At 40.3% G+C, this 72089-nt stretch overlaps 1 protein-coding gene across 1 annotated transcript; it reads right to left on the reverse strand.

The window, feature by feature from the left end:
• Positions 1-10771: 10771 nt before the first annotated feature.
• Positions 10772-11240, reverse strand: LOC147420582 (uncharacterized). The gene is made up of 2 exons (XM_086503864.1): positions 11173-11240; positions 10772-11096 (listed from the first exon to the last, which is right to left on the reverse strand). The coding sequence occupies exons 1-2, from the start codon at positions 11238-11240 to the stop codon at positions 10964-10966; spliced, it is 201 nt and encodes a 66-aa protein (XP_086359990.1). The 3' UTR covers positions 10772-10963.
• Positions 11241-72089: the final 60849 nt, after the last annotated feature.

Raw genomic sequence — 72089 nt, forward strand, 5'->3', positions numbered from 1 at the left:
CATGCTGCATAAACATCTGGTTTCATCAAATATTAACATTCTTGCTATTATAAGGGGCAGACAAGGCCATATAATGCAAAAAAAAGGGTGGCCACAAGGGCGCGCAAGTGAGCCATCCAAATCTGTTGGATGGGCCATCTGCACGCCCTTGTGGCCACGCTTTTTTTTGCATAATTAGGCTATTTTTGCACTCCAGGACCTTGGAAAAGATGAGATGAATGTAAAATTTAACTTTTCAAGCACATTATGCCTTCCTTCAACTCAACTTACTAGTTCCCTGCACCAAAAGGCCAAATCACATTGGAAAATATAAAAATCTAGTCTCATGCTACATAAACATCTGGTTTCATCAGCTATTAACATTTTTGCTATCCTAAGGGGCAAACAAAGTTAGAAAATGCAAAAAACAGGGTGGCCACAAGGGCGCGCAGATGAGCCATCCAAAACTGCTGGATGGGCCATCTGCGCGCCCTTGTGGCCACTCTTTTTTTTGCATTTTCTATCTTTGTTTGCCCCTTAGGATGGCAAAAATGTTAATATTTGATTTAAATTTAACTCTTCATGGCCAGAACCACTTAACTTAAAACACATGGATAAACCGAAAAGCCAAATCACTATGGAGACAGTAGACACAACTCTTAATCATTTTGTCATTGCAAAGTCATCTGAAATGATGTGAGCCTCTACAACTTCTTGAATAGCCTCCAACGCTATTGCTTGCATTTTATACTGATTTCCATAGCTTTGAAGCACCTCCTTCACCGTGTGATCATATTTTTGATGCATGGCCATGATTCAAGTGTTAAGTTTTTTTTTTTTTTTTCTAAGTGTTGAACTTTTCGGTTGTTTTCAACAGCTTCTAGATTTCAATCGGCTCCAAATCTGTCTGGGCTTGTCTCACATGAATTTGTTCATCTCATCGCGTGCTTCGACCATCATGTGATGAGAAAAAATCATATCTTGCTCGCATTCTCCAAAAATCAACGTGCAAGTTGACAATTTATTTAAACATGATGTAAGACATACATTTTTTACTTTTTTCTTAATTTACGGACTCCAACGAGCATTAAAACCATGGAATTTGAAAATACTCAAAGAACCATTGTTTTTTATTGTGTTAAGGATTGTATTTTCTACATACAAAACTTTCCCAAAATCTCGCCCTAACACCTTCAAAAGTGGCTTCCAAGGAGTGTACTCGGTCAAAATTTGAAACTGAAGAAAAACAATCAGAATGAACTCCTAAGTTTAGAATAACCAAAATTTCCTTCAAAAAAAAGTTATGCTAAAAATTTGAAAATAGCCCCCCATTGGACTCCCCACAATGATAGAAGTCAAAGGGTTCAAGGAGAGGTATGGTGTCACAAGTGCATGGTGGGAATCTCATCGAGGTTTATTCCGTCAAGATCTCTTGTACTTTATCATGTCTTCTCATGTACAATCTTACCAAAAAAAAAAAGACACTTTAAATGACTACAAATCTTATTTAACTTATCAAACAATCTAAAATATGGTATATCAAGAGTGCTCTTACACATCAACAAACAAAAAAGTCCAAACTTCTTCTCATTAACTTTGATAAACATACATTCGTGAACAACTTCCAAGGGGTAGTGCAGTCATAGTTCTTACATCCATTCCATGACATGGTATGCTCATGGAGTGACCTATCATATAAAAATATCTCTGGTGGGGGTGCCCTCATGTTAGGAAAGGGTGTGTTGCTGATGAAAAGTTGTTGTATTGTCCTACTAGGGATCTCTCCATGTTAGCATAGTGATTTTTGGTGTAGTGGGAGCCACATTGCTTGAGGAGAGCTTTGTGCCACCGTAAAAGCTTCATGTTATGCCAATTCCTTGAGCGATGACCGATCATCTTGCCAAACACAATCTCCCGAGTGATGTCTGCCAGTGACGAAAGGCGAAAGTGGTAACATGCTGACACAGTGAAGCAATCATGAGAGTCCAAGGTTGGGCTTGCTGCGCAAGGGTAGGCAATAGCGTGGCCTTTCTCGCAATATGATGGCCGTGAAGGTCTAAAATATTTAATTCTCCATAACGCTTCGGCGTACAAAGCTTCTCCATTGAAAGTAAACGGAGCCATTTCTTGCGGGAATTAGTGCGCCACACAAGATAAACTATTAGACTTCAGCAATGAGAGGCGATGACAAGGCCAATGCAACAACGGCAAGTAAAACTGCCAACTTGTCACCAATGATTGAATGGTCACTGCTCTCGGCCTCATCTGTCGTGTCTCGATGCGTGTCCACATTGACATTCAAAAAGAGTATGAACCAAACACGGTATTCTGCAACTCGACACTTTCAATTATGTACTAGACATCTAATGTCATTCTTGCAAGACTACAATGGAAACTTGAGACTGCTCTCGGCCTCCTCTGTTGTGTCCTGGTGATTATCCAGATTAACATTCAAAAAAAGTATGAACCTAGCATAGTATTCTTCAACTTGACACTTTCGATTATGTATTGGACATCTAATGTCATTCCTGCAAGACTACAATGGCAACTTCAGGCTGATCTTGTAGAAAATATATTTCTTTAAACGATCAAAACTATATCCTTCAAATGAACATATCGACAACCCTCAAACCCAAATGTGCCGATGATCATTTGTTGCTTGTATGTCTGATGAAACTCTGCAAGAAAATGTGACGCAGAAGCCAAAAACTCTTGCAATGAGAAGGCATGGTTGAAAACAGGCTTGAATTTTTGCTCCCACTATTGAAGCCCAATCCTATAGAGAAAATGGTACAGCTTATCTTTGGGTGCCTCGTTAGAGCAAGACATTTCCTCCTCTATCTCGATCTAAAAGGGATCCATTTGTGGAGAGAGGTAAGAAAACTTGGGTTGTTGGTTAGGGTAAAGGTAGGAATGCATTTGCTAACACTAGGGAGTGCGAAGGGGGGACTAACAAGCCTTCTATATATAGACTCCCTAGGAACTCAAACAGGTCATTACAACCACCCTTATGATTGCATTAGTAATAGTGCAATGAATGTAGCACAAAGATCGATGCAAGCTCAACCATCCCTATGACACATGTCCTAGTTGGGTGTGTACCGTAGCTATATAAAGCACCTTGATAGCACACTCCAAAACTCGCTTACATCTACACAATGCAGGTAATGGAGGACAAAAAGAGAGGAAAGGAGAATCTTTCCCAAAAGATAATGGCAGAAATGAAGGAGGTCGTGAAAACGCTACTTGAGGCAAAAGCTCTTCAAAAGGAGCTGAAGAAGAAAAACAAAGAAAACCAAAAGGCAAAGGCTAGGGAAACCAGCATTGCAAAGACCGAGGACAAGAAACCACCAACGATAAAGGAGGAAGAAGAATAATTGGAATGGACAAACAAGTTAGTTCATCAATCACCTCTTAGTCTTGTGTAATGGAGTCCTTGAAGATAATGCAAATGTCATCATATCTTGTTCCTTTGTCTCTATCTCTTTGTTTCTTTTCTTTGGTTATTGATTATAAAGGAAGAGATTTATCAAAATGTGTCACATTACAATGTGAGTGGGAGGTTTATGTCACACTACCATTGATATGCTCGTGCTCCAATGATAGAAAAATGTCACACCACAACGTGATAGGCAGCTCTCTTCACAATATGGATGGTCCCTATCACGTTGTGACGTGATATCTAAATGTTGCATAACAATGCAATAGGGAGGTGCATCTACAATATGGGTGGTCCATATCGTGTTGTGATGATGTTGCGCCACAACGCGATAGGGAGGCGCATCCACAATATTATGGGTGGTCCCTATCATGTTGTGACGCGACATCCAAATGTCACGCCACAATGAGATAGGGAGGTGTGTCCACGATATGGGTGATCCCTATTGCATTATGGAGCGATATCCAAATATCGTGACACAACGCAATAGCGGGTATATTTACGAAATGGGTAGTCCTTATCACGTTGTTGCGTGACTCCAAATGTCACAACACAACGCGATATGAAGGCATCACCACAACATGGTTGGTCTCTATCGCATTGTGGCGCGACACTCTTTATCGCATTGTGGCGTTTGGCATCAATAGTGTCGTGCCATCAAGAGTGTCGTGCCACAATGCGATAAGGAGGTCTGACTGCGGTACACTCCCCCTTCTCATGTTGTGCGGTGATATTTTTCCTTGTCACGACACAACGCGAGGAGGGGGTTTGGTTGATCAAGGCCCATCCCATATCGCATTGTGTCATGGATGATAACCAAATAGTCGATATGCGATATGCCACGTGTTCTTCATGCGATGATGCATTCTTTCCAATGATTATGAGCAACTCAATTAATTATGGTTGCTGCCATATACATATTTCATGTTTTGTAATGATGATGATATCCTTGGCACTTATATAACGTTTCTATTTTCGTATACCCCACTATTATTTGACCTCTATCCTGACCTCTTAAGAGTCAGCTTTTGCGACCTAAACTTCTCATTGCTCAATCTTCTTCTTATTCTTCCCCACAATGATTTCCATGGAAAACACTTGTTTCCATGGCTCATAGGAAGCAAACTGCAAGGAAGGTTTACCTGCAAGACAACCAACCTTCATCCTTAAGAGTTGCAGGCAAAACCCTGCCTAATCTTTGAGCAACAATGTGTAGTCGGAGGTACGAGCAGAACCAAAGCGTTCTGCTTGAGCTACACAAACTCCAGAGGCATGTCTCTCTGGATATTCCTGAGTTACCCTTCCAAAGAGTAGTTCGCCAAATTTGTAAGAGCGCAAATTTGGATTTTTGGCGGGCCAAAAGTGCGACGGGTTTACCTCCATGAGGCAGCCAAGGACTTTCTAATCGAGGTGTTCATAGCTACTTCCTCATAGCTCATGCTATCACAAAGTGAAAGTGATGCCTTGGGATATCAATTCTCTTAGGCTATTACACTTCAGGTGCAACAAGACACTTGCACCAGTCCATCTATCTGATAAGAGAATGGACAACATTTTGACAATCCCTCTAGTCACCAAAGTGAAGGTGTACAATGTGAGCACCACACAACACACGTACGTCACACGTTTAAATGTGGAGTGGATCCAAGAGCTACTTGTGGAAGAGCCTTCAACGGAGTCAAATGAACGGGAGATGTTAGTAGCAATTGACCAAGCTAACACTGAGACCCTAGGTTTTCTCGGCCTAGCTTTCGACGTAGCACTTTTGGTTTGGGGCCAAAATTTGTATTTTTGTTTCGGTCCTCATGAAATAGCTGCTTTTCAAAATAGTGAGAGGGAGCTTACAGACCAAATTATAAATTTCGGTCTTTGGTATGTTATATAATTTTTGCAGAGGTATTTATTTAATTCTGGCTTATTAGAGATCCTCACCAATTAATTTTCTCAGTTTACAGCATGCTGGTTTCCAACCCTGCATGGAATCAACAATCTGAAGTAGCCGTTTTGGACTCACAACTATCAGTCGTGCTTACCTCGGAGTCCATTTCCCTAATAGAAGTCGTTGATTGGTTTGAACGAGTCAACATGGACACAGAGAAAGTTTTACTTTTAGCTTACAACGAAAAGTCAGTGTTTTTTTATCTCGCTATTCTTTTATGTTTTGTATACTATGAATAGCAAACTAATTCCTTGTTTTGTGAAATCAATTCACATTGGAGCCTTGTTGGAATAAACATTGAGCACAAGCTTTTGCTACCTTGCAAATTCTACGCATGGTTTTCATGGGAATGTTTGAAGGTACGTAGTTATTTGTTTCTTTATTCTACGATTTCTATGCAACGTGTGGTCACCATATGCTATGTACTGCAGGTCTATTCAGAAACTTGTTGCTGCATGGGAAGAATTGACCCAAGATAGTGTTTGGGAAGATATGTTGATTTTTAGTTTCAAGGTCCCAAAACAAGATGACGGGCATTCTTGTGGATGGAGAGTTCTTGCAAATGTGGATCTTCTTCTGGAACGCATTTAGGCTGAGGAGCGTAGAAGTGTAAGTGTGATGTTTTGCTTTTGTAATCCTTGCACACATGATTTATTTGAATTATTTGTAAAAGCTAGGAAATTCATTTGCAGGCAAGGAACCTGACAGATTATTTGAACGTCCATCTGGAGGCATTCAGGACGACAATGATCCAGAATATGATCAATATTGTGGAGACACGTCCTCTAGGAGCCACCGATGCTTTTTTTGTACCACCACCACGACCACAACCTTGGCCTCCACCTCGGAGGTACAAAGGAGCGTCTCAATTAATGATAGACTAAGGGCCTGGACCTACCTCCCCTTGTGTTTCTGCCCACTCAACTTCTAGTATTTTTGTGATACCCGATTTTACCGAGGAAGACGAGGCCACTGCACAATCTTTTTCTCAACCCCAAACCCCTCACCCAACCCCCAGACCGTCTCTTGAGCCTTTACATTCCAGTCATGATAATCAAGCCGGAGAGAGCTCCCCTCAATTGTAAATGAGAGCTACTAATCAATGGATTTAATTGGACATTACAGTGTACATTAGTAAACCCAATGTAAAGACAACTTAAGTCAATTTTGAAGAGATAATTGTTCTCAGACTTTGTTTGCAAGAGATTCCTTAACAATTCATTTTCGCATGAATATAGATTGCAAGCTTGCTGTCAATAGCTTTCTTTGATATTTGTAGTTCAGAGCAATGTGATATACTGTGTAAGCCGCCTTCTTCAATCAAGAATTGCATTGCACTAGAAACAGTCCGTCATCCTTTATCTTTGCGCACAATGTCTTTTTCTCCTTTCTCTAGGACACATGTACGAAAATTAATTGAACAGTTAGATTAGACCAATATTTTGTGATGATAATCAACAGGGAAATAACTAACGCAATATTAATATTCACATACAAAACATACTACCTTTCGCATGTTGCATTGGAAAAGAAATTTTGGAGGCAGGTTGAGATCAACCTCGTTCTCCAAATCCTCGTGCACTTGTCGTAGTGTCACATTGCCTCAAATGATAAGAACAGTTAGCAGGTCAGGTTCACACCATACCTAAAGCATTCTCAAAGGATTGTTTAGGTCATCAGTTAAATCTTGGTCCAAAGCTACCAGATGACCATTCACTTGATCCCACCTTATATAGTGCAAGGAAGCTATGAGATTTTGAGAAGCTATCATGCGCTTACACACAATAGAATTCTTATTCACCTTGCATAAGATGCCATCAGAATCATGGACATCCCAAGATTCATCTAGAAAATCGAGGCATTTCTCTGTCAAAAAGCAGAGTAGCATAGTTCCAGTCTTCCTAATCTCTTCATCATGGAAAAAGTTGATGAGCACATGCTGCATGGGCATGAAGATTGAATCACGTACCAGCCAAGTAGTAATATTTGGTCTTAAGCACTTTTGTATTTCCTAATGGAGCTTTAGTCTGAAACACTCAGAGGTTTCAACTCACACTCAATGCAGTTGTGCGCACTTTTTCGATAGGAGAGACTTCATATATTTGTCCTATATTCGGTCATGACAAGAAAGATTCGAGAAAATCACAACGTCTATTACTGTTAAGGTTTTTATGTAGATTTTTTTTTTATATAGAAAATGCTAAAATTTGATATAAAAACAAGAAAAATCCGAGCTACCGTTACGGTAGCCCTCCATCCATTGGTTGGATTGCATTCTCTCTCTAGCATTGAAGGGACCAAATTTGAGTCCAAAATTTCCCTAATCGGTGGCAAAAACAAAGTAGCGGAGGCCTTGGAATAGAGAAAGGTAACTAAATACTTTCACAACTCGATGTCTCACTAGTTTCCTTGGCTTTCTAAGGCAAGAAGCGTCCTGTTGAACCCTACTTGGAGGGAGGTAGCCAAAAAGATGAACAACAAAGGACTCCAAAAACTCGGCCAATTTTGGGACTACAATAGCAGTGAGTGGAAAGGATTGGACCAACTAGCCTCCCAGTTCAATCTCAATGGGACTGAAAGATTGCTGGTAAATAGGGTCTTAGAACCGCTTGACAATTGTTGCCTACCGACTTGCAAGTCTAGGTTTGATTGGAAAGCATGACCTAGCGGCCCTTAGATAGAAACTTTTGTAAATCACACACCAAGGAGGTGTACAACATCCTCATGATCTCCATGGATTGGCTCTCTCCCCTGAACAAGCAATGGGGCAAGCAATGGAGGCAATATGGGTGACAATTGTAAAGAACATCTGTGCCCATAGTGGCTACTTAGGATGAAGGTCTTTGTATGGAAGGTACTATAGGGGTCCTTTCCAATTGGGATGAAAGTCCTAGCTATAGGTATTGGTCCAGATAGATGCCTATAATGCAGATTAGCAAGTGAGAACCTCCGCCACCTTTTCAAGGATTCCCCGGGGATTTGTGACCTGGCACGAAAGACATGCAAGTGGGTTCAAAAGACATGGAAGGGTTCTACAAGAACGATCACTTCTTGGGTGGGAAAGTGATCCAAAACTAGCTGCTACTAATCAGTACACAAATTGTCAAGTTTTATTACATTAAACACATTTTGAAGGCCAAGAACTGTCAAATTTTTGAGAACTTCATTGAAACAGAAAGGTTCACGGAGATCACCAATAAAGCAAGGAAGTGATTGTTGCCATTGGGAAATGGATAAACTCTAAAGAGTGGAACAAGGTTGTGACTATAGCAATTTTGGAACTGCATGGATAAGAGTCTAATCCTAAACCAGTCAAGTGCTATACTTTTGCTGCAAGGTGGCCCCCTTTTAGCCAATGTATTGGTGTTTGATAGAAGAGTTCATGGCTCAACACAAGCATGACTAGTAATTGTAATTCTTTTGGGTTGCTAATATAATCCACTCATGATTGTGAGTTTTGCCATACATACATATATATATATATATATAAATATATATATACACATACACACACATATATATATAGACACACACACACACACACATATATGTGTGTGCATATATATATGTGCATACACACACACACACACACACATATATATATATATATATATATATTTACACACTTTCAGAAAACCCATGATCCTTTTGCACATTTTACATTTTATTCCCACTCACCATTATCCATACACATGTACTCCATCATTATTAGCATGAAAAAAATCTAGCATGAAGCAGATCATCAAAATTATTGTGGACCAAGGAGATAGTTTCAAAACGTAAGCTTTTTTCCACCTTGGTGCTCCACTGGGGGTTGATGTATCACACAAGAAAAGATTCCAATGGGTCTTGGACAAGATAAGGAGCAAGATGCAAAGATGGAAGTATGTTCTACTTCCCTTCCCAAGCAGGGAGAAAGTGATCAATTCGTTCATGCTCCCTTACATAGCCTTCACTAGTCTGCTTCTCAATTTTGCCAAGTGCAATTAGAAGGAATTATTAAAACGATCAAAAGATTCTTATGGAAAAATAACACAAAAGATGCGACATTGTGGCATTGGGCTCATTGGAAACCCGGGGGATTCACCATTAGTAATGGGGGGATGTCACCTATGAGCATCGATATTAGAGAAACACCCCTATATGTACGGTATCTTACATGCTAACCTAACCCCCCACATACGGACAAGATATGGGCGTTCTCGCAAAAATGAGCCATCCCCCCTCATATGGATTTTGTACAGAATGTAATGGCCCACTATTGTACGTATAATAGTAACATGACAATTTTAGAAGCACATGCTTTTGCAAAAATACATGTTGAACTAAAAATGAACAAAAGTGTAGATTGTAGTGTGATTTCGTTTGAGAGAACAAACCACCATGAAAAGCAACAAATAAAATGAATACTATATTAAAATAAACCAATCAATTCAATGTAATTGGTAAAAAAATGGACAACATTTCCCTTGTAAATTGATACAAATCTTAATCTAAAAACAAATGATACTAGCCACCTACTCGACATGCTTTCCATATGGGATTTAAGTCACACATATAAAATGGATTGTTCTTTTTTTTTTTTTAAATGGCATGCTCATAAACAACCATGAAAAACTTCACTTATCAAATCAAAACACATTACAAAACAATTTTTTTTCTCAGTACTCACAATTGTGAGTAGTATATTTATATATTGATATAGCAAAAAGAACTACAAGAGTAGCCATGCTCCAAATGAGCCATGGCATCACATCATCATAACAAGACTAAGACCTTCTGCTTTTTACAAGGAGGCATAACCATACACAAAACAACAGTGACAAGAGAAGGAAACTGCATTGTTGCTACAAAACATTTTTATAGAGAATGTTTTTTGAACATTTATCTTCAATACATAAACCTAGGTTTCTTTTACAATCTACTACTCACTTAAATCCATAACTAAAACAGAAAGCTCCAAGAGCCACACAAGAAAATACGCTTCTCATCAATCTTAATGGAAGCAACCACAATTTACAAGAAACAAATAAAGAGTGTCTTAGCCTAGTGCAATGATGAATTCTAAAGGACACAATTTTCTATTCTTCAAGGCCTTTAGTTAGTCTCTACCTAGAGTCAGTGTTATCCCACCCACAAATTTGCAGACCTACATCCAAAATTTAAATTAGAAGATGAGAAAACCTACAAGTTTAAGAGAAATTAAGAGCAAATTTGTGTAAAAACCCTTGAAGGCCAATAAATATTTATTGGCCATAGGAAACATAAATATAAAAAGCACGTTTCATTCTTTTCATTATGTGGGAAAGCCACATGAGCTGAAAACAGTGTTAGAAGAAAACTGGGGTCGACGAGTCTATTTTAACTGGCTGAAATTGTAAAATCCCGGTTACATTTTGAGCTTGCCTTAAAGAAAGCCAAGAAATTTACACAAGTTTTAGTGTAATTATTGGCAAAATCTTTAAATTTTGACTTCATAACTGAGAGGGTTTCAAGTTTGCCCTTATTTTCACCCAATAGGGAAAATGTATTTTTCTATTTTGACCTCAAAGTTGGGAGAGTTTTATTTTTCCCTTATTTTTAATGGTTAGGAAAAATGTATTTTTCTAGACATGAGCAGCTGCTGAATGAAATGACTTACTTGAATTAGCTTGGCGAAGGGTGCCAGGCGGCCAACGCAGCTCTATAGCAGGCCGATCGCGAGTAGAGCCTTCAACACCCTCACCAGCAGTCGAGCAACTTCAGCTCACCAGCAGCGGTGTCGAGGAGCAGCAGGTTCGTTAATTCATGAGCAATTTTGTCTGCGTTTGCAGACCACGCAAGAGGCGGGGGAGGCTGATAGTCAGCAAGCGCTAGTAGGCTAGAAGGTGAGGGTACTGCCATGGCTGTAGCAAGCAAGCAAGCAAGCAGGGGTTTCCTGCCTTGATTAGTGGCATCAGGTAGAGAGACATAAAATGAAATGAAATGTTATATTAAACGTCTTCAAAAGACTAAAAATGTGAAACTAAAATCATCATCATCTTCGATGCTCGAGGATGCTCGACATCAGAGGTTGTACGAGGAAGTATTGCATCGGTAGTCCACCTCTATAAATAGTCATACTAGGCATCTCCATATCGTGCTAGAATTGTCTTGTTCCTTTGCTTGAACTTTGAATTCCTTGCGGCAATTTGTGATGGTAGACGGAAGGAAAGAAATTTCTTCTACAGTGCATTCATGGTGGGTAACTCCATAAGATCTTGATCCTAGCTTTTGCCCACGCTTGATAGCTTCAAATGGAATACAATGAGTTCATCACATTTAGTTAAAGATGCGCATTGGGCACGTGAAATTTGCATTCCCTAAGAATTTCCCTCCATTGCTTCTTGTTGAAGAAGACCTGTGTGTCAATGTTCCATGCCTGATTGTATTTTACTTTCTCAACCTTCCAACAGTTACACCAATGCTATAATTTTCCCATGTCTATGCCCTCTGGTAAGTAACCTTGTAGGTCTGCATCACATTTTGGCATGTTCCCAACTATACTAAGCAGAAGGTGTCATACAGTGGTAATGTTTGCCTCCTCAAACCTGGAGATTGTTGAGTGAACGACTTCATTTAGCAATTCTTGCAAGCGTCGCTCATCTCGCAACGTTAAAGCAATATCATCCAACGTAAGGGTATTGACCATCCGCATCAATTGGGTGCACAAACGTTTTTACACTTCTAGTGGTTGTTTAGGATCCATCTACCTACAAGCAGTGAAATGAAATTTTGAAGTGATGATGAAAGCCTTTGTCACTCCAAAGGCCAAAAGCGAACTTAGAATTGGTTTAATGAGGGTCTGACCCTTACGGTTACTAAGAATGTAAACAAAAACAATGAAATAGTATCCCAAGAACATTATGCTAGTGATGTCAACAAATAGAATGTAAGTTAGTAGAACAATTATAGTGCAGAAAGAAACATGCACAGTAAGTGAGGGCGTGTGCAAGCAAAACGACGACCGATGTTGACTCTACGTAAAATGATACTTGGTGTAGGTGGTTTAAGATTTTAAAATGTAGATGGTACATTATTGAAAATGTGATTATAATTGTCCACAAGACTTGCATCCATATATACAATTGATCTGGAACATGTGTGTTTCCTCACGCTACTTGTTTGAAGTCACTGTATGGATCCGACGATGGCACTTGCAATCAAGAGGACAATTGATGCCAACGAGATGTAGAGGATATGAACGGGAAGCCATGGAATTTGTAATCAAAGAGACAATTGATGTCAAAGCAACGAGATTTTTATGCACTCAAGGAGGAGAATGCAACTAATGTGAAACAGAAATTGACTCAAATCCACACTTGAATAGCAACATGGACCACTGTTGATTGACAAGCGTTGAAGAGCGAGCTGCTTTGAAAAATAGATAGACAAATGACGGCCAATGTAAACCACCACAAAATGGTGGAGTTTGTGGGAAAAGTGCCTTGGTTCAAAATAAAATACATGTTAGGTGATCGTTTTGGAAAAAAGATAGTTATTGTTCATGTGTAGATTATGAGCCCACAAAGATCACATGCGCATAATGCATGTGTATTGTGGAGGCACCACGTGCACATAATGCTTGTGTACTGTGGAGAAAAAAATGAAAAACCATACATAAGTACGGTGTGGAGTTGGCACAATTCTCCACATTGTTTAAAATACCGTAGGGAATGTGCCCTTCCCACACCACTTTTATCCCCTTCAGTGTTGAAAGGGGGCCTTATGCTTTTCCTCTAGTGTTAGAGGGACAAAGTTTCTTTTTTGAAATGAAGAGAATGATACCTTTACTTTTTTCCATATGATCCAAGGGAGACGGGAAATCGCCAAGTCAATCGTTCAGTTCCATCACACACCGAACATGTATATGTGCGTTATTGTGAACATAGGAAGGGTTTCTATTAACAGGATAAGTATCTCTCTTTGCAGCATTCACAAAATTGATATTACACAATCAAGGTGAAAAATAGGTTAATAAAGGTAATCATATTCTCATTAGATGTATTGGTTTTTCCATAATAAGTTATTTACAACATAAAAAATTACTTTTTTCCATATGATCCAAGGGAGACGGAAAATCGCCAAGTCAATCGTTCAGTTCCATCACACACCGAACATGTATATGTGCGTTATTGTGAACATAGGAAGGGTTTCTATTAACATGATAAGTATCTCTCTTTTCAGCATTCACAAAATTGATATTACACAATCAAGGTGAAAAATAGGTTAATAAAGGTAATCATATTCTCATTAGATGTATAGGTTTTTCCATAATAAGTAACTTACAACACCATCACACACCGAACATGTATATGTGCGTTATTGTGAACATAGGAAGGGTTTCTATTAACATGATAAGTATCTCTCTTTTCAGCATTCACAAAATTGATATTACACAATCAAGGTGAAAAATAGGTTAATAAAGGTAATCATATTCTCATTAGATGTATAGGTTTTTCCATAATAAGTAACTTACAACATAAAAAATGGACTTCTTAGTAACTCTCTCTCTCTCTCTCTCTCTCTCTCTCTCTCTCTCTCTCTCTCTCTCTCTCTGTGTGTGTGTGTGTGTCTTTATCTCTCTCTCACGGGCTTAAAGACCTTTTATTCACAACATCAAAATTTGACTTGTTAATTGCTCGCTCTCTCTCTCTCTCTCTCTCTCTCTCTCTCTCTCTCTCTCTCTCTCTCTCTCTCTCTCTTGGTCTTCACAAAGGCAGTACTAAGCACGTCTCTTTTTAAGAGCCTATATTTCTCTCTTGCTTTCCCTGTAGTCTAAGAGAGGGAGAAATTTTACAGGGGGAGGGCCACACATGATGTCTCCTTTTCAAAACCTTCACCTAACAATAGCCTCGATAATTATGAGACCCATACCTACACGCTCCGTAGAATTGAAGGTCTTAAACATGCTTGTGAGGCTCATTGTGTGTGGAGAGAGGCCCTTGCATCGGCTCCTTCGCTAGGAAAAAATTGGGGTCGAGTTTATCTTTACTGGCTACCAAGAAGAATATTTCCCAAACGTGTTTTGGCTCTCACAATTTTTGTTGTTGACCACAATGAGAAGTTGTCCATTGGTTGAGCACCCATTAACACACCCATGGAAAGGGAGCCCTTCTCTCTAAGTGTGTTATGAAAAGGTGATGAATCGTTAGCCTTGGCTTTTTCATGGATATATATATATATATATATATATATATAATAAATATAGAAAGAGCACATCTCTCTCTCTCTCTCTCTCTCTCTCTCTCTCTCTCTCTCTCTCTCTCTCTCTCTAACTGGGTCAAGCCTTTGCATAAAGAAGGGGATGTAAAGAATGTAAACAACTACCGGACTATAATGATTGGGTCTCTTATGGAAAGTTTTTTAGGTGCATAATGGAGATGAAATTGAGTGATTGGGATGAAGAGAATGACAAGCAATCAAAAGGACAAGCGGGTTTTTGTCGATGTCATAGCACCATTGATCATTTTGTCACTCTTCGTGTTCTCGGAAAGCTGGTTGAAAGGCAAGCGATTGTATTTTTGTTTTGTGGACTTAAGAAAGCTTTTGCTATGATTCCACATAACAATTTGTGGAGAAGGATGGAAGAACTCCAAGTGCCAAGTGAGTTTATGCTTGCGGTTTCTTGAATCTGTGGGAAGGTGATGTGTCAATTGCACATGGAAAGGCGAATTTCAAAAATTTTTGTAAGCATTATTGGGGTTAAACAAGGATGTCCATTGTCACCAACTCTCTTTGGTCTATGCATCGATCAATTGAAACAAATGGTACTTGACTTTATGCGAGAAGAAGGCTTTGAAGAGGCCACTATTTGCAATGCGGTAATCATGATTTGTTGTATGCGGATGATGTAGTGCTTCTAGCACACACTTTAGAAGATGCACAAAAGCTTATAATTGTCCTTGAGAACTTTTGCTTGCATAGTGTACTGATTGTGAATGAATCCAAAAAAAAGCTTATACTTGTGAAAACCAACCATAAGGAGAAGCCATGCATTGTGTACAACAATGAGACACTTGAAGTTGTTGAGAGCTTGAAGTACCTTGGCCTTGAGGTTCCATCCAATCACAAGTGGCATGAATGTGCTATGTGTCATTTGGAAGTAGGAAAGAGAGCATATTATGCATTTGAGAACATGTGTATTACAGGAACATCAAGTGTTGGGTTCTCAAGAAGTACCTTTTTGATGTATTGGTGACACCAGTTCTCCTTTATGGAGTTGAAGTGTGGGGTGGGAGCATCTCAAAGTCTACTTGGAAAGAGTTTGAGAATTTTCAAATGCGTTCTCTTACAAACTTTCTCCAAGTTAAGACACAAACACCATATATGCTCCTACTTCTTGAGTCGGGATCTCTTCCAATTGAGGTTATGGGCATGGAAGGGTTGTGGAGTACATGATAAAGATGCATCAAAACCCCTCACGTCGACTTCCTACAATTGCATAGGAAGCAAGCAAATGCTTTGTGCAAGCATGAGAAATTGGGTTTCTCGCAACTACCAATGCACTCTGATTGTCAGTGTAGATAGTGTTGCTAGTGTCCTGTCCAACACCCAAATCAGTGTTGGCAAAGTCCTATCCAACACCTAAATCAGTCATAAGGCGTCTGAGCCATACACACTCAATCGTAGCTGTGTAGACTGCCATGTACTCATCCTCACAACTGGAAGTAGACCTAGTAGGTTGCTTCCTGCTCAACCATGATATGCATGAGCTACCAAGCATGAACAAAAAACAATTGTGGACACGCGTGTGTCGAAACAACTAGCCCAGTTTGAGTCCAAAAAAGCATGTAAATGTGGCGGCAATGATGTCCCCTTGGGATAAAACAAGACAAGATGTAAAGTATCACTCAAGTAGCAGAAATCCTCTTGACAGTATTCCAATAGACCCTAGGCTATGCATAAATCTGCTGATATGTGAGACTGCAAACTGTAGGGTTAAGGTGGATAGGTTAGTGTGCCATTCATGGCATAAGCATGCTTGGAGAGGTTAGTGTAGAGCTTGAGAGAGAAACTATTGGACAATACAATATAAACTATACTTGCAAATGATAAAGCTTAATATTATTCAACAGAACTTGCCTCTATATAGGCTTTACAAATAGGCAGCCTTTTGACACATGAGCACAAAAGGTGGCTGCCAATGCACAATACAAGTGTCTTTCTCTTTACAAAGACTGCAAGAGGCTTTTCACATGGCTTGACACATAAGGCTTTTCTAGGTGGAAGAGACTGTTCACATAAGAGATGCAACAAAACTCGCATCCCAACAATCCTCCCCTATGTAGGTTTTGGTTGCATATCACTCACAAAATCCTCCACTCAAAAGACACTAGGGTGAGGCACACAATTCACAAGCCTCCCCTTGAACACAAAGTTGCCTCCCCTAAACACAAAGGGTGTAGGCACACAAAACATCAAGGTGTAAGCACACAAAAGCCTCCCCTGGTACAAATAGAGGGTAAGGTACACAAGAGAGATAATGCTCACATCACATCATCATAAACCAAGCCAATAGCGTTGTTGTTATCTTCGTCAGAATCTTCAGTGGTGGCAAGGTTGATTTTTTCTTTTGGTTTATCCTTGAAATTCTCTTTGTAATTGGTAACCTGTGAAGATGGAACATTGGTTTTCCAGTTGTAGTCCACTCAAGGTGCATAGGTGGAAGCAAAAAAGAGTGTCCAGTGCATATGTCCAATGATGGGACATCCTATTTATGCATACACAGAAATGGATGGAAAAAAATATGTTCTCCAAGAAAGATTTTGAGGGGTTCTCAGAAAGATGGTGTAGCTATAAAAGCACATGACATGGCTTTGCAAGCTGGCACCCCTTTAAGAATGGTTTTCATTGATGAGGATATGTGCTCTCATCTTATTGTGCATTGTGCGTGAGTGTTGGACTCTATGACACTCCACCAATTGTAAGTCAACTCTCATACTCATCTCATCCAACATGAGTGACATGACCTAGATATGCTGAGCGTAAGCCTAATAACTACGATTCTTAGCACAGAGTTTAATATGACTTGAAGCTTTTACTACAACTTCCAGACTTCTCAAAGACATTCACTGTGCTCACTGATGCAAGTAGACAAGCAATTGGTGGCGTTCTGTCTCAAGAAGGAAAATCTGTAGCTTATGAATCCCGTAAGCTACGTATACATGAGTTAAATTATCCTACATATGACTTGGAATTATTGTTCGTTGTGCATGCTCTTAAAGTATGGTGACATTATCTTCTTGGAAGGAGATTTGAATTGCATACCGACCATAAAAGCGTGAAGTGAATCTACACTAAATCTGAACTATGCGGCAACGAACATGGATGGAGTTGTTATGCGAATATGATTTTGGAATTGATATAAACCTAGGAGGGAAAATATTGTGACCAATGCCTTAAGCAGGAATATTATATAAAAATCCAGTACTTGATGAACTTAGATAATCGCACAGAGAAGCAAGAGAGGCAAATCAAAGGCTTTCAGGTTGAAGGTGATGACCTTTACTTGGTAACCGTCTTTGTATTCCAAATCAAGGTGGAATCAAATGTCAAATATTACAGGAAGGACATGATATACCTCATCGAGGATACATTAAGACTTACTCTACTGTAAGAAAGAGTTTCTTTTGTCCAATACTAAAGCGTGATGTGTTGAACTATGTTACAAGATGCTTAACATGTCAACGTATTAAAGCTGAACGGATTCAATACCCAAGTAAGCTTCAACCTATTTATGCTCCACAAATGAAATGGGAATGCGTATCCATGGATTTTATTACAGGACTTCTTACATCTCTGGGATATGACTATTTTTGTGGTTGTTGATGTGCTTACAAAAATGACTCATTTATTTCCAGTCAAGACAACATTTACAGCTAAGGATATAACTCAAGTCTTCATGAAAGGTGTTTTCATGTATCATGGTTTACCTCGACGGATAATTTTTGATCGTGATGTGAAGTTCACCTCTAATTTTTGGAAAGCGTTATTCTCAGCTACAGGAACCCAGCAGGCCATTAGTATTGCTTATCATCCTCAGACTGATGGGCAGATAGAAAGGAAAAATCAAATCATTGAAGATATGTTAAGAGCTTATTGTATGCATGAGAAGAGTAAATTGACTAGATATTTGTATTTGGTTTAATTTGCATATAGTTCCTCATTCCAACACTCAATTGGAATGTCTCCTTTTCAAGCATTGTACGGACAAGAGTGTCTTAGTCCACTCAAATGGACAGATCCTCTCATACAAGTTCAAGCATCCAAAGAAATGTTGGATGAAATGCAACTACAAATTGATCTTATACATCAAGATATTAAGACTGCTCAAGATAGACCAAAGAGTAATGCTGATCCAAAACGATCTGTTCAATTTTTTGAAGAGGGCGATATGGTATTTTTGAGAGTAAAACCCAAGCGGAGTTCTTTATCAATGGGTAAGTGTAAGAAGCTAAGTGCCAGATATTGTGGACCTTTTGTAATCACAAAGCGAATTAATGGTGTCATAAAATCTAATATCTAACCAACCCAAATGATTTTCTCATATTAAACTGGTCACTTAATGTGGGATAATAAACGGGAACAAGGGTTAAGATATATACATGTGCTTATAGATCTATCTCAAGACGGGGCCAATGATAAAGGGGGCCAAATGAGAGATGGTCTATCAAAGAGAAAGGCTAACCAATGGAGCATAATACCTTAGGGTTAGCTTCATTGAAGACCTCCAATATTGTGTGTAAAAGTCCTTTGAGCTTAGGTAAGCTAGGGCTGAGCTTGAGGCGAGATCCTGACCCAGCTCGAGCTGCTTGTCCTCCTTGTCATGCCTGATGACTACGATGCTTGATGATTGAGGTGCTTGAGATGCTTGAGGTGCTTGATGATTGAGACTCTTGAGGTGCTTGACATGCTTGAGATGCTAGGGTTGCACTTGAAGTGAGAACCCAGCCCAAGATGAAAGTGCTTAAGGGCCAAGCTTGTGGTGGGAACTGGGCCTATACATGAGGAGATTGAGGTGTCAAAAGGTCCAGATTCAATCCCTACAAGGAAGGGGAAATTCGTAAAACACGGGGGATGAGAGAGAACACCCACACACTCACACAAGGCATGCATGGTACAAAGAAAGCAAAAGGGACACTTATCACGTTCCTCCTCATGTTTCCCTCATGGTGTACCTGAAGCCTATTGGTTGGCCACCCAAAGGGTCCAATGATAATTTAGGAGATTTAACTGATTGATTTTTCATTTATCAAGTCCTCTCTCTCAAAAGGAAAGGGGGGCACTTGTCCCAAGGCTACCCCTGCTGCTTGTAATGCCTCCTGCTTGTGATTGGCTAGGCCTGGAGGGGTCCAATGAGCTTCAAGCATGAGCTACAAGGGGGGGGTCGACCCAAGCAAGCTAGGGGGTATACTCACCCACACACACTCAGAAACACTCTCATTGTGTGCTATTCAAAGTGAAAGAGCTCTCTCTCCTTCTCCAAGCAAGTAGAGTTTGAGAGCCTATACCAATCTGTTGGCTGTGGAGTGCAAATCCAACCGAGAACCATGCTGCAATGCTTAAGCTTGCCATGTCCTTCTTCTTCATTACTATGCTATTATGTATGCTAACAAGAAGAGTTATGATAAGTGAGGAACTAATTCTTTCTCCTATGAAATGTTTCTTCTTCCTCTTCCTGCCCTCATTCCCTGCTAGCTCCCTCCACCTTTGAAGGTGTTTGAGGTCTTGGGATAGATGCTTGGGATAGTTAGATCTTTCTTCAAGTCTATGTTATGCTTGTGATGCATGAAGTTTTCCATCTTCATTGCATCACCTAGGTCACAAGGAACACAAAGATTGTATTGTAACAAGTCTCTCTTAATGGGAGAAATCATAATACAAATGCCTATTGGAGGGGGGACCGGCTCCACATAAATCCGGTCCTCAACTATTGTCATGTTCTCTAAATTCTCTCTCTTGCAAAAGTATTGTTCATGCCAAGTTAATCAATTGCTATGATTATGTTTCTATCTTTAAATGTTCACCCGCTATGCTCACAAAGTCATTTCTCAAAAGTACTCTCTTTAATTTTTTCTACTCTCAAGTTAAATAGGCCAATTCCATTACATTGGTATCAGAGCATCCGGTTTCTCTTTTCTTGCTTAAGAAGAGAGGTTCTTAAGTAGCTCATAAATGGTTGATAACGTTAATTATGCTAGGATAAGTGGAAATGGGATCTATTATCGGTTTTGTTGAGCCCACTATGTGGGATATGGTGCACACCTCGGGAGCTTTGGACTTAATAATGGAGTCTATTTAGACTTGCCTACGGCTTGACCATTATTGAGCCATAAGAAGTCCGAAAGGAGCTAGCCCTCGGCAACTCTTTTATGTTAGACATACTCCTCTACTCTCTATAATCAACCACTTCGAGTCGTGGGTGTAGATACTTAAGAGCCAATTTTCAAAGGCTAAGAAGAGTGGCAACTAAGGTTTTGAATTGCCAAAGCATACACTAAGTACATACATAAATTTTGTTAACATGGCTGACAATAATGAAGAGAGTATAATGAACATTGATAGCTTTGATTTTGCACATGAAGGTGCTAATGATGATGCTCCCATGTTTGTGAATTATCTCGTCACTAGGTTGCAGCAAGCTATGGGCAACCCTGCTTTGCAAGCCGAAGTTACTCAACAGCTTTGTGCTTATGGAATTTCCCTTCCTCTTCAAGAGGAGAGAGAGCTTAGGAGGCCTCTTGAAGAGACCTCCAAAAGAAGACTCTCTCCCATTCGAGAGGAGGAATCCAAAGAGCAAGAAAGCAATGAAAGTTTAAGTTCCTCTGAAGATGTGGCTCCACGAAGACGGCGGTCTAGACGATCACCCACTCCTCCCAAGAGGAAAAGATAAACACATAGTCCTTCTCCTCGTCACTCCAAAAGGGAAGTGAGGAAACAAAGTAAGAAAAGGGCTAGAAAGAGGTCACCCTCTTCTCCTTCTTCTTCACCTTCCTCCTCTTCCGACGAAAGCTATGGCAATTCTCCTATAGAATACAAGAGGGGAGGACATCACAAATCATTTCCTGCATGGCGAAGGTCACAAAAGCTAAAGAATTTCAAGGAGGGAGGAAAGAGTATCTCTTTTCTCACCTATGATGGCACCTTTGGTGCTACCAACAAAGTGTTGGCCTTCATCCAGCAATTTGATGCGGCCTTTGGAGACGAGGGCTTCACAGAGTCCTCCAAGCTACACCATGTAGCTATGCACTTCCAAATATCAGCTCGTCAATGGTGGGCTACCCTTCGTGGCAATGGTGAAGCCCCAGAGACATGGAAAACTCAACGAGTTTCCATCATGAAGCTATTCCTTGTAGGCAATGCAAAGGACAAAGTGCTTACCGAATGGCGCATCTTGAAGCTTATCTCCCATGAGTCTATCCACAAGTATGTCGACAAGTTTTGGGATTTACATCTCAAGGCTACTATCTTTCAAAAGATAGACCAGCAATTTTGTGCGGGGTTACCTGAAGAGATGGCCGAATACTTCAACTCTCAATGGCCTGGTACTATTAGCAAAGTAATCCATCACACCATGGTTGCTTCACGCATCAATTTCCATCCAGGGGCTAGACGTAATGTCAAGCCCATGGAAAACAAAGACAAAAATGATGCAAAGGGGAAAACCAATGTTCAAAAGTCTTTGCAAGGCACTTCCAACAACAACAACAACAATTGGTCCAAGGAGAAGGGAGTTTACAAAGGTAAAAACAAACTCTCTCCTGAAGAGCTTGAAGCTTTTCGCAAGGACCATAAGTGTTTCAAGTGTGGGGAGCAAGGACATGGCTATCCTTCTTGCCCCAAGAAGAATACTCGCAGTGAGACTCCTAGGTCTTCCACCATCGAAGCTCCAAAAGAGGATGCTCATCGAAAAGGATCATCTCTTTCCTATGCTTGGTGAAAGGTAAGAGAGCATGATGCCTTCATCTTATTTGACCCTGGCTCTACTCACAACTTCATATCAACGGAGTTGGCCATCAAGTTGGGCATTCAAGCTTTTGAGATGGGAGATATGGTAATGGCTGATGCAGCTTTCAAGGGACATCAAGCCACCTTATCGTAAATTTGGTGGAGTGTTCTTTGATGATATCATCATCTACTCCAAGTCTTTGGAGGAACATAAGCAACATCTCCAAGTGATTTTTCAAGCATTAAGGGAGAATAAGCTTTTTCTCAACCAAAAGAAAAGTGAATTTTTCCTTCAAGAGAGTCAATACTTAGGTCATATTATCTCTCAAGTTGGTATCCGTATGGATCCATCAAAATTAGAGGTAATAAAAGCATGGCCTAACCCAAGGAATCTACATGAGCTAAGAAGCTTTATTGGTATGTGTGCATACTATAGACACTTCATAGCAAAATTCTCTCTAGTAGTAGGACCACTACACGACTTAACTAAGAAGAACGTTAAGTATGTATGGACTGCTAAGGAGCAAAATGCTTTTGATAAGCTCAAAGATAATATTACTTACCAACAAGTCCTCATACTTCCGGATCTCTCAAAGTCATTTGAGGTCCAATGTGATGATTGTGGTGATTGCCTTGGAGCAGTTTTGCTTCAAGAAGGGCATGCCATAGCATATGAGAGCCGAAGGCTCAATACTGATGAACGAGTCTTGGTCATTTATGAGAAAGAGCTTTTAACTGTTCTACATGCCCTAGACACATGGAAGCAATACTTATTGGGGACTCCATTCATTCTACGAACCGATCACCAAAGTCTCAAGTATTTCATGACGCAAACCAATATTTCCGACAAACAAATGAGGTGGGAAAATTTTCTTTTGCAATTTAATTTTCATATTGCTCACATTGATAGTAAGCACAATCAAGTGGCCGATGCACTTTCACGATGACCAAAAGTTAATGTGGTGTTTATAGCTACTCACAATGATCTATCTTCTATGATAGATAGTATGCTACTGACCTTGACTTTAGAGACATAATGTCAGCCCTTGCTTTGGGGAATAAAGAGGAACCATTCACCTTGTAGGATGGTTATCTTCTCCACGGCAATAGGCTATGTGTTACACATTCCCTTTGTGAGAAATCTATGTATGAATCCCATGATCCTCCATATGCGGGCCATAGAGATATTCAACCTACTCTCCGAGGAGTAGAGACATACTTCTATTGGCCTACCATGAAAGTGGACATACAAGAGTATGTTTCAAAATGTGTAGTATGCCAAAAGACCAAGTATGATAGAGGGAAGCAAGCTAGATTACTCCAGCCATTGCCTATCCAAAATTCACCATGGGGGAGTATACCCATGGATTTCATCTTTGGAATTACCCAATTCTATCCATGGGAATACAGGAAGACGGACAATAGTCGACAAGTTTAGCAAGCAAGCACATTTTATTCCTGTCAAAAAGACTCTTAAGGCACATCAAATGGAAACTCTCTTCATATCTCAGATTTTCAAGCACAATGGATTACCCACATCCATCGTGTCAGATAGAGATCCTAGAATGACCAATAATTTTTGGAAAGGTCTCTTTGAAAATCTAGAAACAAGATTGAATTTCTCTTCGGGGGCCTATCACCCACAAATGAATGGCCAAAGTGAGATAGCCAATCTTACGATACTCAATCTACTCAAACTTATGTTACCGAAGTATATCAACGCTCACAATGGGAAAAGTACTTAGCTCTTGTAGAGTATGCCTACATGTACATACTTCTACAGGAAAAGCACCTTTTGAGATCATTGAGGGAAGACCTAAAAGTCCCTTGCTACTCAAAGTACATGGGAAGATCTTTGCCGCCAATGAGTATAGCCGTGACCAACAAGAATCTTTTCAAAAGATTAAGGAGGCTATATCCATCTCTCAACAAAGGCAAAAAGCTGTTGCTGATAAGCACAGAAGGGCCTTAATGTTCAAAGAAAATGATTGGGTTTTACTTAGGTTTCCTAGGCTCGATTAAGGCAAACGATGGGCAAAAATCCTATGGGCCATCAAAAGTATTATGCTAAACTAACAAAAAGATACTATGGTCCTTTCCAAATCTTGAAGCCCATCAATGAGATGGCTTATCAACTCAAGTTGCCCAACCATTGGCTCATACACAATGACTTTCATATAAGCCTACGTAAGCCCTACAAAGGAGAGCCACCAAGTGAACCAATTATTGAAGACCCTCCCGAAGTTGAAGACCAAGAAGAGGTGCTACAACCCGAAGCTATCCTTCAACATGAAGACAAAGTACTAAGATATGGTAAGATGATCTGGTGGTATCTTATTAAGTTCAAAAATATCCTTTTAAAGATGCTACATGGATGCAAGGAATATAGCTTAAGGATAGTATGAACCTTGACAATGCTTACAATGCTACGTTAGAGTAAGCAAATGTACAAATTTCTTTTAAATGAATCATGTTTTTGTCTTATAAGACTAGTCCTCTTTTTAATTGTGCACAAAGTTAACTAGTATGCATGCTTAGAATCATGTTTGTGATGATGACGTCTCTCAAACACCAAGTAAAATTTTCCACTCTACTTTGGGAGAATGAAATGGACTAAAGAACAGACATTCTTGTGGCAGCTATGTCTCCCAAGCACCAAATGGATTAGTCATCCATCTTGGAAAGATGTCGTAGGGTAAAAAGAGATCCTTAGTAAAATTGACTAATGACTAAGGCTTTATCTCTTCTATCTCATAGTCGAGGACGATTATGATTTCAAGAGAGAGGTAATGTCATAAAATCTAATATCTAATATCTAACCAACTCAAATGATTTTGTCATATTAAACTGATCACTTAATGTGGGAGAATAAACAGGAACAAGGGTTACGATATAGACATGTGCTTATAGATCTATCTCAACACGAGGCCAATGGTAAAGGGGCCCAAATGAGAGATGGTCTATCAAAGAGCAAGGCTAACCAATGGAGCATAAGACCTTAGGGTTAGCTTCATTGAAGACCTCCAATAATGTGTGTAAAAGTACTTTGACCTTAGGTAAGCTAGGGCTGAGCTTGAGGCAAGAACCCGACCTAGCTCGAGGTGCTTGTCCTACTTGTCATGCTTGATGACTAAGGTCCTTGAGGTGCTTGAGGTGCTTGAGATTCTTGAGGTGCTTGAGGTGTTTGAGGTCTTGGGACTGAGGCTTGGGATAGTTAAAGCTTTCTTCAAGTCTATGTTATGCTTGTGATGCATGAAGTTTTCCATATTCATTGCATCACCTAGGTCACAAGGAACACAAAGATTGTATTGTAACAAGTCTCTCTTAATGGGAGAAACCATAATACAATTGCCTATTGGAGGGGGGACCGGCTCCACATAAATCTAGTCCTCAACTGTTGTCATGTTCTCTAAATTCTCTCTCTTGCAAAAGTATTGTTCATGCCAAGTTAACTAATTGCTATGATTATGTTTCTATCTTCAATTATGTTCACGTGCTATGCTCACAAAGTACTCTCATTAATTTCCACTACTCTCAAGTTAAATAGGCCAATTCCATTACAAATGATCAAGCATACAGACTCTTGTTACCACCACACAAAAAGGTACATGATGTTTTTTCATCAGCTTACTCAAGAAGTTGTACCTGATTGGTAGCATATTGTTGATGATTCTCCATTATCTACCTCTATCGATGGAGCTTTTGAAGTATATCCCGAAGTGATACTTCAAAGCAGAACTAAGCCTCTACGTAATCGGATCATTATTGAACACCTTGTTAATTGGTCAACATATCCTCAGGAAGATGCCACTGGGGAACGTAATGATGTAATGAGACTAAATTATCCAGATTTCATGTCGAGGTGAGGACACCTCGAATTTCTCAAGTGTGGGAGGATGTAAGATCCCGAATTTCTTGGTCTCTTTTAAAAAATAAAAAAAATAGCTTTCAATATCTAATTTGTCAAATTTTGATTTAAGATGCTTGATTGACAGTATTGGAAGGTTCTAGATTAAAAAGCAAGGTCGTTTCCATGTTCCAATAGGTTAGACGTACGTTTGGTTCAGTTTTAGAAAAATCCGCTACTTTTAGCTTTTTCATGGTTTTTATGCTTTTAGGTGCTTTTTTGCAAAAACCAAGGTAGGATCCTTAATCTATGCATTCCAAGGAAGCTATGGTTCAATTTTGCAAAAATTTGCTTTTTGAGTGCTTTTCATGCTATTTTTAGCTTTTTAAGATTTTTAGTGCTTTTTATTGAAAAGCGGGTCCGCTTTCTTATTCCAGTGGACAAGAGAAAACCGTGGTTCACTTTTATAAAATTTTTCTTTTTACGCTATTTTTAGTTTTTCGTGCTTTTCGACGTTTTTGAAAAGCAATGTGCTTTTATGATGACCTAAACATAAAAATATTAATTTTAGTCTCCATCGAATTTAAAAATGATCACTCGGACCAGAAACTGGACCAAACGAGATTTTTTACGAAAATTATTTTTATAAAAAGCGATATTGTAAATATGCTAGGGCAGTACAAGAAATTCATAATGATGTCGGGACATCTCGGTGCGGCATAGTCTAGCTAAGGCTCCATTAGTTGGCCAGATACTGTTCAATTGATCGGTTTTATTGAAAAAATTGAATGGTAAGTGGGAGAGTTGACCACCAGAAGCTGTGCCATGTTTTTAAAAAAGATTGGAGTCTGCTCCCAAAATCATGAAGCTAATCTTGGCTGAGAGGTTGCACTACCTGTAGCTTGGGGCACACTCCAGGCAGCTGGAGAAGCTATAAATTGACATAGCCACCTCAGTTTTCAGGGCCGTCTCTTGCGTCTACTACCACAAAGGTATACGTATCTATTATACGGAGTGGTGCAAACTCTTCATCACCATCTCCATAAGCTCTTCTGTCTCGTATAAGGGAAGAAGAAGAAGAAGAAGACGAAGAAGAAGGATATTCTCTCTCTAATTGCTTACTATCTCCTCTCTCGTTTCACAGTGTACGTGCTCTTCGAAAGATCTCCTGGCGGATACCTCTATGTAGCTCTCATCACCTCTCTCTTGCGGCAAAGAAAGAAGCCTTTTGACAAACCCCAATCGATTCTAAATCACGGTGAGAAGCTCTAAACTCCATAGCCATCATCATCTCTCTCTCTATGTCATTTTTCTGAGTAGTCACCCTCTCGATGATTGTTTTTCCATATACGAGTGCATGTATGGATTACCCGAGTAGGTATGAAGTTGCCTCATGATTATTTCATCATGTTTAACACGCTGATTTATGCACATGATGTGTTTATGATCACGTGTGTGCATAAAAAAGAGCTTTTTGTTTCACGTATAAAAGCAGTAGGAACACTTTGGTCATAACTCACAAACCGTTATGAATCAGTCCAAACCATTTATACTAGAGATAAAACACATCATTTAGACCATTTTCTCTCTATGGTGTTATATGAAAATCACGCACGAGCTAAGAGATACGGTCAAAAAATAGCTTGCTGCCCACACCACAACCAATTTTTTTGACTCCGGGCTCTTTGGAGAACCACTATATAGATTCATCGGATGGGATAACCCACTTAACCAATTAAAAGCTTGATGATAAATGTATTTAGGTCTCCGTTATCACCTTGGGAATGCGAGTTGTTAATCATTCCATAACCGGTTTTACCTACGCGTGTAGGGGTGTTACCAAGGGGGAGTACCATATGACGTCGTGAGTTAATCGAGCTATTTATGTATGATTTATGGTTTTTTTTTTGTGCTTTGATTTCAATTATTAGATACCCATAAACTTATGTAAGGGTATATGGTTAGACAACGCGAAGTGCATAGGCAAATATGATTAAAGTGGATCTCTTTTTGGGTTACCGTTTGTTGTGTAAGCACCATATGGGTAAAGTGTCGTAATAGAGTGCTAGTCTATATTATGGAGCTGAACTTGATGCATTGGTTTGAGGTCAAATACTTTCATTTGCATGTTATGCATGCTCTCGAAAATGTTGAAAAGTTATTTTTTGCTATGTGTGAAGTTATAGTCTATGGTTGACCTAAAGGTCGGAGCTGTTTTTCATCATGTTTATGGTGATGGAATGATATCATATGATGTATGAAAACTTATGGATTGATATGGATGCCTCATATGCATGGTTATGATTGCTTTCCATCTTTCTAGGTCAAAACTAGCTCTATGTGCTAGGGAGGTGAAGTGCAGATGTGATGCATCAACTTTGCATGGTTGGATATTATCAAAACTGGATTTTTATATCATGATTAGTTGCAAGTTGGGGACTCTTTTTATGAATGGAAGGCTCATGTATTAAGAGTCATATGTGTATGGACTCTGATTGACAGGAAGGGATATGTCAAACTCCAAGTGTGGGAGTTGGTTCAGTGTAATTATGATTTGTGGTTAAGGGTTGAGATTCCCTCATGGACTAAAGTTGTGATTTTATGGTGGAATCCGGTGTGGCTTATGGGATTTTTTTTTGGATGTAGTTATGCTGCCAAAATTTTTGCAAGCATGTTATGTTCTAAAGTGGTTATGCAGGATTGGTCGTGCCTCACCCAAGTTGGGTGGAGTGCTCACCCGTGTGATATGATTGGATTATGATTTATGGTTTTTGGGATTGGATCACTAAGTGAACTAGATGGTTTATGGTGGACGTGTAAAGGTAGAGACCCTGTACGGTCTAAATGCTTGAAAAATATTGTTTGTGCATATGGAAAGTGATATTCTCATTGGACTCATGTGTTATGTTTCTCATGGTAGCATCGGTACAACACTAGGATCACCTACATCGCTTAGCCTTAGACTAAAGGGTCATTGACTTGGGCCTTTGCTGGATCAGGGGTGTTGTGTATGTCTTCTTCTTTTTTGTTAGGCTCATCTACACGGTTAGTGCGTTGGGGGTCGAATGACCTACACGGCTAACGTGTCAGGGATTATTCCTTGGCTTTGCCTAGACACCTGATGATGGGCATCAAAGAGGGGTGGCGTCTAAACTGGTATGGTTGGTGTTGATACCCTACCACCTACTATTACTTCGGATCCTTTCACAACTCGGCTGTATGGAGGGAGGCAAAGCGGCCTCAGCTTATGCCATAAAATCTAATATCTAACCAACCCAAATGATTTTCTCATATTAAAATGATCATTTAATGTGGGAGAATAAACGGGAACAAGGGTTAGGATCTATCTGAATACGGGGCCAATGGTAAAGAGGCCCAAATGAGAGATGGTCTGTCAAAGAGTAAGTCTAACCAATGGAGCATAAAGACCTTAGGGTTAGCTTCATTGAAGACCTCCAATAGTTAGTGTTAAAAGTCCTTTGACCTTAGGTAAGCTAGGGTTGTGCTTGAGGTGGGGACCCGACCCAAGCTTGAGGTGCTTGTCATGCCAGATGACTAAGATGCTTGAGATACTTGAAGTGCTTGAGGATTGAGATGCTTGAAGTTCTTGAGGATTGAGATGCTTGAGATGCTTGTCCTGCTTAAGATGCTAGGGTTATACTTGAGGTGAGAACCCAGACCAATCTTGAGGGGCTTAAGGGCCAAGCTTGTGGTGAGAACTAGGCCCAAGGTTGAGGGGCTTGAGGTGGCACAAAATTCAAAGAAAATCCCTACAAGGAGGGGGCAAGCCATGCAAGAAGGGGGGTGGTTTCTTGACCACTCTCTCTCCTAAAGGGCATCCCTTGCCGAAGAGGCAAGTACGACACATGTCAAGCCCGTAGCTAGGTTACCCTCATGGCGTGCCTAAAGCCTATTGGTTGGCCACCCAAGGGGTCCAATGAAAAATCAATTAATTTAGTTAATTGTTTTAACATTTATCACTCCCTCTCTCTCAAAGGGGAAAGTGGGACACTTGTCTTGAGGCTACCCTTGTTGTTTGGTATGACTCTTGCTTGTGATTGTCTAGGCCTAGAGGGGTCCAATGATCTTCAAGCGCATGAGCTACAAGGGAGGTCGACCAAAGAAATTAGGGGGCCTGCTTGTGGGGTATACTTTTCCACACACACTCTCATTGTGTGAAGACCTTAAACCTTCCGCCCCCTCTCCTTTTAAGGAAACCAACCCCCTTTGGAAACCACCTCTTTTAAATCTCAACCTTAACCAAATTTTGTCCTCTAGCCGGCATAACTTTAACCTCATTTTGAATGCTTGCAATTTCCCCTTTTCAAAGCGACCCGGTTTCGTCATTGAAGCTTTATCTAGCCTCTCCTTAGACCCTTCAATAAGCATAAAACCTTGGTGTTGTTATCCTACCATTAGTTTGGTATGAGAAAGATTCCCTCTCACATCTCAATAACCGCTCCACCTATGAGCCTTGCCCTAACATCCCTTTTCCCTTCTTAGCCTCCCTTCTTTCCTCTATCACAATCCACTACTCTGCCCTCCCCTCTATTGAATGAAACTTTATCCTCTCTCCCCTTTACAAACCCCCTAAACCTTGTCCTATCTATTTCATCCCTAAACTTCCTAAACCATCCATCATCTCTCGACCTATATGTCCCTATAAAGGTTACCTCTTTTAGAAAGCCTCTATTTCGCTCCATCTGGAGCTCTATCCAATCCTCCTTTGCCAAAAGCAACACCTACAAAGCTCCCTCACCCTTATCCAAGACTTGGACAAACTCCCCCTTCCACCTAACACCCTCCTCTTTACTTTTGACGTAGAAGCCCTATACCCTAGCATCATTCAAGGCCTCACTGCTCTCAAATCTACCATCTCTCCTTTTTTTGACCCTCACAAATCCAATTTTGTCCTCTCCCTTGCCTCCCTTATCTTATCTCATCATTACATCACCTTTAAAGGAAAAATTTGGAAGCAAACCAAAGGCACCTCCATGGGCTCAAACTTTGCCGTGGTATATGATTGTCTCTTCCTCTGTCACTTGGAAATCTCTTGCCCCCTCCTACCCAACGCTAACCTCCTCTATTTCAAGCGGTATGTTGATGATGCTTTTGGATTATGGAAGGGATCCTACAGTACCCTTACCCATCTCGTAAACTCTTATGGTGAACCTTTCCAAGAGCACATTAAAATTTCCACAACCATCTCGCATACCCATGCCATTATCCTTGACATCAAATTCGTCAAAGGTGACCACTTCACCTCATCTAGCCTCTTGGACTCCCACTGCTATCAAAAACCTTTGAATGCCTACAACTACATCCCTAAGTGGATCTCATGGCACTCGACCCATCAAAAGGTTGCTTTCATTATCTTAGAGCTCAAAAGGTATATTATTCGGGAATCAACCATGAAGGGATACCTCTACCTCTGCAACCTTTTCTACCTACACCTTCGGGCGAAGGGCTACCCAGCTTGTTTTCTTCTAAACGTTTTTTACAAAGTCTCTTACCTTAACCGCACCTCACTCCTCCTACCCTCACGCAAAATAACAAAAAATACACCCTCTGAGCTCAAAATACCCTTCACACCCACCACTAGAAAAATGCTACCCTCCCAATTTATTAGCAATCCCATTTATAAAGCTTGCCAAGTCGATGCCAATCTTTCCCACCTCCCTAGACCTACCATTTGTTGGACCTCCGGGCCCAACATTCACAGCCTTCTGGTACATAGCTTACACCCCCCTTGATACAAGCCTTCCACTCCACCCCAACCCCTCTGGCCTACTCATTTGGTTTACTTTCAGTTCTCAGTTTTCCTTCTATCCTTTTCTCTTAAACTTTACCCTTACAGCTCAAAAGTTTAGAGACTCTGAAACACCTTGCCTCCCTCTCTAATATTTCCTTTGGACTCTTTTTATGCTCCTCATAAAGTTTACCTTTAACCACTTTCATTTTTTTCTCTCACCTAAAGAAGCCCCTTATTCACATTTCTACCCCACCCTCTGTTTTCCATAAAACTCTCCTCTCAAAATTATACCCCAGTACTTTGTATTTTGACCTACACCTAAATCACCTTAACTCCTCTCCCTGTACCCCGGTACCTAGTCTTGAATTCCACTCCTATCCATGCACTTTGGTACTTAGCCTTAAATTCCACTCTTTTCAAAAATATTGTTAGCCCTCAAATCTTAACCAAGCACCCTTTATAATCCCTACCTCCTTCTCCTCCCTTACCCACACATTTTACCAATACCACCAGTGATGAGCTCTTAAGAGAAAAATGCGTTTGGTGGTACGCTCCCTATTGTAACACTTTTTTTTGAACTCACTAGCTATTTTTGGCAACCATTGTTCCAATATTAAGGAGTCGACTCGCACGCTTGAGTACTTATTTCTTTAAAAAAGATTGGAGTTTGAACATCATAAGCGTTGCACGACCCCATCACCCTCCCTTGCTTTTAGCTAACCACCCTCCTCAGTCACTTGTAGCTAACTACCCTTTCCTTTTTCCCACAAGGCTTATGCCTTCAAACTCTTTTCCCTCCCTTGGGTTTTTTACCCTCACCGCTTTTAACCGGACGCCTCTACACCCTTAAAAATCATGCTTACCTTTCTGGTGTTTTGAATTTCCTACTCTTTACTACTAGGTTAACGCATTAGGGGAATTTTGAGGTCACTTTTGTGCCCTGTAAGAATATGTAGAGAGAGAATATATACTTTATTTAAAAAATAGTGAAATGTTTGTAAAAAGGTGAGTTTGCGTCCTTTTTACCTCCGCCGAAACATGCCATTGTCAAATCTTTCTAGGATCTTTAGTATTCTAAAAAATACTCCCTCCAAACTAACGAAAACGTCAGTTCTGGCCCAAAATTCAAAATTTTCAAAAGCGGAAACAATCCTTTTCTGTGTCGTCTTCTTCCTCGTATCTATAGAGCTTTTGCCTATAGTACTATCTCTAACAAATACTGTTAACAGACTTCCATGGAGAAGAGAAGATTATACCATCTACACATTGAGCTAAATGAAGAATATTGTCCAGTGCACAAGAGAAACAAATGGGCAGAGGTGTCCTCGTCCATATTTGAAGCAATGTGGCAAGATTAACAAAAACACATTGATCTCTGGACTGATGGAAGATTGTATCCAATGGACCCAATGACAAAGAGCACTCCCCCATTCTCAAATTGTTAATCTTTGATAAAATTTGCTGGTGATGGTCAAAGAGGGTTGCTGGGTTATACACAGAGTCTTGCGGCAGAGAGAGATATTCTTAAGTTAGAAGATCATTTGGCCAAACAAATGATAAATACTCTTAAACAACAACTTGAGGAATGTAAAGAGAGCAATGAAAAGCTACAAACTCAGCTCAAACAAGCTAGAAGAAAGAATACAATGTTAGGAAACAGACAAAGAGAAAAGAAGTTAAAGAACATTGAAGCCTTGAGACGTGGTGGAGGAGGTTGCAGCAGGAGAATCAGAGCAGTAAGGTATATATGCTTATTTTATATTGTTAAGTTGCTACTATTCTTTGTTAGTATGCTTAGTTTACTTTTCTTTGTTAAGTTGTATTATGATTCTGCTCCACATTATTATGCTTATGTTAGGTTGTTAATCTTTTTGTTGGGTTGTTATTATGACCCTATTGCTATTGTTCTTTATTAAATGATTAATATTCAGTTAACTTTAATTTAGTTGATCACTATTTGTTTATTTTTTTGGTGTCATTTGGACAAGATCAATAATCAGCTAATTTTGTACCTTTTGATTTAGGACTTTTCTACAACCAAACTCTGCATCAAACATGGAAATGGCAGCTAAACATTATTGTGATGTTTTACCTCCCAAGGTTGCCAAAAAGATTTTCACAGAGAAGAAGTTTAAAAAGGCAAAGGAGCAATGCATTGAGGGATTTTTGCAGAGCTCTTGCTTGGACAAGGAGGATGTGCAATATACTATGGATAAGGTAGGCATTAGCAGAGATGGTTATAGCAAGCTGTTCAAAAATATGAAGTCAAGGTTAAAGCAATGTAAAGTCAGGTCCTCTTTGCTTCCAAAGACATCCATTGTGTAGCAGGCAAGGAAAAAGATCAATGAGAGGATAATGGAGATGTTGGGTGAGCCTCACCACATTCATGGTACCTATCATGGTAAAAAGAGGGATCTTCAATTTGCCGAGTTCAATAATATTTTCCTGACTTCAAGACACTTCAAAAGGAAATGATCAGATTCTATGAGCTGGAGCATACAGAAGCAAATGGTGTTGTCAGTTTTGTGATAAAGCTTGATGAATGCGAGATTGTTAAGAACATAAAAATTGAGAGGATTTCCATAACTTTAATGAACAGAGCATTGAAACTGAAGGATACCAATTACTTCAGCGTGCAATCGGAGAAGAATGTCTGGTGGCTAGGTGCTTTTGAAGTAGAGAGTGAAGACTTTGATGTTCTGGATTGGGTTTTCCATCAAACAACAATACCCGAAGTCATTAATGCACAAGAATTAGGGGAAGAGCTTGAAGTTGAAGGGTTTGGAAGTTACAGGGTGGAATGGCACATGGTAGGAGACCTTAAAACCCTTAAATGTATGTACAATGTCTCCAAAGGAGCTATGGCAAAGAGCCCTTGTTTGTATTGTATGGCATCAGCAAAAGAATGTAATCCTGCAAATTGGAACAAAGCATCCAATAGGCATACTCAAGATCCAAACTTCAAAGCAGTTTTAAATATTCCACTTGCTAATGTCCACATATGCACTCTGCATGCTCTTTGCAAAATTGTGGAGAAAATTTTACATCGGTATGTGGGGTTTGCCTGGAAGTTAGAGCCAAAAGCAGCTAGAGATGTTGCAATCAAATGTATTGAAAGGGTTTTATCAGAAATTGTCCTTCACAGTGGTAAGGTTAACACTAGGTTGGTAATGGGACACTTTTATGTCCTGTGAAGTGACCATTTTCCTTGAATTATGTCAAGAGTTTCAAAATGGATTTTGAGGTGCTATCTATCTAGAAAGTTGTCTCATGAGCTGAAAAAAACTTAACATTTTTTTTGGAATATCAATTCCATCTTTAACATTGTCCTTGCACAACATTTTACAACCTAAACTGTGTGAAAAAATGGGTCCTGTTTTTGCCTTTTTTCAACTTTTTGCAACTATACCACTCTAGAATTCATGTTTGTGAGGTCTATAATGCTAGAGAACTATCTTTAGTAGTCCTCAACATGTCCTGATGCTTCTAGGGAGAAATAAATATTAAAGTTGTAAGTTATGACCAAATTACAAAAATTGTCAAATCCTGTTTTTTAGCCAATTTTAGCTCTTCTCTGATTTTTTTGGTGGATTTCATGATACCCAAATTCATTTTTTATTTTCTATGTCGCATATTGTAACATAAAGGTAACATTCCTTGAGTTTTGGGTCACCTAATACCCTATTTTGCATAGTACACAACGATGGTTGATTTTTTCAATTATGGAAGAAAATGAAACATTCTAGTATATCAAGTATAGCTTTTTCAATATTGTTAGTTTCTTGTGACAACTACATGCATTTTGTAGGTAGTAACCATATCTAGTCATAAGGATCAAATTTGGCTAGATATTGAATAGTTTCTATGGGATTCTACAACTCATAATGTTCAACCCAGTTTTTTCATGTTTGCTGTATTTAACACTTCATCTTTGTCCCCAAGATTCCCCTTGGTAAGAGATGTATTATTCTTTTGATATGCTCCATGGCTCCTTATGAACATAAAGGAAAATAGGGAACTAAGAAAACATGCATATATTATTTGTATTGAGCGTGGCTATAGAAACTTTGATGATAGGTTTGCAGAATGGTAAAAATTCAACTTTTTTGTACCTATTTATTTTGGCAAAACAAAAAATAGTGAGTGAGAAGCAATCATATGTTCTGATCACCAACCCATTGAAGTTAACTAGGGAATTTATCTCAAGTCCTACAAAAATCCCTAGTCTTATTTTTATGCAACAAAACATAAGAAATGATTGTTTTGATGAAAATTCACTGGTCCATCAACTTTGGAGGCTTGGTGTGACCAAAAGATGAGAAATTTTACAAGTTTATTATTTTTTCCATGTTAAGTAGGCCTTGAACTATAACCTCATGAAAGGATTTTACAAAATGAGTGGATCTACTATGGTTTTGGAGGTTTTTTTCAAAACCCTGAAAGGACACTTTTATGTCCTGTTAGGTTACCAATCTAGTGTTAAGATTGAAAGACCTAAAGAGGTCTTCAAATGGAAACAATGTGCCTAGAAAGGTCTCTGTTGGTGGTGTGAAGGCCAGAGCTTTCCTAGGGTTTCATGGAAAACTAGGAAAGGTAAATGCCAAGAAGGGTTCATCCAATGTGAAGTATAACCAGTGGAAAGCTCTCCACAATGCCATCAAAGATCATGGTCTTGAAGGTACATCAAGAAATAAAAAAGCAGAGGTATGGGAATCACTAGACAAAGTATTTTGCTACTGTGATAAGACATCCTGGGGCAAAAATGATCTGCCAAATTTGAAGAAAGTGCTCAATAACTTCAAAAGTGCAATGAAAGATTCTTGGGATCAGGAATTCACACATTACATGGTAAGTTTTTTATCTATTTTCTTACCTTTTTAATATGTACATACTTTTAGTTTGGCAGCATATGATTAATCTCATACTTACTAATTATTGACACACTTTTACTTTGCTAGCATATAATTTACAATCACACTCCCTGGTTTGTAAAGAGATGGGGCTCCCTGTCCATATGATCTACACAAGGCATGGAGAAATCCCATTATCAAGCAAGAACCAAGTTTTTCAAGCATACAAGACATGGGGGAGGTGCAGTGAAGGCAAACAACTTGCTTGAGGTTTTCCAATGGTTCTATAGACAAGAATGGCATAGAACCAGATCAAAAATGATAAAGAAAGCACTACTGAACTCAAATTTAGCAAATGCCTTACACAGGAACAAGCAAAAAAGACAAAATTCATATAATAGTTCATATGCAAATGAAAAATTCTTACAATGGCTAGCTACAAGAGAGAGACAAGGTAGAAAGTGGTCCAAAGTACAGGTTTGAGCAATTGGAATGAATCATACATATCAAAGTCAGTCTTCTGATGAAGCTAGATCAAATTCACCCCTAAACTTCAGAAACTTCTGCTTATTGTAGCCTATCATTTGTCTCTTGAGGTCCCCAGAGTAGGCAAGCACATAGGATGCCATTGTGGCAAAATAACCAGCTCTAGAACCAGTAAGGCCAGGGAAGAATCCAAAAATTCTGATGGCTTCCTCCTTTTCCACCAATATTAACTTCTCTAACCTTGGAGGAAGATGATATGAACCAACAACCTTTGCAAGTGCTTTAATTGCAAGCATTGGCAGCAATGGTTCTCTTGTAAACTTGTTATGGAATATAATGACAGTCTCTTTGTTGAGCTTCCCAATAAAGTGTCGCAAGCTCTGGTTCCTTCCTAAATTTAAGGTTCTCGAACCCTTCCCCCTGCCAAGGAATTTGTCTGTGTCCAGTATTTCAATATGTGTCTTTGTTAATTGTTCAACACATTAATTAGACAAAGAAAAATGGTCATAAACATACCTTAGGAGACTCATCCTCCTCAAACAAGGCAGGTTCCCATATATCAATGGATCTAGTTGGCCTTACTTCATAATCTCTGGTCTTTTCCTCTCCCAAATGAGGAGCCTTTTCTGGATCTCATTGAGCTCCTCTTCAGAAGGTACACCATGTTGCTCATATCTCAGAACAATATCCTGCACATGCTTTCCAACACTTGAGCTGTCAATAAAATTTTCTGCCTCTGTGTCCAAGACTGCTAAGGGGCAAGGTGAGTAATCAATAAATCCTATGTCATTAGATCCCCACTCAGCCAGAACTGCCAAAGCATAATCTTCCCTTAGATCAAAAAGATGTTGAATGTCATTCAACAAAACATATTCCTTTTTGTTAACTTTGTAATTGGGAAATGTTGTTGTGCAATGCAAAGGATCAACATCTTCATCCTCAATGTCAACATTCTCCACTTTAGTGATGTTTTCTACTTTAAATTTTGCAATGTCCAGCATCTCAGTGCTTTGTAGTTTCTCTTCCTCTTCATGGAACTCCATCTCTATCTCCTCTTCCTCCTGGTCCTCCTCAGCCTGAGAAATCTGCTTTGGAATCTGTTTGCCCTCTGGTATTGGGAGTACACTGAAGAAAATGATAAGTCCAAGGTCATACTCTACCAAGTGGCAATGCATATTACCATGAAATTTGCAAGGCTTTATGATCTTTTTCCAGTCTGGATGAAGGCTTGACCACTTCTTTGCCATACATGTCCTTGCCAAGCTACCTGCTTTGGATATATCAACAAAATGAACAAGATTGTCAAGCCTGTGATCTCTGGTCAATGTTGTATATATCTCTATCAAGTCACTAATTTGTGTGGAGAAGCCATCCACAAGTACTTGAAGATCAAAAGCAGCATTAAAAATCTCTTTGACACTTTGAAATCTTGTAAGTTCATTAACTTTGTAAAGAAAAGACATTAGCCTATCATCAGCGGTCTCTTGTATATCCTCTGTATCCATTATGACAATCCACAAATGTCTGAGAAAGAGAAAAGAGAAGTCCATCAAGACATTAAGAAATAGACATGACATGGTCTGTAAATTTCTTCTATGACTAAAATATATAAATAAACTACCCTTCCTTAATAATGCAAAAAACTAATAATGGTTTATAAACAAGTATGCAAGTTATAAATCTAAGCAAGCAAGAAAGAATTACATCAAATTGTGTCACGTGCTAAGTTGTGTCACTTGCTACGCGAGATGTGAGGGTTAGGAGAGAGTTGGCACTCAATAAATACGCGCACGGCGTAACACATGGTACGCGAAATCCTCGTGCTAGGAAGAGGTCGACACTTTCAGAATTCGCGCACGGGGTGTCCCTTGGAGGGTTGGAGGCTTTATTTCTAAGCCTTGTGAAGCACAATAAGTGGAAAAGCGGGTTGGGTGAGTTGTTTATATGGCCAAAAACACCGCCTCGGGGGGTGTACCAAGCGGTTGCCGCCTCGAAGTGTGTGCCCAATGGCTAGTATGTGCCTAGGGAGGAGCGGTGCGCCTAGGGACTTGCGCATAGCGCCCTATACAAGCCCAAGAAGCTCCTCAAAACCCAAATCGAGTGCATTCTGAAGGAGATTTTACCCGATTCTAGCGGCGCTTCCACAACCTGATTCTACCTGCGCTTGGATCAACCGTCACTCCATGCGCGATCTGTGTATGTGTGAAGACATTCCTCCCTTCGTTATTTTGCGTACGGGGTGTCACATATAATGTGTACCCCCAAGTCCACCAGAAGGAGTTTAGCATGTGTTTATACATGTATAAGTATATAAACAAACTTTCACGCGCATAGAGGTGGAGTTCTACATCGCCTACAGCTTGTCACTCCGTGCGCAAGCCGCTTGGACACTGAAAGCTTCCAATGCTATGGTTATCACGCACGGGGTGTCACCATCCATTGCCAACACGGCCAGAGCCTTTTCTATTGTTATTTGTGAAAGTATATACTATGAGGTTTTCTTTTCCTACATTCCCATCATCTATGTATGTACATATACGTTTATGTATGTATACATAAAGGTATGTGTACATATGTATGTATATTCAAATATATGTATGTCTGTATATATGTTTGTATATTCAATATCTTTTCTCATAATAGGAAAAATTATATATACATCTCTTACTTTTATTACTAATGTTTGTTGTTTTTTGTGCAGCAATCATTCCTATTCCTTTTGAAGATGGCAAGGACCAAGAAGACTACAAGGAAGGTGGTTGTTGATGTGCCTCTATCCAAAGATGAAGAAGAAGTTCCTCAGCCTAGCAAAGCTTCAGCTAGTACTTAACCAAACCAACCATCCACTTCCAAAGTTCATGGCAAACCAACCTCTGCTGGCACAAAGAAGAGCACATCTCAGAGGAAGGATTCTTCTCTACTTGACCAAGGACAGGAGACTTTTCCAGACATGGGCTCTACCAAGGATGACAAGAAAGAAAGTCCTAAAGAGGAGCCACAAAGAGAACAACCAAGCAAAAGGAAAGCTACACATCAGAGGAAAGCTTCCAAGCCTGTGCAGCTTAAGCCTCTCCTTACAAAGAGAAAGTTCAAGCAGGGGGTCAAATGTCTAAGAGAGATAAGGAAGGCCATCCAACTTGCAATTCCCAAACTGCCCTTCCAGAGACTGTGAAGACAAGTTACAGAGGAGTACAAGATTTCCATGAGGTGGACTAGAACTGCATTGGCATGTATCTAGGAGGCTTCTGAGGACTTTATGATTGAGCTTTTCCAAGACGCCTATATCTGTGCAGCTCATGCCCATAGGGTTACTTTGATGGACAAAGACATGATCACTCTCAGGAGGCTGAGATACAGGTTTTCAAAAATTTTGGAGCCTGTCCCTATGCATGATATAAAGGCATTCAATATTCTCAACATTCCTCCATGGAGGAAGCCCAAGGAGCCTGAAGTAGGAGTTGTTGATATTACTGAAGAAGAGGAAAAGGAAAGGAAAAAGAGAGCCAAGGAAGACAAGGAAATTGCAGAGAGAAAGGATCTTGACCTGTTGGAACCTCAGCTAGTGCCCCTCTTGAGGAGTGTCAATCCTACTGGTTTTGTTGTCACTCTATTCAGTGAGGAGGAACCTAGGGAGGATTACAATTCACTTGACTCTGAGACCTTGGAAATTCTCAAGGATTGTACCAAGGAGATCAATTCTCCACTCCTTATCACATGCCTCAGGTTGTTTTTGTTTTCCTCTGTATTTTTGTTTATAGCAAGAACTCTTTATATAACAATATCCTGTACCACGTTAATGATGCATACATATGAGCCAGACCTTCAACAAAAGGTGGACTTTTTAGACCCTTCTATCTTCCACTTTCTCAGGACAGAGACAAACATTAGAGAGCTCACAAAGTGGTTGACTCATGTGGACTTGGAAATCTGTGAATTTTTCTTGATTCCTTATCATGAGAGGTAAGTTTCCTACCTACACCTTGTGAAGAGAATTTGCTAATTCATGTTAGAAGGCTAACTGAGGCTTGTTTTTATAGCTCACATTGGAGTTTAATTGCAATTGATATTGTGAAAAGAAAATGCTACTTTGTCAATTCTCTTGCTGGAGTACACGGTCAAGAAAAATTGTAAGTATAGCAGCAGACACATTTTGTAAACCACAAGCACATACTTTTAGTAAAGCAGAACCTCATTTATAAAGAATTTTGGATAGTGCTGCTATAAGATTTATAGAGACAGTGGAGAATTGTCCACCCATGCCACAAATGATGAATGAAATCCAATTTGTAGTTGTGAAGGTTGGAATTTTTTATGCTTTGTTCACTTCAATGGATTATCCTCAAAGATTTTTTCCCATAAATACATGTAATGAATTGCAGGTTCCAATCCAGCCTGAAAGCCATTCATGTGGATGGAGGGTAGTGAAAAATGCCAAGATCCTCTTGGACTTCATATACTGCAATGACAATCAGGATATAGAGGTATAGCATATTTCATATTTGCTAGCTATATTTTTTCTCATTTTATTGTTCCTAAAACTTGCTTTCTATTGCCTTGTATAGATCAACAGAGAGTGCTATAGTGAGAACCATGTATGGTTGACAAGAGCAAGGATTATCAAGTATATGATTGAAGCAAATGGACAACTGTAAGAGGTATTTAAAGATGATGATGTTGAAGAGAAGGGGAAAGCAAAGCTGGAAGAGGAAGAAGAGAGTGGTGAGCAGGAAAAGGCAAGTGAAGAGATGGATGATAAGAGAAAGAGGAAGCAGCCTTTAAGCCCTCCTGCCAAAGAGCCCACTTCAAAAAGAAAATCTCCTGCAAAAGCACCAACCCCATTAAGGAAGTCCCCTACGGACATGAAAACTCCTGGCAGAAAACTATTCTAGCTTATTGTAGCCCACTTGTATCAAGCTTCCCAGTTCTCTATTGTATCCAATTGTCTATTCTATAGCCCACTTGTAACCAATTGGCCCTTGTATGGACCCTTGTATGTAAGGGCAAATATTTGAAATTGAATACATTTTGATCACCTTTTTTTAAAACTCTGTTACAAAATCAAATCATTGAAGTAAAATCAAAACATTGGATGTTTGGAAAAGTTGCATTTCAATAACAAAATAAAGATCCTTTTAGATCATGTGATACAAAATAAGATCCTTGCAGGTCATGCGATACAAAATAAGATCCTTGCAGGGCATGTGTTACAAAATTGCCTTGAAGGATGTTTAAGGCACCAAATGTACAATGCCATCCAAGATGTCCTTGCACTATAGCCTCTTTTCATTCCTTTTTTATACCTACAAAAACAGTCCAAGTTAAATAAAGAACCAATAAGAGAACAAGAGACTTTTAGGCATAATAGTTACCTTTCCACCATTTACTTGAAAGCAGAATGTTGTGGGCAGTTCAATTTCATCATTTTGCAGGTCCAATCTCAATTGCTGTAAGCTACACATGCCTCTTATCTTTACAATTGACAGATGCTCATTGTTTACCCATATATCAATGTCTTCTATTGGGCTGTCAATGAAGTCCTCCATGTCTTGATCAAGTGGAGTTAGCTGACCACCAACATAGTGCCATCTTCTGTAATAAAATGACATAATGAATTTTTGTGTCCCTATCATGTATTTGCAAGCAATTGAGCCAGCTTGCACAATACAAGTGATTCCATTCACTGTTTTGGTGTTCCAACCCTCATCCACAAATTCAAGTACATTTGTTGAGTCTAAAGTCTTGATTGAAAACATTGTTCTAGATTTTCTGACTTCAACATTAGAGAAGAAGTCTACAAAAACTGTAATGGGCATGAATATAGAAATTCTACTCTGTTTTCTTGCTATGTTTGCTTTCAAACACTTTTGAATCTCACAAAACAGTTTGCACCTGTAGCCCTCACTTGTATTTGAGCTAGGGAGTGACCATTCTCCACTTTTGAAATCAGGAAAGTCTAGCTTGGTTGTGGCTCCAAGTTCTCCAGTCCTTCTAGGTGGAACATAATAATGGTCAAAGAAGAATATTCCATTCTCTGCCAGTGAACCCTTAGTCCTTCCCTTGTATATTTCTTCACCAATTGATCCATGACACACATCCAGAATATTTATAGCACATTCTACTGGCTGCCATTCCATAATGTTTGAAGGATACAAATCTGTACAACAAATAACCTTATACAACATGCATTACAAATAAGGATTTAAGTTAAGAGACTTACAGTTTGGTCTATGTAATGGCAAAGCAGAACTCTCTGAGTCAATATGCAGATCTTTATGCATGTACACATGCTCCACCAGCACCTCTTTGATTGATTTTTTGTTGTCACCAAAGCTGAAATCTTTAACAATACCCTTCCATCCCACCAAGAAAGAGTTTTTGGTGGAAGACTTTATTCTCTTGTTCTGTTGCATCAGTATCACGTTCCTTTGTGTATAGTTATTGGAATCCATTTTCCATTTTGATCAGTCATGTTGCAAGTGACAATGGCTTCAATGGAAGTTCTTGGTCATTTTGATCGTGATGAAGATTCCATGGTGAAAAAAGAAATGAGCAGAGAAGTCTAGTCTGAGTTCAAGAGAAGAATAAGCAGAATGTGCAAAAAACGGTTCAAAACTGGAAAAGATCATGAGATAGAATCCAAACATTGTTTTATGATGGCGACGTGCAAAATGAAAACAATATAATATGAGAAGTATGTCTTTCTAAAAGCGACAGCTATTGAATGCCTTTGCACTTTTACTTGTTTACATTGCTATTTACCAGCTCAAAGTTGCGGTAAAGATAGAATATTTGCTTTTTTTGTGAGTTTTCAAAAATAGAGGTTTCGTAACGGAAGCTCTTCAACCATTGGTTGAGACCACTCTCTCTCTCTACACGCTAAAAGGCACAAAAATGACCTCAAAATTCCCCTAATGCCTTTGTTCTACCCAACTCCCAAGATTTGTGGCTCTTGCCTTAGGCACGATGGACATCTCCCACGAGCGCAAACACCTCCTCTTTCACCTTGCTGGATCCCTACATGCTCCATTTTTCCCTTTAGCGTGAAACCCGCTTTAGCCTGGCTTCCTTAACTTTCATTGCTACGCTAACCTCAACTAATGACTATTACATTTAACAAACCAACCTCCTCATTGTCTTGTTGTGCTTCACCGTTCTGCACTGCATTGATGCGCTTCAACATAGGAATTTCACAAGCCCACGCTGCAGCACCCGCACCCGCGTGGATTTATCTTCACTTGCATGCTGGAGTAACTTTGCTGCAGCTCCTACACCACACAAGCCCACTTTTAGTTTTGCCTTCACCTGCATGCTACAAAAACAACATTCTCCACCTTCCCCCTTACCCCACCCCCACCACGGGATGCCCCTGTTGGGCATGTTGTAGCAACGTTAACCGCCGCCAAGCTTCTCTCTCTCTTTCTCTCTCTCTCTCTCTCTCTCTCTCTCTCTCTCTCTCTCTCTCTCTCTCACTCACTCACTCACTCTTACTCCTAAAGGCCGGCTGCAGAACACTACTTGCATTAACTCTTGGCATGAAGATTCTGGGGCCAAGCCGCAATGGACAAGTTTACCCTCACCTCCATCTCTGTTAACCCCCTTGATCTTCAGCCTCAGCACCTACATGCAAGCCCCGTTACTTCTCCTCGGTATAAAACTTAACACAAGCCCAGGTACTTCTCCCCCTCCTTCACTCACTGCACTCACAGCATTATGTCCACTAGTGTTTATTACCTGCGTCAACCCCAACTCGCTCGCCTCATGGTCTTACTATGGATCAGCCACAGCACCATGCAAGCCTGGTTGCAACTCCTCTGTACAAGCTTAACATTAGCCTTGATACATCTCCCCTTGATATGTTCGCTACACTTAGAGCATTCTCCTAGCGCACACTCCCTCTCCCTCACGAGCCGGAGACATAGCTCCGCTTGCTTTATTGTTCCCATTTCAAGCTATTAGGTTGTTCTTCTCAAAGCCGTTTCATACCCCACCACCCCTACCAACGAATATCAAACCCCCGCCTTCTTTCTGTTTGACCTCCTTACCTGCGTCCGAGCACACATGGAAACCTACACTTTTAGTCCTACTCACGCTCCCCGGTTTTGCAATTTTTCCTTAACCTTGGCACCTAGCCCCGGCATAGTCATGCCAAATCACTACACAATTTCATTTTTTACACTTACTCACCTACCCCCAAAGATCTCCACATTGGGTAGGCCCTACAAACACCCTAGAAACTTTGGGTTACCCTCTTCTTTGCAATGGATACCAACATCTCGGCTCCACTACAACCGCAAGCCAACCTCGCCTCGGATCGCCTCGGATCCATCTTCCTTGGTGGCTATTGGCCTTTCACTCCCCGGGTTCATTTCGGTTGCCATGTATGCAAGAGTGGAGACTTTGACTTCTCGCCTGACCACTCCGACTCCAATTTTGATAAACAAGAAGGATGCTACAACCAGCCCCTATGAGAACATCACAGAAGAATTCGAGTGACTTCCGGAGGAGTCCTTTGATTTCTCTTCGTTGCTTGCAAAAGAAAGCCACGAGCGTAACCATAATGATAGCACCCCTTCTTTACCTTCAACCAATCCACTCCAAGCCGGCAAACCTTTAACCCCGATCGACCCCCATACCAATGAAGAAGTGCTTCCACATCTCAAGCAACCTCGGGACTTTGAGGTGATTATTTCCAATTCTCTTTTGGAATATAAGAAGCTTCATGGTAAAATAGGTAAAGCTAAAAGCTTCCTTAACCACCTAAAAGATCTCCTTAGTAATCAAAGAGCACCCAATAGCTTATGTATGAAGCCACCCAAACTCATCCTAGAGGATACACATGCTCTTCTCAATGCTAAGCTTACTTCACTTACCATAAAATATCAACTTGATTGCACAAAAGCACTTGTACAAGCACAAACCATCCTCATTAATAATCTACAATCTTACCTCGACGGCTATCATATTCTAGTAGAAGAACGGCTCAATGATCTCCTTCTTAAGCTCCTCCAAGTCTCTATCCCCTTAGTTTCCAAGCATGCTTGGGACCTCAAGCTACAACAATGGAAAACTGCATCCCTCCAAAGCTTCCTCTTGGATATTCAAACCCATGTTGTACATGCACACGTCGCCTCCACAAAAGAGGATGTTCAAACCCATGTTGTACATGCACACCTCGCCTCCACAAAAGAGGATATAGCTAAACTTGCCTGCAAGAAGACCATTAACAACATTGAAGAAGAATTGCTATCACTCCCCAAGGAGAAAACCATCAAAGAACTTGTAGAACTGGTTGGTCACAAAAAAATTACATTCCTTGTCCCCCAAGTCTCAGGCCTCCCCTTACGCCTCCCCACCTAAGACAGTCTTGCCACCCCCCAAAAATTCCACCAACCCATATTCTAAAAAACCTTTTCTACCTCCTAGACCATTCTCCCCCCCCCCCCCCCCTCCCCCCCCCGTCCCCAACCCTCGTATGTAATCCCCAATAAACGACCTCATTAACCATCTTCCAAACCCGCCCTTGAAAAACCTCTCCCTCTATCTAAAAGACCTAAATTTTCTCCTTCTCCCAACACCCCCTCCTATCCATTGTATCCTCTTAAACCCCTTAATCCTACACCCATCTCCCTTGGTTCCTCCTCTCCTTTTCCACCACAAAAAATCATCAACCACCCTCACCCGCACCCACACAATAAGAAATACTCCCGTAATGTTGCCACCTACCGCAAGGCAAACCACTCAGGAAAAGACAAAGGGAGGAGGGATTAGGGTTTAGCCACCCATACACTTGGGTACACCTCTACTTCTCCAAACCCCCCCTCCTCCCATATATATGGATTTCAAAAGCCTCTCCCGAACCCCCACTTCACAAAGGAAGAACAAGAAGACAATTGCGGCTTCCACTCACTAATCCACAAAGCTACAAACTCTTGCTCTTTGGTAAATACCAAGTCTCAACATTGGAGAACGATATCTCCGACTATAAAATCCACAATTTGGCACCTGTGTGTAGGTGTGTGTGTGTGTGTGTGTGTGTGTGTGTGTGTGTGTGTGTGTGTGTGTGTGTGTGTGTGTGTGTGAAAAACGATGCTTGGCCTTAGGCTTAAAATACATCCCTGCCCCTCTAAACCCTTCCCCCCTCTTACTCCTCAAATCACACTACAATTTATCAAGAGATCTCAACCTTAAGTTCTTTTTTAAAGACCTTAAACCTTCCGCCCCCTCTCCTTTTAAGGAAACCAGCCGCCTTTGGAAACCACCTCTTTTAAATTCCAACCTTAACCAAATTTTGTCCTCTAACCGGCATAACTTTAACCTCATTTTGAATGCTTGCAATTTCCCCTTTTCAAAGCGACCCTGTTTTGTCATTGAAGCTTTATCTAGCCTCTCCTTGGACCCTTCAATAATCATAAAACCTGTCGACAAGAACCTTGGTGTTGTTATCCTACCATTATATTGGTATGAGAAAGATGCCCTCTCACATCTCAATGACCGCTCCACCCATGAGCCTTGCCCTAACATCCCTTTTCCCTTCTTAGCCTCCCTTCTTTCCTCTATCACACTCCAGTACTCCGCCCTCCCCTCTATTGAATGCATCTTTATCCTCTCTCCCCTTAACAAACCCCCTAAACCTTGTCCTATCTATTTCATCCCTAAACTTCATAAACCATCCATGGTTTCTTGACCTATATGTTCCTATAAAGGTTACCTCTTTGAGAAAGCATCTATTTGGCTCCATCTAAAGCTCTATCCAATCCTCCTTTGCCAAAAGCAACACCTACAAAGCTCCCTCACCCTAATCCAAGACTTGGACAAACTCCCCCTTCCACCTAACACCCTCCTCTTTACTTTTGATGTAGAAGCCCTATACCCTAGCATCCCCATTATTCGAGGCTCAATGCTCTCAAATCTACCATCTCTCCCTTTTTTGACCCTCACAAATCCAATTTTGTCCTCTCCCTTGCCTACCTTATCTTATCTCATCCATTACATCACCTTCAAAGGAAAAATTTGGAAGCAAACCAAAGGCACCACCATGGGCTCAAACTTTGCCGTGGTATAAGCTTGTCTCTTCCTCTGTCACTTGGAAACCTCTTTCCCCCTCCTACCCAACGCTAACCTCCTCTATTTCAAGCGGTATGTTGATGATGCTTTTGGATAATGGAAGGGATCCCGCAATACCCTTACCCATCTCGTAAACTCTTATGGTGAACCTCTCCAAAAGCACATTAAAATTTCCACAACCATCTCCCATACCCGTGCCATTATCCTTGACATTGAATTCTTTAAAGGTGACCGCTTCATCTCATCTAGCCTCTTGGACTCCCACTTCTATCAAAAACCTTTGAATGCCTACAACTACATCCCGTGGATCTCATGGCACCCAACCCATCAAAAGGTTGCTTTCATTATCTCAAAGCTTAAAAGGTATATTATTCGGGAATCAACCATGAAGGGATACCTCTACCTCCGCAACCTTTTTTACCTACGCCTTCGGGCTAAGGGCTACCCGGCTTGTTTTCTTCTACATTAACCGCACCCCACTCCTCCTACCCTCGCACAAAATAACCAAAAATACACCCACTGAGCTCAAAATTCCCTTCACACCCACCACTAAAAAATGCTACCCTCCCAATGTATTAGCAATCCCATTTATAAAATTTGCCAACTCGATGCCAATCTTTCCAACCTCCCTAGACCTACCATTTATTGGACCTCCGGGCCCAACATTCATAGCCTTCTAGTACATAGCTTACACCCCCCTTGATACAAGCCTTCCACTCCACCCCACCCCTCTGGCCTACTCATTTGGTTTAATTTAGTTTTTAGTACTTAGTTTTCCTTCTGCCCTTTTCTCTTAAACTTTACCCCTTACAACTCATATTTTAGAGACTCTGAAACACCTGGCCTCCCTCTCTAATATTTCCTTTGGACTCTTTTTATGCCATCCTCATAAAGTTTACCTTTAACCACTTTAATTTTTTTCTCTCACCTAAAGAAGCACCTTATTCACATTTCTACCCCACCGTCTCTTTTCCATAAAACTCTCCTCTCAAAATTGTACCCCAGTACTTTGGATTTTGACCTACACCTTAATTACCTTCACTTCTCTTAACTCCTCTCCCTGTACCCCGGTACTTAGTCTTGAATTCCACTCCTATCCATGTACTTTGGTACTTAGCCTTAAATTCCACTCTTTTCAAAAATATTGTTAGCCTTCAAATCTTAACCAAGCACCCTTTATAAACCATACCTCCTTCTCCTCCCTTATGCACACGTTTTACCAATACCACCACTGATGAGCTCTTAAGAGCAAACCGCATTTGGTGGTACGCTCCCTATTGTAACACTCCTTTTTTGAACTCACTAGCTATTTTTGGCAACCATTTTTCCAATCTTTAGGAGTCTACTCGCACACTTGAGTACTTTTTTTTTTTTAAACGATTGGATATGAAGTGATCTAGATGGTTTATGGTGGACCTGTAAGGGTAGATACCCTGTACAGTCTAAATGCCTGGAAAAGATTGTTTGTGCATATGGAAAGTAATATTGTCATTGGACTCACGTGTGATGTTTCTCATGGTAGCATCGGTACAAGACTAGGATCACCTACATCGCTTAGCCTTAGACTAAAGGGTCGTTGACCTGGGCCTTTGTTGGATCGGGGGTGTTGTGTAGGTCTTCTTCTTTTTTGTTATGCTCATCTACACGGTTAGTGCGTTGGGGGTTGACTGACCTACACGGCTAACGCGTCAGGGATTTTGCCTTGGCTTTGCCTAAACACCCGATGTTGGGCATCGAAGAGACGTGGCGTCTAAATTGGTATGGTTGGTGTTGATACCCCACCACCTACTAATACTTGGGATCCTTTCAGAGCTCGGGTTCATGGAGGGAGGCAAAGCGGCCTCAGCTTATGCCATAAAATCTAATATCTAACCAACCCAAATGATTTTCTCATATTAAAATGATCATTTAATGTGGGAGAATAAATGGGAACAAGGGTTAGGATATAGACATGTGCTTATAGATCTATCTCAATACGGGGCCAATGGTAAAGAGACCCAAATGAGAGATGGTCTATCAAAGAGTAAGTCTAACCAATGGAGCATAAAGACCTTAGGGCTAGCTTCATTGAAGACCTTCAATAGTTAGTGTTAAAAGTCCTTTGACCTTAGGTAAGCTAAGGTTGTGATTGAGGTGGGGACCCGGCCCAAGCTTTAGGTGCTTGTCATGCCTGATGACTGAGATTCTTGAGATGCTTGAAGTGCTTGAGGATTGAGATGCCTGAGGTGCTTGTCATGCTTGAGAGGTTAGGCCTATACTTGAGGTGATAACCCAACCCAATCTTGAGGGGCTTAAGGGCCAAGATTGTGGTGAGAACTAGGCCCAAGGTTGAGGGGCTTGAGGTGGCACAAAAGCCAAAGAAAATCCCTACAAGGAGGGGGCGAGCCATGCAAGAAGGGGGGTGGTTGCTTGACCACTCTCTCTCCTAAAGGGCACCCCTTTCCCAAGAGGCAATTAGGACACATGTCAAGCCCCTAGTTAGGTTACCCTCATGGTGTGCCTAAAGCCTCTTGGTTGGCCACCCAAGGGGTCCAATGATAAATCAGTTAATTTAATTAATTGTTTTAGCATTTATCAAGACCTCTCTCTCAAAGGGGAAAGGGGGACACTTGTCTCGAGGCTATCCTTATTGTTTGGTATGACTGTTGCTTATGATTGGCTAGGCCTAGAGGGATCCAATGAGCTTCAAGCGCATGAGCTACAAGGGGGGGGGGGTTGACCAAAGCAAGTAGGGGGCCTGCTTGTGGAGTATACTTTTCCACACACACTCTCATTGTGTGAAGTGAAAAGTGGAAGGTCTCCCTTTCCTTCTCCAAGAAAGTAGAGAGGTTGAAAGCCTACACCAACACTCTTGGCTATGGAATGCAAATCCAACCAAGATCCATGTTTCAATGCTTAAGCTTGCCATCTTCTCCATCTTCATTACTATGCTATTATGTATGCTAGCAAGAAGAGTGATGATAAGTGAGGAACTAATTCTTTCCCGTATGAAATGTTTCTTCTTCCTCTTCCCTACCCTCATTCCCTGCTAGCTCTCTCCACCTTCGAAGGTGTTTGAGGTCATGGGACTAAGGCTTGGGATAGTTAATGCCTTCCACAAAGTTTATGTTATGCTTGTGATGAATGAAGTTTTCCATCTTCATTTCATCACCTAGGTCACAAGGACACAAAGATTGTATTGTACTAAGTCTCTCTTGATGGGAGAAACTATAATGCAAATGCCTATTGGAGGGGGGACCGTCCACATAAATCCGGTCCTTAACTGTTCTCATGTTCTCTAAAATCTCTCTTGCAAAAGTATTGTTCATGTCGAGTTAACTAAATGGTGCACACCTCGGGAGCTTTGGACTTAATAATGGAGTCTTTTTAGCCTTGCCTATGTCTTTAACATTATTGAGCCATAAGAAGTTTGAAAGGAGCTATCCCCCGACAACTCTGCAATATTAGACCCTCTCCACTACTCTCTTTAATTAACCACTTCGAGCCGTGGGTGTAGATACTTAAGAGCCAATTTTCAAAGGCTAAGAGGAGTGGTTACTAAGGTTTCAAATTGCCAAAGTATACACTAAGTACGTACACAAATTTTGTTAGCATGTGTAATGTACCCAACATTTTGCAATAAAAATATTCCATTTACTTTGTAAATATTTAAGGTTCACATTTTATTAAGTAGCATTCTAATGGAACGTTCGGATCAAAAATCGGACTCTAGAATTATTAATTATGACCCTTATTCACTTGAAAACAATAGGTTGAAATGGGAAACCTAATCCTCAAGACTGTATCTAGAGATAAGAGTTGACCCTTAAGAAAGAAGGAGAGATTTTAGGAAAGAGAGAGTAATTTTAGGAAAGGAGGAGTAATTCTAGAAGAAAGGAGTAGAAGGAATACTTTTAGGAAAGAAGGAGTATTTTGAGAAAAGAGAAAGGAGGAGTCAAGTTTAGAGCTTCTTTTCTTGGAAGCCAATCTTCTTCTAAACTTAGAGACTCAAAATCGTGCATCAAAATCCGTGTCCATAATATATTTATTTATTTATTTATTTATTTATTTATTTATTTATTTATTTATTTATTTATAAAAGCCGCGAATGTGCACGAACTTTTCTCTTTTTTGCCTGTATAAAGACCCCTCTCCGTTCACTTTCCAGATACACACTCTCAAAAGTAGAAGCTCTCTTGCCTTGACATTGGAGTTACCTTCTCTCCCTCAAACTCTCTCCCTCAAGCCATCTCCATCACCAACTCTTTCTCTACCATCATCGTGTTGCCCCTCAAATTCTTGAGTTCTCTTTCTCACTTTCTCCCTTCTCTTTTGCAATATGATGGACCCAAAGCAAGTGACTCAAAACTCAAAGGATGCTCATGCCGTTTCACCTCTAAGAAAGTTTCAAAGGAAGGCATCAACTACTCCAAATGTTGCTCAAGTGGAGGGGCTGCAGAGGAAGTCGAGCCATCCAACCTCAACCATGAGAGGTAGTCGAACATGTTGCTAATCCGATAAGGTGAATCTATAATTTTGCATTGTTATAAAGGATGATCGGTAAGTCAAGCCTAGGAATTCCCTTAAATTGTCCAAGAAATGTGATTATATCACAAGAAACAAGCATATGATTTCATAGAGTGGAGAAAGAATTGTTTGATTTATGGTTACTGTTTGATAAACTGTCTCTGTTTGATATTAGAAGTTAGTTAATCATGTTTGAGAAATCACTTAAAGAAAATAATGCTGAAAGAATATCTTGTTTTCATATGGAACTTGCGGTAAGCGAGGTGATTCTATGGTTAGTGGAGAATAAGCTGAGGTTGTCAGCTCTCTTTTTGTCTCTTGCCGTTAGCAATATGCCTTGCGGCTAGTAGGATGCCTTGCGGTTAGCGAGATGTTCCCTTCTGGTTAGCAACTGGGAAAGTATGTTCATTTCACGGTTAGCAGATAAGTAAATCCTTTGCAAAGGCTCTATTGGTTAGACAGAGAAAGTTTGCCGGTAGTGGAAAACTCTTAAGAATAATTGAAAGATTCATTTTTAAAAAATTAAATGACTGTCTTTATTAGACCATGCTTGAGAATGAAATGTTTTGGTGATGTTTGAAGGGTTGGATGAAAGAACCTGTGCTTATAATTAATAAAAGAATACTATTTGTATATGTAAAACAGTGTGGTAGTAATTAAAAACAAGTTAAAAAGTGTGAGTGTGGGGTGAAAAGTGGGGGTTGGCTCAGGTTGCCAGTCAAGGATGGGTGGTCTTGATTAGTCAAGAAACTCTCCACTCCCTCTTATTAAGAGAAGAAAAATTAGAGACTCATTGTGCCAAGAGTCAACAAGTCCCAAATATATGTGTCCCTGAAAGCTATGGACCCGATTAGTTGGGCACTTTATACAAGATTTCTAGTTAGTTTGGATTAAGTCTCATATCATATTTATGGTTTATGGATGGAGACTGTGCCTCTTGAATGTGGGAAAAAGGTGTTGTTTATGGATTCTAAATATGTCAATGGGATTTCATCTTTATGTTAGGAAATAGCTTTCGTTAGAATCCTTGATTATTGACCTGGCTTGTGGTGTATGACCCTTATAACCACGAACATGATGGATAGAGGACTTTCTCTCTTCTGTTGCTTGTATCTCTACTTTGTGGAAACAGAGTAGGGTGTCATTAGCCGAAAATAACAATTTAGGAAGGCCATCTATCAAGTCGCCCCAATCTTCTCGGTTTTGGAGACCTCACAATTGGTATCAGAGCCTTAGGTTTAAAGTTGGGTTTCTTAACCATCTGCATGGTCTGATCGCATGAATACTTGCTTGTTGACACTATTGTCCTATCTGTTTTATAGAAGGCAATATATCACACTGCTTGCCAATCACCAATATTTGAATTTTGTGAGAATGTGTTCCACATTCTTGACAAGGTTTTTGCACCTCACATCAATTTTGGACCACCAAGTACATGGTTATATACAAGTCGTTGGGTTCGGGGAACAACCTTTGCTATCCGAGCACATCACATTGAACACTTGGAGATTGACCTACATCAAATCAAGTAGACTGAAGACTTGAAGCTGGTTTAATACTTTCAATTTTACAAAGCACCATTGACTTTCATGGCCCTTGATGGAGTCACAATTCGTAATTGATGGGTTTATGATAGACTAACATCAGTTATCCTTGCCAATCAAGTTGTTATCAACAATCACACTTGATCGACCTTCATGGAAAAAGTTTTCATAGTCTACCCAGAGCTTCCTCATGTGTTTTACTTCTTAGATCCATATCATCAACCGCCAAAGTTTTACAACATGTCAGTGAATGTGTATTACAATTATGGTTGAAATCTCTATTATATATTCTCACGGAGAGATCTTTTGTAGACTTCTATATAACCTTTTGATGAATTTATGGATAGTAATGTTTTGCTTCAAAAGAATTGTTTGACTGGTTAAGTCATTTGATTGAGTCTAAGTAGATTGAGTAAGTGGTGACTAGTTAAGTCATGTGATTGACAAAATCTATGGCTGGTTAAGTCATTTGATTGAGTCTAAGTATATTGAGTGAGTGGTGACTAGTTAAGTCATGTGATTGACAAAAGCTATGTTTGGTTAAGTCATATGGTTAAGTTTATATGGACTGGGTAAGTCATGATTGGTAAAGTCATGTGGTTGAGCCTTTAGTGAACTAGATAAGTCTAAGTCTAGAAAATACCTTAGTGTTTTGGGTTATTATGAAATTTTAACGTTTATATATGTGTATACTCAGAAGAACCCTCAAATCACTCCTATAATGGAAGACCCTTAGAACGAAGCTATCTATACGGAGATTCAAGAGAAGAAGTTATTGCTCAAACAAATGCAACCACCTTCTTTCAAAGGAGAGGGTGTTGATATTGAGAAGGATGCAGAAGTATGGATCAAAGCTATGGATGATTACGTCTTCGCTGCAAAGACTACACCTGCAAACCAAGCAATGCTAGGGATGTTTCGCCTCTCCGACTGAAGCAAAGTTATGGTGGAAACAAATTTTTTGTGACATAGGAGTATTGGAGAACTCCCAGAGTTGAGGGAGATTAAACAAGCAGTAAAAGAAAGATACTTACCTCCTGCCCATGAAGTGTTGAAGATGAATGAGTTCTTTAGCTTAAAACAATACAGATTATCCTTGGAACTGTACTACTCAAAGTTTGTAGCGTGAAGGATTTTGAGCATTAGCAACATAAGCTCTCTATGGTTGTCCTTTATTATTGGGAAGCCTTATCGGTCGTCTGGCATCGTTAAAACTTTTATTTTGTTCAACTCTCCTTCTAATCCCTTACTCCTTCATTAAGGGCTTAGCTCGTAGTAAAGCATCTTGCACAGTAGTAGGTTTCATGGCTTCTAATCGGAAGCTGATTGGTTCTCTTAAACCTTGACATAAACGGGCTATTTGCTGCTCTATGGTCGTTGGTGAAGCATAACTCTTGATGTTTGATGCTCTGAATGTGGAGAGTTGGGACATTATTAGAATAGATGTCCACATCTGACTAATAGAGCAGCAACAACAACTGAAGTATATCAAAGACACCTCCCTTTTGGACATAACAATGGACAAGGTTGTAAACAAGGTAGAGGGAGATAAAGAGCAGTCAAAGCCTTTGGAAGAGGTCAAGGTAGGAATTCCCATGCACATGCAGCCATAGGAGAGCCTACCCTTGGTGAAGAAGAAGAGAGAGCAATAATTTATGTAGCTATTTACACCCCTAGAGCTCAAAGACAATTCGTTGTTATTTAAACACCAGCCACCCATCAAGGTAAACCTTTTAACCTCCTCATCAATTCTGGCAGTACTCATTCTTTTTTATCCCCAAAATGCTTGTAAAATTTGAATTTGAATCACAAACAAGCTAAACCATGATAGTTGAATTGGCTAATGGAAAAACTGTGGTATCACAATATTCTGTGGGAAATTTCAACACCCGATATGGACATTTTGAGTTTATAGTTATGTCATTTGGTCTGACTAATGCTTCAGCTACATTCAATAGATAGATGCAGGATATTTTCAGGCCGTACCTAGATGACTTTGTTCTTCTCTTCTTTGATGATATTCTAATCTACTCAAAGGATGAAGAAGAACATGAAGACCACCTGCAAAAGGTGTTGGATATTCTTCAAGAACACGAGCTATATGCAAAGATGAGCAAATGTTCATTTTTCACTCCAAGGATCGAGTATTTGGGATTTATTGTTTTGCATGAAGTAATCTCAGTGGACCCTACTAAACTTCAATTATTGAATGGCTTGAGCCATCAAATGCAAGTGAGCTTAGAGGATTCTTGGGAATCACAGGATGGTATAGAATCTTTACAAAGGATTATGCAGTGTTTTCTTCCCCCTTGACTGGTCTTATGAAGAAAGGAGTGAAGATAAGCTGGGAACCACTACACCAAGAGAGATGCGACCAACTCAAGCAGTATGTGACTACAACACCATGCCTAAAGCTATCAAGTTTCAATCAAGCCTTTGAAGTCGTCATTGATGCTAGTAGAATAGCAGTTGGAGGAGTATTAGTTCAAGACGGTAGACCAGTAGCTTTCACCTCACATAAGCTTAAGATTCATGAAAAAACTATCCCACCCATGACCTCAAACTTTTGGCAGTCATTCATGCTCTGAAGCTATGGAGATACTACTTATTGGGAAGGAAGTTTTGGCTTATAACCGACCATAAGAGATTAAAGTGGATTTTGACCCAGGCAACCTTGAATATACGACAAAGGAAATGGGTAGATCTTTTTCAAGAATTTCACTTTGACATTATCTATCGTCCCAAAAAAGAAAACATGGTTGCAGATTCACTTAGTGGAAAACCCTTTTTGAGTCTCATATCTATACCCAACAACCCAATCATTGAAAATATTAAGGAAGTTGCATCATTTGATCTAGAGTATTAAAGGCAACTTAACCTTGTTTGATCTGGGGATTCAAAGAATATACCTTCAATGTTACACTTCTCACATGATGGACCTTGTCTCTATTATAGAGATAGGTTATGTGTACCAAAGGACCCTAACTTAAATAAGCCTATCTTATTTGAGGCCCATGATAGCCCTACGTCAAGACACCCAAGATATGTGAAGACTCTCAATGCGGTACGAAAAAGTTTCTATTGGACTGGGCAAAAGGTAGATGTTCTACGCTATGTTCGTCAATGTTTGACATGCCCAAGAATTAAAGCTAAGAGAGTTAAACTTCCCGATAAAGTTCAACCATTGGACATTCCCCAAATGAAGTGGGAGTGTATAAGTAGGGACTTTTTCATTGGATTACCTACAATACAAGGAGGATATAATTCACTTATGATAGTCTTTGACCTACTCACATGAAGGTTGCGTATCTCATACCGGTCAAGACAACCTTTACCGCCTCCAATATTGCATGACTATTTGTTAAAGAGATTTTCATATTGCATGGATTGCCTAAATGGATTGTAAGTAATTGAGATGTGAAGTTCATTTCAAACTTTTGGACCTCAAGCCTCAAGGAAATTGGGACAGAATTAAACTTTAGTACTGCCTACCATCCTCAATCAGATGGTCAGATAGAGCGATTCAACCAAGTCATCAAAGATATTCTCAGAGCTTATTGCAGAAGAGAGCCTAAACAATGGATTCAATATTTACCTCTAGTGGAATATGCTTACAATTCTTCTCATCATCAAAGCATTGGTATGACCCCATTTTGTGCCTTGTATGGTCAAGAATGTGTCTCTCCACTCAATTTTCCTAACCCTACCATCAGAGTTGAAGCGTCTAAAAAGATGCAAGAAGAAATGGAAAATCAAACAAAAGCCATCCGAAAGGATATTCAAGCAGCTCAAGATTGTCAAAACCAGTATGCGGATGGTAAGCAATCCGAAAGAAGATTCAAAGAAGGTGACAAGGTTTTGTCTTTGCAATTGAGTATGAATGGTTAAAAAAGCCTTCTCTGAGATAGGATTTAGGCATACCTCGTTACTGTGAAGAGGATTAATCTTGTAGCTAGGAGCGGGTTAAAGATTTGGATCTTCCAGTAATAAGAGAGAGAAAGGATAACCCTACTTGGAATGGGATCCTTCTTCCAAAGAAAATTTCTTTGATTATGATAAAATTATCCTTCAAATCTCAACTTCCCCTTGAGAGAATAAGGTATGAACTTAATAATATCATTAAAAATCTTAAACGCATAATTTATACAAAATTCAAAAAACGTTGTGAGCCTTTCATGAGAGCATTCATTTGGAGAGATTATAATTCCTCTTTTGGAAAATAAGGTTAGAGCAAAAAAAAAACAATTCATTACTTAGCTACCTTTGTTTATGGAATTGTGCGCTCCTTGCCGCACTGTCGAAGCAAGGGACTTGCCGATACACCGCGTGCGAGCCGCAGACGGCTCCAAGCACACAACAAGCCTAAAGTAGCAAGCTCAAGAGAGCAAAGGGTGTGTCACTCACCGCTCTACGCTCGCCTTCGTGGTGGATTCCTCGTCGCGATGAAGAAGAAGCTGCAGTCGTGCCGCGCTCAACCGCTTCGTCACCATCGTGCCTTCGTAATGCTCGATCGCACACACACTCTCCCTCTCTCTCTCTCTCTCTCTCTCTCTCTCTCTCTCTCTCTCTCTCTCTCTCTCTCTCACACACACACACACACACACAAGGAGGTGAAGAAGAAGAAGATGGAGATGGAGATGGAGCAAGAGCACTCTTCTATTGCACAATTGAGAGAATGAGTAAAAATTAGGTTTAGTTGGCTTTTATATGAGCTCACCCCATTCACACTTGGGCGCCCATGCTTAGCCAACTAATCCCTTGAATGTCCCAGTTAGAGTGCGCCTCTCATCGGCGATCACTCTTACCCTTTTCCTATTGGTCCGACAAGCCCGGTACCTGACTCTACATAATACATAATACGCGTCCGTCGTAGGTGATGGGGTGTCCGTGAGCCGTGAGGGTTAACATGCCCCCCTTCCTGATGTAGATTCCGTCCTCGGAAGCTATTGAGTTGAAGCTCGTTCGTCGAGGTGGAAGAGCATTTGAGATGAATGTCCTTAGCCTTCTTCAGTCACTGCAAAATCAAACAACATTGCCACAGTAATTGCATTCTCTTAAAAAGCATATGCAGTTTTAGGTAGACAAATTGATTGGTAAAAGAATTTCAAACAATTTGTTAGCAATGAACATTAAATTGCAATGTAATCAAATGCAAAAACAGATGTACAGGTAGAAAATTAAACAAGTCTGGGGTCGCTAATTTGACGGTCAAAAGGCACTGGAGATCGAATATTAATACCATGGGTAAGCTTCTTAATTTTCTCTGGTCAATTAAGTTGTTTAATCGCGAGAGCCAAGTATTCATGTTCGACGGCTGACTAGAGGCTATACCTAGAAGACTTTGTAGTTAAGCTACCATAAAAGGAATTTCTCATGAAATCATCGCCTGACTGATTATTTTTTCTTTGACCCCCCAAAGTCTTTTCACATTGATTCAATTATGATGTATGTGCTTATTTTGTATGCCTTGGGTTTTTCTTTTCAAGGAAAAGCGCCCACACTGGGAACCTCTAGAGCTCTAGTACCATAGGCGATACATGTGAGTGAAGTACCAAATCAAGCTGAGATTTCTCTTCCAGCTTAAAATTTTACATTGTGGCACTTTGATTTTTTGTTTGTTCATTTTCAGCATTTTAATTTTGTAACTTTGGGGGGTCATATAACATTGTTAGCCTCCCCAGGCTCATCACATTAGTAAACTCCCTTTATAATGCTTAAGCTAAAGGTCACTAGGGTTAAGCCCACTAGAAAGCCCTAGTACATTTCATACAATGCTGCCTAAATCGGATTAAGAACCTAAGTAACCATTGCTTATTAGGAAGGCATTCCCCATGGTATTAAGAGAAGATTTCTAATACCTAGCTTGGTCAAACTAGCTTAGTCGGACTGCTTGATTTTTAAACCTAGACAAGTGATTATGACAAAACATTACATTGAATTAAATGTTTGATAGTAAGCAAATGCGTTGAATATTATGCTACCAATCACAATCAAAGCAGACAAACATGGATGCAAAAAGATAAGGGGCAATGCTAATGGACATAAAACACCTGTTTGTGTCGATGGTTGCGCTTGATTTGAAGTGTGAACGAGAGAAAGGTTCCATGAAGGTCCAAATCCTATCAATAGCAACACGCTCCTGTACACACTAGGAAACAAAAGGAATACCTCCAGGAGGCACATTAGTGGGAAAAGAGAACTTCGCTAATCTCTCAACTCTACAACAGAAACACTCCTATCGTACTAATCTTACCTACCCTCCATCACTCAAGTGATGAGGATCAATGGTGTTTTATGGCATAGGTTTCTGTTTCACTGTACCAAATGTGACATGTGTAGGTCTGAGTCGATGTTTTGACTTTTAAGGTGCATACTCGTTTGCTAATTGCTCTTGCTCTTTTTTTTTTTTTTTGGTGAGTATAAAGCTTTATATGTACATTCCCTAAGATTGGTGATTGAGAGGTCAGGGAAAAAGGTTGAGAGGGAAGCAAGTGAATGATGGATGTCCACAAACACTCCCCCCTTCCTTCGGTAGATCATACCGTTTGAAATGAGCTTGTCACCCTTTGAAACCAATTGTTCCAGTTGGTAATAGGTGAGGATTTTTGCCAATAGTTTTCTATTACCCTAGGTGCCTCGTCAAGTTGCAAGGGTGGTAAGGTACTCTCCCAGGATCGAACTTGAAGTGGTTCATCAGGTGATTCTTGAACACTGGGAGGTGTGGATTCTTTTGTAGCTTCATGGAGGTCCACTACTATAGATGGAGGCTGTGTAGAAGCTTTTACCTCTATGGATGTATTACATGAGGAGCTAGAAGCTTCATGGGACTCCCCCCTTCCTGAGCTAGGTGGAACAAATCCTTCTTTCTTTGGTACCCAAACTAGCTCGGGAGCGGGTGTGTAGCATTCTGTGATTTTTTTCTTTCCACGATCATTGATTCGTTTTGGAGCTACGGGATTGGGCTCACTTGGGTCAGGTGATAGGTAAGAGCACAATCTATGTTTTGGCACCCAGATTTGATCATTTCCTTGATAGTAGCCTTGGGCTTCCAATAGTCGTTTAGGGATCCATCGCAACATTTTCTTACTTTTCTTGGAGCGAGTGGTACGTTTCTTACAAGGCTTCTGTTTTTTAGCACTAGCTATGGTCACTAAAGAAGCTTTAGGGACCCACTTGTATGTTTTCTTCGTTACATTAGGATGAGTCTTGTCAGAAGCGATATGCATTGCTTGTAGCATATTTAAGGGTACAGGCATTTCATCCCCCTCAGGTGTTACCCAGGTCGTCCCCCTATTTCCCCAAGTGTCTATGCTTGATGCTAGGTGGACCCAATCCACATTGTCCGACTCAGTCATCCCAGGTAGGATATCCATATAAGGAGAATATTTGCCAATGTCTGTATCCTTCTTACAAGTGTAACAATATTGTAGTGGGGCCGAGTGAACTGTGGTGTCAGAGCGATGATCAATAATGGTTTTACTCCCTAAGGGGTGTACCTTACCAGTCACCAAATCCACTCTAAGGACAGAGTCTTGGTATTGCAAATAGACATGATTTTTTGACCAATCATGAACCATTTGTGCTTCCCTCATGAATGGTCTTCCTAAAATCATTTCATATGACATAAGGTGTTTAGAGAAATCCATTACAATGAACGTATGTCGTACCTTGTGTCCTAGAACTTTGATCTTAAGATCCTTGAGCATCCCCATAGGTTTGGCTATGGTACCATTTGCCATATTTACCACAATGTTAGTAACACTGAGGCGGGGTTTTCCCATGGATTCCCAACAATATTTATAGTTAATCCCAAGTGGTTCCTCTATTTCCCCAGGTATCTATGGTTGCAGCTAGGTGTACCCAGTCCACGTTGTCTGATTCCGTCATACCCGGTAACACATCCATGTAAGGAGAATCTTGGCCAATGTTTGTATCCTTGTTACAAGTGTAACAATATTGTAGTGGGGCCAAGTGAACTGTGGTGTCAGAGCGATGATCAATAATGGTTTTACTCCCTAAGGGGTGTACCTTACCAGTCACCAAATCCACTCTAAGGACAGAGTCTTGGAATTGCAAATAGACATGATTTTTAGACCAATCATGAACCATTTGTGCTCCCTCATGAATGGTCGTCCTAAAATAATTTCATATGACATAAGGTGTTTAGAGAAATCCATTACAATGAACGTATGTCGTACCTTGTGTCCTAGAACTTTGATCTTAAGATCCTTGAGCATCCCCATAGGTTTAGCTATGGTACCATTTTCCATCTTTACCACAATGTTAGTAACACTGAGGTGGGGTTTTCCCATGGATTCCCAACAATCTTTTGTAACGATGCTAACTCCCGCACCACCATCAAGAATTCCCTTTATAGTTAATCCCTTGGTAGTGATGGGTAGGGTCGCATTAGACTCGTCGCCTTCAAAATACTGCCCTAATTCGTTAATGGGTACCTCGATCACAGACTCGTGTCCATCTAAGTCAAGTGATTGCACATGATTTTCCTCATCAATCATAATCGAGTCAGTCCTATTTGTTTGTGAAAACTGTGGTAATCCCGTTTGTAGCTCTCCGTTAAGGAATGCTCAAAGTGCAAAGAATAACTCAGGATCTCCATACAGCTTTGCTATGATCGTGGTTCGGACCTCAGAAGACATGAAGTCCACTAGTTTGGCAACATTCATTGGCATTTTGCAGGGTGTAGATCCTTGACTAGGAACTGGTGAGGATGGAATCTCATATTCCTCAATGGGATCAGGTATCCCTTCGTTAAACATCCTTTCCAACAAGAAAGGTGTATGCTCACTTTCTGATGTCCCATCCTCACTCCCTTCTTGGATGATACTAGGTATGGCTAACGGTCTATGGTTCATGTGGGGTGGATGAACTTGCGTGGGAAACACTGTGTCATGAATTTTGACATGCATGGGTTCTGGTTCTAGTTTCCTTTGAGTCTCCTCCACTAAACCTCTTAGATGTTTCACCTGCTCAATCTCGTCTACTGGGTTTGGGTACGTCCCAATCTTCTTTTTACGATTCTTCCCTTTTTGCCCCTGCGGTTTATCTTGGGGGTCTTGGATTGGATTTGGAAACACTTGTGGTGTTTTCAGAGGCTCTTTATGGTTTTCTCTTATTCAGTTTTCATTTGGTTCCATGTTACGGTTTTCTTTGTCGGTCTTTCCCTTTGTGGTATTGGTTCTAGTCTCCATTGTCTCGATTGAATCTGAATCATCCTCGAGGTCATTCATATACACGGGGTCATCTCCTGTTCTTATGTTTGTTTTGGAACTTGGCTTTGAATTTCCCGTATTCTGCGACCTCTTGCTTTGTGTCTTCTTTTTCTTTGCTTGGATAACTGACGCGGTATCTCTCTCTTCGAGGATATGGCCTGGCCCTTGAAGCATGGACCGTGTAATCGCATAAGCGGGTGCGACGGGTGGTATTGGCGATGTCACACTAGCAATTTCGACCAAATTTAGGGGTGTGATTTTAGGTGCATTTGGGTTATAGGGGCATTGGGCAATCAAGTGATCTATGCCACAACGATTACATGTGAGTATTGGCATTGCAGACGCGCTCCCTTGATTCATTTGCATCTGAGCAGCATTCTTTTGCAGCCTAATAGGGCACTCCGTTGCTCGATGTGGTCCACCACACTCGTAGCATTGAAGAGGTGGCCTCCTAGCCTGGGTGTTGATATTTTGACCTCTGGATGCGAGAGCAGCAGCTTGATAAACCGGCTTGACTTGCCCCCAACAATCTTCCATATAGTATATAGGACACTCTTCCAATGTATCAAGTCCGTAGGCAATACTAGTGTCTATTTCCTCCTCACAGCCATGTGCATAAGCATTTGATGGCTCGCAACCCACTTGGTTCATAGGGGCGACTCTTGGATGCGGGGGCTGCGGTCCTAGCACAGGAGGTGGTAGCGGTGTAGCTTGTACAACATTTTGAGATCTAGGGACCATGTGTTACGGTAGTTGCTCAACAGGTGGAGCAGGCATCAATACAGGAGCTCGAGGTGCATCCGTCCAAGCTACAGGTGGTCTATTTGCCATCATACGTTTGATCATTAAACAATCCTTAGCTTGGTGACCATACCTACCACATGCGTTGCAAGTTCCATTGAATTTTACTCTAAACGTAGAGCACTCACTAGTGCTATGTGGACCTAAGCAAATGGAACACCATTGTTGCTCCCTTCTTGGATACATGTGACTATTTTGAGGGGGTCGATTATCCTTAAGAGACTCTTGGATTGCCTTGGTGAGGTCTGTCAAGAATGTCTCAAATACCTTTGGCTCATTGGCAATGGGCTTTGCAGTCATGGGTTCATACTCAATGGCTTGTGAGCTAGTGGATCTCGTGTCAGTAGACACCCTCATGCCTGCTATCATCAAGTTGTCCTCTAATTGGATTGCATTGGCAGTGACATCTTCCCAGGTTGTGATACCTCTAATCACTAGTCCATTATAGATTCCTTCATTCCTCAACCCTCGAATGAATCGATCAAGCAGTTGGTTATTGTTGAAGCGCTCATTTACAGGGCAGCGAGAGTTTAAGTGCTTTAAACGACTAATGAAGTCCCTTACTGACTCTCCTTCCTTACGTTCGGCCTTCTGTAGCTGAGATGCTACACCCCAAAGCACACCTTCTCGTATGTACTCCTTTAGAAACAACCTTCGAAGGGTAGGGTAGATTGTTTTCTCGTCCACCCTTAGGGTCCTATACCAATCTCCAGCCTTCCCACTTAATGTCAAGCTTAAGGCATTGCACTTATGTAGTTCGTTGGGTTCCCCTAAGGAATCACATACTTGTTCAAACACTTCAATGTGTTTTCTAGCATCTTCGTCCCCATTGAATTTTTGCGTGAGTTTGGCAATTTGTACTACCTTACTTCTAGGCTCTCTATCAGATGCATGACGCATATTTTCCGCGATAGATCGACCTATGGTTTGAGCAAACGCTGCCAAGTCACCTATGTGAGGAGGCAGGGCCGGTGGAGGTACTCTTGGAATCATATGTGGGAGAGGGACGGGTACCGGTCTTGGCATATGTGTGGATGATGCAGGATATGGAACATAATCGGGCATAGGTCCACTCGGATAAGGGCTAGGGAGCGGCACTCGAGGAGCATAAGCAAGTGGTACAATTGGAGGTGTCGGGGCCATGTGTGCATAAGGGGCTAGAGGCACATATGGTCGAGGCCCCATATTAGGTACTACGACACTAGGTAGTGGCACTGCGCTAACCGTAGATGTCATCGGTACATTCTCTGTCAGGCTTATCCCTGGAGTGAGCACTGGGTTTTCCTTAATAGAGGGTTGAGTCAAGTTAGGGGAGCTAAAGTTGTCGCTCGGAGGCTCAGATTGCATAGAGACCCCAGGTGAAATGACGTAAGATGGGTCCATGGGGCTCATTAGAGGAGTCTCCATTTGTGATAGAGTAGGCTGTTGAGCCTTGCTCGTATCCAGAAATCTCATGGGGCCAGTTGAGAGTATATTTACCCCTCGGTTTTGCCTTTCTGATTGAATAATGCCATGGATAACATTACAGATCATTTTCTGTTGATCTTCGATGCTCGTGGCACTAGAGGTGGATTGTACAATCTCTATCCATCCTACATGGTAGGCGTGGCCAGAGTGTAGATCCGTCAACACCTCAGTGTGGAGGTCGTATGTCCAATGATCATTAATGAACAATCCTTCTAGAGTCGACGGGTTAACGGTTTCTTGTGAGGTAGAAGCAATGTTGCTCCCCGTGGTTTTACTTGTCACCAACGGTACTCTAGAGGGAACTTCTGAAGGAGGCAGCTCAACAGGGCCTTCTTGGTAAGAAGTTGGCAGGATATCCACATGGACACTCTTTGGGGGTGTGGGGTCTACGTGCGATGTGAAAGGAGATTCCACTTCCCCACCCCCTTCGTGTGCTTCATTTGCATCAGGTTCCGAGCGAGTAGCTCTACCTAATGTTTCCATGAAACGGCTAAACATACTAGTACTAGGCTGTGGAGCTTCGGGAGGTGCATGGCCTTCTCTCTCAGTGTTTTGGGTAGGGTATGCTTCCATGATCTCTGAGTCGAAGGAGGAATCACTAGCGGCTATTTTAGGGTCTTGGGTGGTGCTACCTTGTGTCCCCGCTGAGGGTCTAGAGCCTATCGTGGATGGGTAATGGGTGTCCGTATGAACAGAGGCACCCTCAATATGCTCGTGTCAAAAAGCTGCTCTAGGAGGCCTTGTGACTAGTTTTTAGCGTGCTTTTTGTTTGTTTTTTTGCTATATTTTTTAGAGCGTGTCGTGGAATGGGCCGTGTGATAGCTCGAAACAAGCGTATCGGTCAGAGGGTCGTGCCGTGCTTTACAGCCCTCCGTTTGGTCACTCTATGCCCTCGGAATCCCTAAAACTGTCAATTTCCAGTAGGGAACTAGGCCCAAACTAGAAAGTCTAAGGGTGCAAGTGGGAAGAGAAGGGAGGAGAGTGGAGGACTTGTCCCACATGCTCTCATTCTCTCTTGAGGGAGTAGGGTATATATATAAGAGTGAGTCTAGTATATATCATAAGACTGAGGACTGAGGCCTGGGCTTGGGCTTGGGAAAATGATCCCGATCTAACTTTTATACAAACCAACCCGTACGTTTTTATAACTCACGTTTTTTATTTTCGAAAAATTTCACCGCCCGCTCGCTCGCGTTTTTATTTTCCATTTTTTTTTAATTAAACGCAGAAATTGCAAACGCAGAAAGTGAAAATGCAGAAGTTGCAGAAATCGAAAAAACGCAAGAAATGCAGAAAATTGAAAAAGCACAGAAAATGCAGAAAATTGCAGAAATTGCAAACGCAGAAATTGAAAATGCAAAAATGCAGAAGTTGCAGAAATCGAAAAAACGCAAGAAATGCAGAAAATTGAAAAAGCACAGAAAATTGCAGAAATTGGAACTTGACAGAAAATTAAACGCAGAAAATGCAGAAAATGCTAACTGTGCAATGCAAACCAGAAAACGTAGAAAACGCAAAAAACAGAAATCTCCACACAACTACACACACTCATTCCCTGCCTTTCCTATGATAGAAATTGCACCACAAGAAAGCGTAAAGTGCTAACCGAGCTTAGTGTAGGGCATATCCCCGGCAGCGGCGCCAAAAATGTGCGCTCCTTGCCGCACTGTCGAAGCAAGGGACTTGCCGATACACCGCGTGCGAGCCGCAGACGGCTCCAAGCACACAACAAGCTTAAACTAGCAAGCTCAAGAGACCAAAGGGTGTGTCACTCACCGCTCTACGCTCGCCTTCGTGGTGGATTCCTCGCCGCGATGAAGAAGAAGCTGCAGTCGTGCCGCGCTCAACCGCTTCGTCGCCGTCGTGCCTTCGTAATGCTCGATTGCACACACACTCTCCCTCTCTCTCTCTCTCTCTCTCTCACACACACACACACACACACAAGGAGGTGAAGAAGAAGAAGATGGAGATGGAGATGGAGATGGAGCAAGAGCACTCTTCTATTGCACAAATGAGAGAATGAGTAAAAATTAGGTTTAGTTGGCTTTTATATGAGCTCACCCCATTCACACTTGGGCGCCCATGCTTAGCCAACTAATCCCTTGAATGTCCCAGTTAGAGTGCGCCTCTCATCGGCGATCACTCTTACCCTTTTCCTATTGGTCCGACAATCCCGGTACCTGACTCTAAATAATACATAATACGCGTCCGTCGTAGGTGATGGGTTGCCCGTGAGCCGTGAGGGTTAACAGGAATTTACCCTTATAAGAGTAATTTAGGTAAGAGAATATAATTAACTTCAAAATCAATAAATGGTTTATGCAAGGGATTAAGGGATAACTAAGGATATTAGTGACCATTCGTCATGCATACTATTTAGGTAAATATTATCTCTAGTCACATATGGTTAAAGAGAGTTCTTTCTACTCTCTCTATGCCATATTAGTATGGTAACCTAAAGAAACTAAAATTAACAGAACCTAAAATAGCATCGTGGATAGTTGTTAGCAACGTGGATAGTTATGATAAGTGATGAACCATAATTAGAAGAAAACAATAAAATTAATAAGTTGTTCTTCTTCCCAAGCAAGCAAGGGAAAGTCTTGCCTATGGAAACGTAAGAGCTTAAGCATGAAAGGTAAATCACATTCAAGCAAGTGCAATAGCATAAAGAGAACAATAAAACATTACCTAGTGTGTGTATGATAGAGTTCTCTTCTCGCTTTAAGAATTATCGGAGAATCTTGGTGGCGTAGTCGTCTCTTTCCCTCGTCACTTCGCTTGAAGACCACCACTTGCGCTACTTGGAATGAGAGAATGACAAGAGACAAGGGAGATTTACTCTATTGAAAGCTTGAGGGTTAGGAGAAAGGATAGGGACAATGTAATGTGAAGAAAAAGATCAAGCTTTGAAAAACTTGATTAGGATTTTAGCCAAGGCTTCTCTTGGAGAGGGTGTGTGTGTAGGAGGTGTGAGTGAAAGAGGATTAGCTATGGCTTTCTCAATCTTACTCTCAACTTTGCACCTTGAAAAATGAAGGAGAGAAGTGTAAAATGAGAAGAGAAGCCCTCGATTTATGCACATTTTAGATAAGTGCCTTCACTTATCTTGTTCTTTTTACTTATCTTGATAACTTATCTTGCTTTTCAAAACTTCTTCAACAAGTTGCTTACTCACCTTACCCTTATCTTCTCTTTTTATTTTATTTTTATGCTATTTTTATTAAGATTAAAAGCTAATTTTTCATGCATTGGTTAAGCCCATGTTCCCATGGTAAAAATTTAAAGTGTCTTGTGAGTGAACTTTGGTGCTTGGATTTAGCCCGGATTTACTCAAACTTTTTTTTTTGAGTTGATGGTTTATATGTGTTGTTTAAGAGTAAGAGCTAGAAGGAGGCCCTTACACGATCAACCAAATAAAGAAGCCTACTACAACACTCCCTTGAATAAATCTTTAAGTTAGTAATAGCAAAAATGATCCGATTTTCAATCAATTTTTAGATGCAATAGAGACGATCATCCAAATGAAGAAGCCCAATGCAACATTTCTAATTGGGAGCCTCTTGACCTCCTCATTAATTTTACATAAATTTTTACCTACATTTTCACGAAAAAAGTAAAGTATTTCTACCAAGATTGGTTTTAACCTTTGTATTATGTATAGATCATCTGGTCTTTTGTAAATGGTCTATTCACACCACCATAGTTCTATGTGGTAAGACCACTAAAGGGAGTTAACTTTGCTCATTTGGTTGAAGGGTGACTTATTATAGCTTTTCGTGGTGGTTTGATTACTCAATCAATGAGCCATGAAACATGTTAAGTCATCTATGAAGCTACCAAAATTTCTATGCCATCCAACTTCTTTAAAGTAGGTTATCTTCCCATCTTAAGATCCATCCCAATAATGAAATGGGGAATTTTTAGCATAGGCCTCCTCCACCTAGGTGAGAACCCATTTACATTAGCATGTGTTTAGTTGACATAGGCAATGATGTCATGGGATCTCTACCCAGAGTTGTATAAGATCTAATCATTCTCTTATTCTACACACACTCCATACACTTACATGATCACACTACTCTCACATCAAATCACTCTCATGCATTATCGTTAATAATTATCTAGTTCATTGTTGTTCTCTTATGTCCTGTGAACTGTTTACAACACCTTCTTCTTGCAATAATAGCACTTAAACTCTCTCGTCTTTGGATTTACTTTGATTACCACAAGATTTCTTCTTTCACAAGAGAATATGTAAGGTTGCATTCTACTTGCTTTGATCCACAAACTTTCATCTAATGTCTTTTGATAACAAACTGCTAACCACATCATCTAATTTCTCCAATTTCTTGGTATTGCCAACATAGACTTTCTTATGGTAGTAACAAACATGTGCCAAACTCTAGGGAGAGAGAATAATAGGCATGTAAGTTTGTAACATTAACTTCCAACTAAATTCAGCTTTTGACCTTGCAGCTAGTTGAAAATAACATTTGAAATAATTTAGATGTGAGACAACTATGCTATGTTCCTTCATCCAAGGATCCAATAGATTCTTCATTGCGTACACCTTGCTAGAAGATGTTTGTCTCATACATGTTGCAATATTTCCACCAGAAAGACTTTGAGCTTTCCATTGACGACTTTAAAGGAGACAAATCCATCAAGTGCGATCTAATCTTAGATTTTTCAACACATTCAACTCTCAATACTCATCAGGCATAGTATCTATCTTAAGTGTAATCTTATCTTATATTTTGCCAAAACATTCAACTCTAGTCAATACTCACGAGACAAGGTATCCAACTTTAGCTACTAAATCTTTCACGTGTTTTAATTGCTTTCTAGACAAGATCACCTTGTATTTACTCATGACATAACAAGAAATTACTTCCATCAAACCTTTTGCTTTGATTTTTTTTTTCTCTTTGTAGATACTACCATATTCAAGCAAGAACCAATGACAAGCTCATGTGGAAAAATTAGTAGAGTTTTTTATAGTATTTTGGGATATCTCAATCAAAATTTGTAGTGTATAGATGCATAAGTGAATAGATAATCTATGGCAAAAAATTGACATAATCTTGGTAAAATTTTCATGTATTCAAGCAAGCCCTTCTTAATCACATCCACTTCTAGTACATCATCACGTGTGCTTGCAAGTGTACACTCGAAGATTGAGATGCCAAATCTCAAAACAACCATGAGGATTTGAAGTGCCAAGTAAAGAGAAGATGAAGGGCTCTAGAGGATAGCAAAGGTCTAAAGTGGACTACAGTATGTCAGGACTACAGTTGATTGGTTTTGATCAAGTCAAGTACAAACCCTAGTTTTATGAGCCCCTTATGATAAGTTTCCACTTTTAGCTCATTTTTGGGTCACATCAAGCAACAAGCTTTGAGAACACTCAAGAGATCACAACTTCCATATCCACTTCATGGATAGACTCTCTTGTATTCTTGTGCTCTTGCATGCTTCCTCATTTAAACTGATTGAGATTTTGAATAGAACCAAGGTTTTGTCTCTCTCTTGATTAGTTCATCTCTATTTGAAGATTTTCTTTCTTATTTTAATGCTTAATCTCCTTGTGCTCTCCTTCATTTCGATGAATGTGTTATGAGCATTTGTCAACCCACATGGCAAGACTATACATTTATACAAACCAAACATACCATGAAAGGTAACTTATAAATTTGGAGCAAATCTGGTTTGATGATAACCACTTTTGATCCTTCCAAATCATCAAGAAAGCCCCTTTTGAATCGAAGATCTATTTTTACATATGTATGAACCATCCTTCTTTTGCACTATAAAACAAAACCAAATCTTAAGCTTACCATACTCCTTTCTATGAGTCCCCTTTTTATTATAATCTCCTTTTTTGGAGTGGAGGAGGAATTCATATCCTATCGCCAACATCCTCACTTTTAGGAGACAAACCTCTTTGGAGGGATAAGGAAATCTTCTCCACTCACATACCCTTGCACCCTAAGCCTTAGCTTTCCAATCAAGGGAGAGTATAGAACTTGTAGGCCTTGAAGTCTCCATCGGCTCGTAAAGAAGCACCCCTTTCATGATCCGTTATCCCTATTTTTGTGGTTAGTTCCACTTATATACAATTTGTATGGATCTAGGAGCAAAGAGGATAAGTGTATCATGCTCACAAACTTTTCCCCACGCATAGCAGAGGGAACTTCCTTTGGGTTGAGCC

The sequence above is a fragment of the Adiantum capillus-veneris genome, chromosome 28, assembly GCF_014529385.1.
Source record: "Adiantum capillus-veneris isolate H3 chromosome 28, ASM1452938v2, whole genome shotgun sequence".
NCBI classification, from domain to species: Eukaryota; Viridiplantae; Streptophyta; class Polypodiopsida; order Polypodiales; family Pteridaceae; genus Adiantum; species Adiantum capillus-veneris.

Bases quoted from the DNA above. Each gene is read 5' to 3' on its own strand.
- LOC147420582 (XM_086503864.1), bottom strand. From the start codon at position 11,240: ATGGCAGTACCCTCACCTTCTAGCCTACTAGCGCTTGCTGACTATCAG. The intron at 11,097-11,172 runs GTCTGCAAACGC...GGTGAGCTGAAG, and splicing joins CCTCCCCCGCCTCTTGCGTG to TTGCTCGACTGCTGGTGAGG.